This window comes from Rhinolophus sinicus, chromosome 17 (assembly GCF_057876585.1).
Source record: "Rhinolophus sinicus isolate RSI-liver-muscle chromosome 17, RSI-T2T, whole genome shotgun sequence".
Taxonomy (NCBI): Eukaryota; Metazoa; Chordata; class Mammalia; order Chiroptera; family Rhinolophidae; genus Rhinolophus; species Rhinolophus sinicus.
Window position 1 is genome coordinate 36940329 of NC_142517.1, and position 66503 is coordinate 37006831.

The 66503-nt window shown below is 37.9% G+C and overlaps 2 protein-coding genes and 1 pseudogene across 3 annotated transcripts in view; all 3 read left to right on the forward strand.

Annotated features, from left to right (window-relative positions):
* Positions 1-156, forward strand: part of SAMD7 (sterile alpha motif domain containing 7) — a 21110-nt gene extending 20954 nt beyond the window's left edge. The window contains exon 8 of the mRNA XM_019735016.3: positions 1-156. This exon is cut by the window's left edge and continues 1364 nt beyond it. The gene's annotated coding sequence lies outside the window, so the exon portion shown is untranslated.
* Positions 157-15850: 15694 nt separating this feature from the next.
* SEC62 (SEC62 preprotein translocation factor) lies at positions 15851-46038 on the forward strand. 2 transcript variants are annotated; one of them, XM_019735467.3, is made up of 9 exons: positions 15851-16210; positions 25829-25937; positions 26960-27065; positions 32561-32765; positions 33017-33109; positions 35517-35577; positions 38662-38781; positions 42830-43323; positions 43883-46038. In XM_019735467.3, the coding sequence occupies exons 1-8, from the start codon at positions 16175-16177 to the stop codon at positions 43294-43296; spliced, it is 1197 nt and encodes a 398-aa protein (XP_019591026.1). In that variant the 5' UTR covers positions 15851-16174; the 3' UTR covers positions 43297-43323; positions 43883-46038. The 2 variants fall into 2 exon arrangements, with proteins under 2 accessions (XP_019591026.1, XP_019591034.1); XM_019735475.3 differs by having other exon boundaries at positions 42830-46038.
* Positions 46039-49013: 2975 nt separating this feature from the next.
* Positions 49014-49591, forward strand: LOC109449008 (DNA-directed RNA polymerases I, II, and III subunit RPABC5 pseudogene; annotated as a pseudogene).
* The last annotated feature ends 16912 nt before the right edge of the window (positions 49592-66503 follow it).

The following is a 66503-nucleotide window of genomic DNA, read 5'->3' on the forward strand; positions in this document are numbered from 1 at the left end:
TGACTGAACTTGGACATGGCTCTTCTGAAAGCTGCCAACAGCTACATGAGGGAATTTGAAGGTGGCTCCTCCCTGAGTCAAACCTTGACTGTACAGCCCACAGTGTGATGGCAACCTTGAGACAGAGACATCTCAACGCCCCAAGCTGCTCATGAATTCCTGACCCATAGAAACTGTGAGATAATAAATATGTGTTGTTTTCAACCACTAAGTTTTGGAGTAATTTGTTCCACAGCAATCGATAACTAAAACAAGCAAATAAATTGCATTGCTAAGCATGTATAGCATGCTATTCACATTCACTTTTTGATTGGGAAAAGAGTGGGCTGTTGCAGAGAGTGAGCATTTTTCTCTGATTTGCAGAGTGGCTTTTGAAGTCATTCCCCCCACAAACCATACTCATTTAGTTGAGCTTTTCTTTCTATTTTTAATATGAAAACAGCAGAGATTTTTCAAACATAAAATTATATTATACGATCATATATGCATATTACTTGCTAGTTTACTCTCTTTGGGGAGAGGGGGAGAGAGAGAGAGACAGAGAGAGAGAGAGAGAGAGAGAGAGAGAGAGAGAGAGAGAGAGAGAGAGAGAGATCCTCCAAATTTAAAAATTTTAAGAAGTTTCATCACATGTCCTTTCAGCTGCTATAATTCCCAGCATACAGAAATTTCATGGGATACCAAATGTTAGTTAACAGATGTTATGGTGAGGGATAAAAAAAAACACACACAAAAAAACACTTAATGAATATTTTTAGTGGCAAAGGGATCACGTGGTTCAATCCATATAATGTTTTTTTAATTTCTCATCCCTGCTAAATGGGTCAATTGAGTTGGTAACTAATTCACTTAACAGATGTGTCTCAATGTTGCTCTAAGAAATGTTCTGCTATGCCATCCTGGCATGTACTATCAGCAAAAAAAGCACTGTGCTTAATTTTAGCTGCGTAAAAAAAGAACCAGAGGACACATGTAAAGGAAGCTCTCCCCAGCTCTCAGCACTCTTCTTTGGAAGAAAGGGAGACTGAAACTGCTTGTCCATACTAAGACAGCTTCCTTTCCAGGTGAATGACTCTAGAGCACCTTTTAACAAAAGACCCACTTTAGCAACAGAAATGATTCTGGAGGGTGAAAATTTTCCTCATGTTATCATGTAGAAGTAATTTTTAACTTTTTCACAAATTCTACTTTCATCTTGAGCATACTCTGTACCCTTTGTGAGAATTAACATCAGCAACAACAAAAAAAACCTCTCTTACATTTGAAAAACCATCACAATAAAACTGTATTTGCTAAATAGGGTCTTCTGACTTAGAAAACAGTCTGTTTAGACAGATTGAATAAACATCTGTATGATGGAACACTATGCAACTGTTTCCTCTGTGGAAGTATCAGAGCTACTAAAAAGCAATGATAGAATTCAAACATCACCATTTTGCACCTCTAAAAAGTAAAAGATGTAAACAGTGATCATAAATGGTTGTTGACATCACAAAAAGAGAAACAACCAGACATTATATGCCTCCTCATAGCAGTCCATGGAACAGTTATGAAAATAGCAAACTCCAAACGGTGGGAAACTGTCTAGTAGAAATTACCTGATTTTTTTAACAAATAAATTGCAAAGAAAAACAGAGAGAGGAAAAAGGAAAACCAACAGATTAAAAGATACTAAAGATTCAAATCACCCAGATGTAAAAGTTGTGGAAACAGGCTGGTGAGGATAGTTGCACAACATTGTGAATGTAACTAATGCCACCACTGAACTGTACACTTAAAAATGGTTAAAATCACAAATTTTATGATATGTATCCATATATGCATATATATTTTTACCACGAAACAATTTTTAAAAAATATTCAAATCACCCAATATAAATATTTGGATGCCTATTGAATACACTGTAAAAAAAAAAAAAAAAAAAAAAAGGAACATTTGGGGAAATTTGAACACAATTGGAAATATTCAATGCTATTAAAGAAGCATTGTCCTTTTTAAGATGTGATGATAGGATTTTGAAGTTTTTTTTATTGTCATAAGAACTTTAATGTGAAATCTTTCCTCTTAACAAATTTTTAAGTGCACAATACAATACCGTTAACTATAGGCAGCAACTTGTACAACAGACCTCTATTTATCTTACTAAGTTTTTTGTTGTTTTCTAAGAATTCTTGTCTCTTAGGAATGCATACTGAAATATGTACAGCTAAAATGATATATGTTGGATCAGGAATTTGATTTTACTTTACCTACAACCTAATAAATAAACTAGTCACTTGTTTTATGGAGGCTGGCAGAATCCTCAAGACTTTTGCATCAGAGATAAAGGACTTTATTACTCATGACATAATAAGCAGCATGAACTTCAGCATATTTGTGTTGGTCCCCCTTGTTCTCAAGTGCCACGGGGCCATACAGATGGGTCTAGAGGATGCCTGCACATGCAGTGGTTGCTTCACAGCTGAGGAACCCTGAGCTTGAGGAACCCACTAATTTTATAGCAAGCAGTAGGCAAGCCTGCTCTTTGTCCAGGGGTGGAGGTAGAGTCTGGAGGTGTAAGGAGGAGATGTTACCTCATTTCTTAACATTATCAGGTACATAATGAACAGAGCTAGGGAAATTATGTTACCCACCATGCTAGGCACCCATCTTTTAAGCTAATTCCAACCACCAAAGGGAAGAGCAACACTGACTCACCCCTCCCCCATGTAGTCCATTCTTGACTGGATCCTCTACCTTGGCTCATAGGAAAGAGGGAAGTTTTTTTTGTTTGTTTGTTTTTTGTTTTTTTAATTGTATTCCAGGTGGAGGATATGGGACAGCACAAACTGTGCTTTAGATTTACTTTTTCTAGTCATACTGCCAGGGAAGATGAACGTCCCCAGGGGGGCACCTGGCAGATGATTGTCTATCTTTTGCTCATGGCCCCTACCCTTTTCCAGCCATTTCCTTTGCTGACATCATCTCACAGGTCTCCTAGATTAGGGCTCTGAGTTCTCACACTGCCTTTCCAAGACAAGCAAACTCACCCCAAAGTGTTTTACCCACTGTGAGAATCTCAGTTTTCAGTAGTCTCACCCATCTCACTCTGCGGAGGGATGTGCTAGTGACCAGTTTGATAGTGGATGTGTCTTCATCCTTTGTTCTATTCCTTGACTCTAAATTCCTTAGGCCACCAACCCAGCCATTCTAAATTCATACTACCTCACTTCCTAAGCACTGCCTGTAATGGTAAGACATCCATTCTTTCTTCTAAATTGTTCAGTTCTCCTAGAGTGGTCATCCCAACCAGACTCCCACCCACTGCCCCGAGGTCCTCACAAATTATGCAAATGACTCCTGGGAGACAGGATGATAATCTCCCCTTTCCTTGGGGGCACAGGGCTTTTCAGACACACACGCAGGTATGCACAATCTATGACCTATCGCGTGACACTGAACAGCCTTTCTTCTGTGCCTTCAATCCATCCTGCTTCTTCTCTCTGACTTATGCCATCCTTAAACTCTGTTTTAAGCATTTCTACATCTTTATTCATAGTGTTGTATGCTAGTTAATGAATTTCACTGGACGCATTGTGCAGTATCTATAAGGCAGTTTAGGTGTATGTGATATCTCAGAAGCCTTGAATCATGGACTAGAAATACCATTCAACTGCTTCGTGAACACTGCGAAGTGTCCTGTGAAAACTAGGAATCTCAGTGCTGGCCAGGCAGATAATTTGCTAACCTGTCAACCTGGTGTTTGCATTTGTATGACTAATCCAACCAGTTCTGTGAAGCAGGCACAGTGTTTGCTAGAGTGACGCTAAATGCCCTGCCGTGCTTGCCTTGGTAACTTTGCTGCAGTTTTCTTTCACCTGTAAATGTTCACAAAAGCATTGGCGCAATTTAATAGATAGCAGTTAAAAACAGTTCCTCATATTTCCAAGACTTCAATTGCAGACTTCTACTATAAAAACATTTTCTTTTCAGACACACATTTAGGTCCCTAGACACTGAACAAATAGCACTAACTTTATTCACAACAGCAGAAAGAAATTTTGTCCATGTTAGCTTACCCTTTTCTGTTTGTTTGGGGTTTTGTTTGTTTGTTTGTTTAATTAGGTGATGATCAGGTGGTTTATTGTTTTATGAGATCGGAGTTGCTTTTGTAGTCTAAGAGTTGGTTTGGAATCCTTTAACACTCAGCTTTTCCTAAATTATATTAACATCATAATTGCTTTATGTTAATATAATGTGCTTTATATTGACATCAATGGTTTGCCACTCAAACCACTCACTTAACTGTGCAAGTAAATAAAGATTCACAGCATATGAATCAGAAAGAACCAGCTGACCTCTAATTGTACAGGTTGTACTTGAAAGAGATATCAGCAGCTCCAAAGGACAAATCTATAAAAGGCAACATTTTTAATCCTGGAAGCATGTGAAAAAAAAGCCTTTATTCCACGCCTGATGACTATTCCCATGCCAGAGGCATAAAAATATCATTATTCACCAGCCTTTGTCTACACTCATCAACTCTTTAGGCAAATAACATCCAGAGAACAGATTCTAAGCACTACTTCCCTTACAGAGAACTTTCCAAAGAGAATGGTACGATTGGGTGACTTTTTATGATTACCATCCCTTAAATATTTGTTAATTTGTAAATCATGGCTTTGTTTTAAAATTCAAGATAAAGAATAACAATACAATACAAGAATTCTTGCGAAGATTCCAACACTTATCGTGAACATTAAAATCTTTTATTGAAAAATAGCACTTTGTTTCAGTGATCTTGTTTTAGGATCCTGTGTCAGTTAGGATGCTCTATGATACCAATGACAGAAAACCCAATTCAAACAGGCTTAAAACACAAAGGGGACTCTTTGGATACTGTAACTAAAAAGTCTAGACATCTGGCTTCAGGCCAGGCTTATCTAGTGGCTCAACCAATGTCACCAAGGACCCACTCTCTCCTTGTGCTGCCTTCCTTTGACTTGATCTTTAGGGTCTATAAAAGTGGCTCCTAAGCAGCTCCAGGGCCTCCTCTCCCGGTACTGAAAGGCCTGTAGCTGTCCAGACCTAATATTCTCAAATCATGGGTAGAAAGGAAGAGCATATGTCTAATTCTATTCTTTCTAATAGAGTCCAAGTCCTGGGAGTCACTCAGTCTCATTGGTTCCTTTGGCTCTGTGTCCAATCCCTGTGGCCAGGTGTGTTGGATACACTGATTGGCTCATGCCTAACGCCTGCATTTTTATATTTTTGTAGCCTGATAATTTTGGTTTTCATTTAATTCATCTCACCCTTTTGGTTATTAGCCCCTTGAGAGCAGCAACTATGACTTCTAAATTCCTTGCACTATTTCAAAGCACCCACAATAATGAATACTTAACAAATGGGATTGAATCGTATGTTGTAATGATCGTATAATAGTCATTTTTTGATTATTAACTGTTCTCTAGAGTCCCAAAATGCATTGTACAAAATATATTAGAATCAAAGGATAATGAATGTTTTCCATGGCCTTTCCAGATTCTCTCTCTACCCCTCTCCACCATGCTCAGTGCCCCAAGTGGCTGGGTTCAAAAGACTGCATCAAATGGCCTACATTTCCTCTGGCTCCCACTTGGGTTTGGCCAGTGGGAAACACCAACAGGAGAGGGAGAAGGAGTGGGAGAAAAGAAGCGTGAGTATTTATTCCTTGGGTTGCTTCATTGCAAGGTGGCTTTCCTCATGAAGACCACAGCTCTGGTCAGGCAATCCTCTCTAGCAGTTTCAGCTATGGTTCTCCCCAAGCTCCCGACTCTGGGAAACCAGCCCCTCCCCTATCAGGCCTAGGGAGGAGACAGTTCCCTGCTATTGCTATTTCTTATTGGTTGCCCTTAATCCCACCCACACATATGTAAATGGCGCTTCATTAAATTCTGTTTAAGTGTGCCGTTCGTGTCCTACCAGGATTCTCTCTCTCTCTCTCTCTCTCTCTCTCTCTCTCTCGCTCTCGCTCTCGCTCTCGCTCTCGCTCTCGCTCTCGCTCTCGCTCTCGCTCTCTCGCTCTCTCGCTCTCTCGCTCTCTCGCTCTCTCGCTCTCTCGCTCTCTCGCTCTCTCGCTCTCTCGCTCTCTCGCTCTCTCGCTCTCTCGCTCTCTCTCAGACACACACACACACACACACACACACACACACACACACACACACACACACACTTAGAAAACCCAACTCAAACCAGCTTAAATCATCAATGGAATTTATTGAATCATGTAACTGAAAAATACAGTTGTCTCATTTCAAGCCAGTGTTGTGGCTCAAATGACGCCACTGAGGCTATTTGAACTGGAAGGAACTTTATTAATCAGATTGTTACCTTGGTTATAATATAATTAAATCTGTGTGTGGAGGGATGAAAGGAAGTTTTCTTGTTCCATTTTGTTGTTAAGAACACTTAAAGAATGAGGAAAGTAGTTTACTGGGCCCAGTTGTTTCTGAATCCTATCTTAGCCCTCTATAAACATTTGAGATAAATAAATGAGAATTTTCAGAGGCCAAAAGCAAACACTAATTCCACTGAGATATATGGAACCTAAAGGGAAAATAAATAATGAGTTCATCATTTACATCTTTCACATCATTGTTTTTATCTTTGGTTCATAGTATCTCACGGGGTCCCCACAGGGTAGGTGTTCAGTAAATTGATGGATAATGGAAAGTCCAAACCTGGTATTTTCTGTCTTGTGATGCTGCAGGTGATACAGCAATTGCTGTACCTTTGTTCTCAAAAGCTTGCTGGCTCTTCCTGCCCATTTCGTATCATGGAGAGTCTGAGGAAGGTCACGGGCACGTCCAGTGAATAATTTATAGGAACCAAAGACAGCAAAACCTACAACAGTTTTGATTTTTTGAAATTAAAAGATTGCACAATGTTTTCACAGTGTACACAATGTTTCTGATAACATTATAATATCAAAGTTATAGAACAAGATAACAGGAAGTGTGCTTCAAAGTTTTTCATTATTTCCAGTACTTTGTTTTTCTCTGTGAACAATGAACAATTGTCCCCATTAAATTGAAATACTTGTACTAGATTTAACACAGCTGACCTTATCTCAGAAAAATTATCTTTTACACTTTCTAAATTAGAAAAAGATTTTTAAAATGATTTTAACGCTCTCCTTCTTCTCTTCTTTGGGTAACCAGTTAGTGTGTCTCTGTTGTTCCATGCTATGCCCATGACAGCAATTTGTCCCTTATTTAGCACGGATAGGTATAACAAACAAGAGAGTAATGTAACCATGAGAATTAGCGCAAAACCCTGTTGCTCCAGAGGCAGTAGATGGGGTAAGGCAGGCCGTGCAAATACAGGAACAATCCCCTCCTTGCTTGTGCTCTCACTGAGCCAGAGCTTCCTCAAGGCCACAGCTCTGGGGGAGACTAGAGATCACCAAGGACACTTTGGCCTTGGGCTCGAGAACACCTGAGCACAGCCCACTTGGCACTCTGAAGAACTTAACAACTGAAGCAAAAGTAATCCTAATGGCGAAACAGGTTGAGGCAAGAAAATGATTAGTGACTCACGTGTCTGGGTAGAAAGGGATTCTGAACTATCACCACCTACCCAGTCCTTCCCAGCAAGCCCAGACCCATTTTAAAACCCTATGCCAATTCCTTGAGAGCATTTAAGAAATGAGATGCTTCCAACATGATGTGGGTTATGCTGAGGTCTCCTTCCTGCGCGTGCATCTTCAGCCTGTCTAAGCAGAGGGTGGGTTAAACGTGGTAGAGGCAGCCCGAGGGAACCAGGCTTGGAAAACCCTGCTCCTGGAAGTTTGTCCACTCAAGTGTACCGAGGCTTTGCAATTCACCACTTCCAGAGTGCCTGCTTTTTCCAAATGATCAATCAGAACAGGTTTGTTCACTCCCAAGATGGGTGAAATGCAGCCAGTTCTCACTCATTTCCTCTAGTTTGGGACATGTTGCCCCTGTGCTTGTAGCAAATGTGCTGGGCCTGGCTGGAAGTTTTGTCATTGATAGGTATGGTCTCGGCCAGGCCTTGCTGACTCTGCTACCATTCCTGTGGGACAAATGGGCTGTGTGCTTAACTACGGGCCCTCCTGCCCCTGCAGTGGGGGGGTGGGCGGGGAGCCACTGCTGCTTAGCTTGGCTGGTAAAACAGTCCTCTGTCTTCAGCCATAGTTGCTGCTGCTGCTCCTCCTACTTCTGTTGCTTTTTAAGATTGAAATGTTATTGCTAAAAAAAAAAAAAATTAGTGCATATAGTCACACGGCTCAAGAGGGTATATAGTGATAACCTTCTGTTCCAACCTTGTCTTTCAGACACTAATTGCCCTCCTGTAATAAGCGAAATGTACATCTATTTTTCTTTTTTACTCTTGTTTAGGCAAATGTAAACGTACTACGTTTGGGAGGTTGTTTTTTTTTTTCATGTAACAAAAACACTGTTGCCGGCAAAGAGTGTTTGTAGCCCCAGCTCCCACCAACACAGTTTTATCAAAACTTTGATTTTTGTTAGCCAGACAGGTGAAAAATATTAGTATGGTTGTAATTTGTAAGACTTCCCCCATAGGAAGCAGGAAGAATGCCTGCTGGCATTACCTGTTCATCCTCTACCTCTGGAAGGGGAAGACCTGAGTGTTACAAGCCAGCCCCAGGACAGACATCCAGCACCACCTCAGCTCCTGGTCCTTTCCCTCAAGAGACAGAGAGTCCCTGAGCTAACGGGCATGCAGCTTCCCTTGTCCTGGGATTTGGCTGGCAATGTCTCTGACTCTGAGTGACTATGTGTGTAACTCCTTCTGCGTTACACTCAGGTCCAGTAGTACAGGGTCCCACAGCACCCAAGGTTGCTTAGACCCAAAGTGTTAGAGCATTTAGTCTCACAGTTCTTTTAAATAATGCACTATGCAACTTTTCCCAAGGGTCATACCTTCTGCCAGAGGTCTGTGTGGAGGTGAGTTCTACAGCATTGATCTGAAATCACCACCCCTCTGAAGTCTGTGCTTTATTTCTGGGTCTGGCTTGCTGGTCTAGGCTCCTTCTTCTCCTAGAAGAAGCTCCCATTGCTCTCATGCCCCATGTTGTTCCTTCCCAAACTCTGGCCCTATTGAGGACCACACCACTCCATCACACATGTTGTGTATGCCTTTAGAGTTTAAAGTCTTTTTCTGGGAAAGAAGTAAAGCCCTGGTGTAGATTTGTGGATGAAAACAGATTCATTGTGAGAGATGTTGCCTAGGTCATCTCTGCAAAACCACATGAGCTCTTTTCCAGACTACCCTCCCTCAAAAAAAATTGAGCTGCACAGATGTGATAAAAGGGAGTCGTTCTTGTGGGGTGGGATGGAGAGAGCACAGTGCCCGAAGGTCACCCTGTTAACTTTCATTCACAAACCATTCCTAAGTGATGGTCTCTCAAGGGTCAAGCCAAATTGATAATTTAACAAGTAAATAATTAAATTCGTAAAAAAATAAACCCTCCCCTACAGTACTGTCCCTATTAATAAATGTAGAAGGAAGGATGAAAATAGATAATCGCTATTTGGCAAACATGACAGTAATAATTATTTCAGGCAGAAATAATTAATGTACGCTAAAATTGGTGTGCAAAAGCACGATGAAAAAACAGAATATTTACATATTTTCAAAAGATCCCCTCATTAGATACCTATTAATTTCAAAGGGAAGAACAGTAACTTTACAGTCGCAAAGCTTGGCAGGTGCCACCTTAACTAAGTGATCAAAGTAAGCGTCACCTATGATGAGACCCATCGGTTACATTCCTCCTGATAGGATGCTCTGAAAAGGGCACTATGTTACTTCTGTGGTATTCTTGCCAAAAAATGTGTAACCTGAATGCAATCATAAGGAAATATCAGACAAACCAAATTGAGCAACATTCTACAAAAAAAAACTCACTAGTTCTCTTCAAAGAGTCAAAGAAAAACAAACAATAACTGAGGACTGGACCCAGATTAAAGACTAATGGACCATGAAAACGAAATACAACGCATGATCTTGGACTGGATCCTGAACAGAAAAAGTACATTAGAAGGACGTGACAAAATTTGAATAAGGTCTGTAGATTACTTAGTAGTACTCTGTTAAGTTAATTTCCTGTTTTGAAAAGTGGTACGGTGGTTACATAACATGTTAATATTTGTAGAAGCTGGGTGAAAAGTAAATAGAAATTCTTCATACTATTTTGTTGCAACTTTCTCATAAGTCTAAAAACATTTCAAAATTAATAATTGAAAAAAATTAAAAATAAACTTTAAAACTATGGCTGAGCAAATTCACTTATTAAACATTGGTTATGGACAGTAAATATATATATATATATATATATATATATATATATATATATATATATTAAAAGAAATATCTTCACTCTTGAATTTAAGAGTGACAGGTTGCCTTCGATTGGTCATGTGTAAGATTATTCAAGCAAGTCTTAAAAGCACATTCTAGTTCTCAGTATTTATTTTGTTACCAAAAGCTGAAGGTCAGAATAGCAATTATATGTGAGAGTATTTAGGTAATCCTGGTCTGTCCTGGAACAATATGAATAGATCTTTGCTGGGAACTTTTATTATGATAGTCAAGCACTAAATACACTGACTCCCTGGGTGGAAGGCAGATGGAAAACCAGAGTTTTCCATTTGGCAGATGAAAAATCAAGACCCGTAAATCCCTTTCCTTAGGAAGTAGAGCTTAGGAAAGGAATCTATCACTTTTTTGCTGTTTACTCTGAAATACATCACTTCAAATGTACTGTGTTCATTTACAGGGATGGGGGAGAAACCCTGCATAACTTGGAAGCAACATGGAGGAAAATCAAACAATAATTGGAGCCACTGGAAGCAGAATATCTTATATGTCACATAGGAATATACATTGTTAGACTTTAGTAGTTTCTTATATAGACATATAACAAAAATAATGGAATAATTAATAGCTTTAATTTCATGGTAGACCTATAATTACCACAGCCTCCACCAAATTATTTAGATAATTACCTAAATTTAAAATATTCACTCCATAATATCTACTGGCCTACTGTTCTTTTCATTTCAAAGAAATCAGCATTACTGCATTAGCATTGGAGAACAAGTCTGAAAATGATCTGAGACCAATATAAAAAGGAAAAATATTAAGAGTTTTCTCCCGATATCCATGTGAGGTCCAGGTCTAGAAGTCGTGGTTTTCTTGGTCCGCCTGATTTCAGTTCCACGAATTCTGTGTCAGTTGAGCCCTTGTTCCTTACCCTTGCCATCCCTCTCCTCTCTTCTCATTTTCAGAGATGTTGGGTTCGCACAGAAAACAAGTTCTGGGTATATTAGTACATCTATGAGGTTTAGCTGCCTTTCCTAGTCCAAAAGATTTTAATGTGGGGGATTTAGAATTTGCCAAACCCTGTATTTGCTCTCAAATTGCTGGGTTAGAGGTAGGTTTAGAAGGTGGATCTTCATGTCTCCCCTCTCAGGTAAGACAATAAGGAAGTGCTTCCTCACCCAAAATTAGGAACGCCTTTTATTAAATTGGTTTCCTCTAAATTCCACAGAGGACTCTCTAGATAATAGAGGCCTTGGGATCTAGTGAAGACTTCCTAACTATCTTGTCCGCCTAAAAGTATATTTCTCTCAGTTACTAAGACTCCAGAGGATAAGGACGATGTCATTGTCATCATTCATTCTTCACTCCATCAACACCCACGCACTCTGAGCCAGGCACTGAGATACTGAGAACAGTAGAATGAGACCTATACCTGCCCTTGAAGGGTTCACAGTCTGCTAGAAATAAAAACAGTGAATTACAAGGTAAATTATATATACTATAGCAAGGATTGTACAAAATGTTGGTGGAGCCCAGGAAAAGGAACAGATGAGTCTGCTGAAAGAATTTAGGGAAGGTTTCACCATGGAGGTGACATGTTACCTGACCCTTGAAGTGTATACCAAGTGGGAAGGGGAAGGAAAAAAACAGGAACTATGTGGGTCTGAACATGCATATGGAGGGATGGGGATGAGGGGGAGAAGTGTGGTCTCACAGTGCTAAAAATGAAGCAGGAGAGGTAGGCCTGAACCAGCTGATTCTAAGGAAAAAAGATAATGGTTGTTTATGGTCAACTGGCACACAGCAGGGGATGGAAAGCTCAAGTCTTCATTTCTCAGACTCCCTTGCAACTAGAGTTGTGGTTTTAATTCAATGCACTGATAGGACATCAGGAAGACAAAAGTGAGGATGAGGCCTTCTTCCTGTTGCCACTGGCTGTCAGTCTGCAGGCAAGCAAAGTCATGGAGACACAGGGGTTTTCTACAGCCTCACTGTATCCACTCTTGATCATGGGAGTTAAGAGGCAGTTGTATTATGACAGTGCTGGCAACCACTTACGATCCTGGCTTCCTGACAGTTGGATCACAGCCATCCTAGTAGTTTCTTGAACTTAGTGTTGCTATTGTGGACTCGTGACTCCCAAAAGGTAGCAATCTCCCTGACTGATGGGTTTTACAGGGTTCTGGCAGTCATTCAGACAGGTCCAGACTTAAGCCTGCTCCTGCAACCTTTCAACAAACAATATTGGAAATGTGTAATTCTCCTCATTAGGTCCCCTTCTTATTAAAATACTTAGATTAGTTTCTTTTTCTTTTTGCACTGAATCCTAACTAATAGATCAAAGATAAGGAAATCATGACTATCCTATACGTGAACGAGAATGACACGATAAACATGTCTGTTTGAAATGACAAAACAATTACCATTTCAGTTAAAAGGACAGTGACTTTTTAAATGTTCTTAGTCTAAAATTTATGTATTGTACTTTTTCAAAACAAAATATCTATGCTTGCTTTTCAATAATATATACTCACTGTCTTCTTTATGTTATTTCTTGAATGGAAGTCTAAAGAATCAACTCACAAATATTAAATCAATTTTCAAATAAAATTAGGCTTACTGTATTTTATTTTATATTAATTATATTTATATTAAATTAATTTTTCCTTGTGATAATAGTATTAAGTCACTGACTTTATTAACTCACATATTTTTAAATGCTTTTATAAAAACCATGCCCAGAAAAGGCTTGGTCATTATTTGTAATACTTCCCTATAACTTTTTTCTTTTCAATTTAGTAACATATTTGTAACACATAAAGGACCCAGAGAAAGTTTTATTTAAAACAAAAAAACCCTGAATATATCAGTTTCCATTTTATATAAGTCTGATCAATGGAAATACATTTCTCTTCCACTTACTGGGCTGGTATGCCCCAGAAACTGAATTTTTAAAGTCCTCATCTATTCATTAGTCCTCCAGACAGAGGATCCTTTGTTTAGCAGAGCATGGTAAAGAGTTTTTAAATATATGTGCCCAAAGGAATCCAGTAAAGAGTGAAGACTTCAATTTCTCTACTCTATGCAGCAATTCTGAGTTTCAGAGGCAGCCCTAGAGAAAAGAAGTGACACAGCCCAGAGGTAAAGAGAACTTTTGCTTTGGCAAAAGAAAGGAAGAGGGGCAATGCTCCTCATTTGGGAAAGAAATAAAAGTCAAATGTTAGGAGTGAGATTGCAAATTCAAAGAGAAATCAGAGCAAGAAGTGGCTAGGCGAAACTCCCCACTACTTCCATCAAAGATATAAATGAGGTCCTGGGTAGAGTGTTCGAGCTATTTTTATATAAATATTAAGTGGAAGGAGGATCCAGAAATTTTACACTTGGATGAGAACATCAGCCATCCTTAATGCTGCTGTACACAATTGGGGAGTATTGGTAGGTGAGGGCGGTGGTTAGTTAAATAAGAGAATGAAAGGTGGTCTTGAGGGTAGAGCGGGTAGAGTTGTGAAGAATGATAGTTGGCTTTTGCAACAATAGTTCAGTTGGTAATGATAAAGACCTGATCAAAACAACATCAGTAGGAATGATGAGGAAGGAAAGAATTCCAAACATCTCAGTGTAGAATCAATAGGATTGGTGGCTGATTGGCAGAGAGGCATGGTTGCAATTCCTCTAAGGTTTCTAATCATGAGTAACTGAGGGAACAATGATGCGACTATCAGAGTTTAAAAATGCAGTAAATGGGACAGGTTTTGTGGGGGAAGTGGTGATTTCTAGTTGGAAATTCGAGAGGTATCCAGAAGACAGCTGGAAGTAAACACTTATTCAGTATTTTGGAATTAAGCTGTAAGCATCAATGAGAATCCCCAGAATGTATAAAGAGAAGGAAGAAGTGAGCATGGATGTATGGGAGCCAGGAATATTTAAGAGCTGGGTAAAGAGAGAGGAGTCAAAGAGAAATTAGAAGGAAGAACCTAACATCATAAATACCAAGGAAAAAGAATAAGTCAAGAAGTGAGTTGTCAGTATTGTCAAATGCTTAATAAAATGCTAGCCAAAAAGGAGTCACTGGATTTGACATAAATTATTAATAGATGGTGGAGGTAGAAACCAAATTGTTGTAATCTAAGAAGTGAATGTCAGTGACGACATGGGGATAGAAAATTAAGGCTCTTCTGAAGACAAAGGTGGTAAGCCAGTAGTTTCAGAGGGAGTCGGTGTCGACAAAGGATTTTTGATCCCCATCCTAGTCCTCACCTAACATTTTGCATCTAGTAGGCACTCAGTATCTATTTGAATGCAATATTTTCATTTATAGACCAGCTCTCCTATGAAAAGAATCCAGTGTTCTCCAAATACAACAGTACAAAGCAGATCCATCATTTTGGATGGGGAGAGGGACTGAAGGAAATAGATTTCATATTCTATGGTATATTTTTAGTTAATTGGTAAGAATCATAACTTTTGTCTCACCCCCTCCTTGACCCCACACACTCTAATTGTAGGTAATAGAGGTGAAAGGAGCTAAACAGTTTGCTAATCCTGTTCCCTGAGTACAAAATTGCATAGTCCAATCAAGAACTTTAGCTATCTTACTTTATAAAAGATTAGGCATCAAGATACCATGATTTGCCTTAATTACACATTCAATTTTTATTAGGATCATATATAATATGAGAAACATGAATAATTTTTTTATAATATAATAAATGCTTGTAACATAACATTAAGTGAAAAAAAGGTTACCAATTACACATACAGTATGATCTCAAACTGGAGGGAAGGGGAAAATATGTAAATACAAATACACACAAAGTAGGAATAAATACTAGAGGAAAATAAACTAACATAATAACAGGTCTGGGCAGTAGAATTAGGAGCTTTTATTTTCTTCATCTTACTTTTCTGTATTTCCCCAGTTTTCTACAATTGAAAATGCTTTAAAATCTCCATGGAATTTCTATCTAAACACTTACTAGCAATTTAAGCCCATTCTCTTTGGTCTAGGTGGCTCTAAAATAACAATAGTTTTAACAGTAATTCACCATACGTGAAGTATGCTGCAGTCTTCTTCATTCCCAATTTCTTAGACTCTCTATTTGTCTCACTAGTTGGTTGTACTTTCCCTCGAGTTACGACTCCTGGTTTCGAAAGGTGAGTTTTAAGAAGTAACTTGGAGCATGGAATGGAGAATCCAAAGCTTGTTTTAGACGAGCCCTACCACCCTGTATATTGTGTGGAAAAAGATAATTGACTTAAATCTGGGCTTGGCCATCTACCAGCTGTGGAGCATTGGATAAATCAGTTCCCATCGCTGCAGTTCCCTGGGTTTTCCCATCTTTAAAATGCGGTTTATAGAATTTGCAGGTGGGTCATGTGTGGGGCAGGGCTCATTGGGAAGATAGGAAGTGCCACAGTCAGAGACGTCTAGCCTCCCGGAGCTCTCAGCGAGTCGCTCTGTGACAGGCTCCACTCCCAGGGTAGTGACTCTGAGGGGGTGGCGCCCGGGAATCTGTATTTGAGTAGCTTCCCAGGTGATGCAGATGCTCAGTCACGTTTGACAGCCAAGACTCTTTCCAACCCTCCTGTTCCCTGGTTCACCTCTCAACTTCCTGCCGGTCCCAGCGATTTCCCGTTCCCGCAACAAAGGGAGCGGAGGGGCGGGGAGAGAGGGCGCCGCCGAGTCCCGCCGGGCCTGCCCGGGGTCCGGCCTCGCGCCCGCCTTTCCACCCTCGCAGGGCGCCGGCCGGCGGGTTACATAACGGGACCTGCGGGACGCTCTCGCGAGGTTTCCAGCGCCCTCTCCTCGCTCCACGTCAGAGAGAACCGGGCGGAGCGGCCAACATGGCGGAACGCAGGCGACACAAGAAGCGGATTCAGGTAGCCAAGTCGAGTCCGGGGGTAGGGGCTTCGGGGCGCTCGGAAGTGGAGGGAGCGGGGAAAGCCCCCTGAAAAGGCGCGCGAAACCGACGGCGAGGTGGGGGGGGCTTCCGCCGCGAGGCCGCCGGCTGCCGGCTGCGTCGTCGTGAGGGGCCTGAGGGGCCTGAGGGAGGGTAGTGGTGGCGGCGGCGGAGCCTGTGGCCGAGGCGCTGGGACAGCGGCAGAAAGGAGGAGGCGCCGCTCTGGGATCGGCGGCCCGGGGTTCCTGTGGCCGCGCCGGCCCCGGCCTGCGCTGGGCGGTCAGCCTCCTCCCGGCTCCGACAGCGACCCTCCCCGGTCTCCCCGCCTCCCTTCCCGACCCCGTCCGCTCGCCTTAGCGCTCTCGAAATTAAGGCCACGGTAATTAGGGTAGAAGGAGGAGGCTGACCTAAAGCCGCCAGTTCTTTGTGCGCAAACAGAAGGACGGTGGAAGGGGGAGTGATGTGTGTTTGGTCAGCTGTCCCCGGGGCCCGGGCGGCGATCTGCCTGCCCAGCCAGATGTTCAGTTGCGTTTACCATCTTTTCTCCTCAGTGTTATTAGGTTAATCGTCCAATTGCAGCTCTCCGGCTTTCTTTTGGGCGACACAGTGTAAATAAACACATCCGCGCTGATACTGTAACGAGCTGGTCGCGCCCAGAAACCTTGCAGAGTGTGTCATCCTCATAACCTACATATCATCCCTCCTTCATTCCATATGCATGTCATCTGTGCATTTCATCCCTGCGATTCCTCCCCTGTTGTTCTTGCTCTTTACCCAGAGGATTACATATGTGGCACATCGTAGAGTCAGGATGTCCGTTGCCTCATCAGCTCATGTGCCTAGAAACCTTGATATATCATCATAAATTGATAGCATGTTGTAAATTGTTAATACACTAATCACAAATTGTTACACTCATTATTGTATCTCTGTTCCTTACTATTTCTTTGTTCAGAATCACTTTTTCTGTCTAATGTTTTATTCCTCCATTTAAAACAAAAACAAAACTGTTAATTGGCTTACAACATACGTGACTGGAGTTAAAATTCTGAAAACTTTGGAGTGCTAGAAGAAAAGATGCTACTGATCAATAAATTTGGAATTTTGGAATTGGGCAGAAATAAAAAAGTAGTTCCAAAGAGGGTAGGAAGGGGATCATAAAGAGACAAATTCCCCTGAATTCAGACAGGTCATAAAACCAAGGCTTAAGGTTATTATGGAAGAAATTTCTAATTATACTATTCCTAGCCTTTCAAAATTTAGTGTTATTGTTTAAGTATGAATATATAAGACTTTTATTAGAATTTGTATTGAATTTGTCAAATTTGTACTTACTGTTCTCATATTTACACATTACATTTTGTGCTATTTAACAAACACTTTTTACAATTTCAGCAGTTGTTTAATATTGTTGTGAAGGTGATCCTAATTCACTTTTTAAATAGCTATTTTATTTCAACTGTGATTTTATATTAAATAGGAAAGTAGACTAAGAAGCTTTATAATCGTAGTGGTTGGGAGCTAAAGCTTGAGCCAGACTACCTGTTTGTACCCTAGTGTCACTGATTGTTAGCTGTGTAACTTTGGGCAAGTTACCTAACTTTTTACCTCAATTTGCAAATCTGTAAAAAGGAATATTTACCTTAAAAAAAAAAAAAGGAACCTCATGGGTTGTAGGGTGGTTGTGAAAAAATACATTAAAAGAATGTAACTCCTTCCTTTTCCCCCTTCCCCAAGGATGAAGGATTTAGGATGGTTTGTTTTGGTTTTTGTTAAGCAATCTGACACGCCAAAGAAAGATTAACACCTATCCATTCAGTAAACCGTTAGATTGTGAGTTCCATAAAGTATAGCTATTTACTTACTTATGTTTATTTAAAGATCAGATAAGTATTTGAGGATCTGATTGTTACAAATCAGCTTGCATACTGCTAAATCAAACTGACGTTTATTTTCCCATCCTCGAAGTTTTCTACATAGCTGTGCTAAAATATTGTAAAGATCCTGGGAGTGCTACTTGGAGTACTACTATGCAGTCTTAACAAATTATTAAAAATACACAATATCTTATACATTTTCTTGGTTCCCCCTATCCCCCACCAAAGACTCAGAAACTCTGTACTATTGGCATCACTTTAGACAAAAAGATCAAATATAGTGACAAAGTCCAGTTTAAGTTACAAAAAAGATTCTATTGTAAGACTTTTGGGCAAAAGTTCTGTAATATTAACTGAGTTTCCTGTTGTTTGTTATTTGATGTTTCCTGTTCAGAAAAGATTTTTATGTTTAGTAGATTTGGTGACCTTGAAATGTAATATGTACATTGGGGAAAATGATTGATACAGACAAGTTCAGGGTTTTTAAAAGGTGGCTAATTCATTTACTTTATCTAGGGTAGCATACTTTCAGGGATTGTGATATCCCATCAAAGTTGGAAGCAAGAGGACTGTTTTGTCACATTTCCTTCTTGGACTCACTTTACAGGTCACTGAAGACCAGAAGTGAGCTAGTGAGCACTCACGTTATGTTGGGAACTTTTAATGATTGAGATTCTGAAATGAGAGTGATCTCAATCTAAGGAAACATTTGAAAACAAATAATTTTAAGTTATTTAAAAAATGCAATTAGGTAAGTTTTTAAGAACATATAGTAAGTACTTATAGGTTAACAAAGTGCTGCTTACTAGAAAGGTTGATTTAGAATCCTAGTATCATGAAATTTTAGAGTGGAAAAGGATTTTCAAATAGTAGGGTTTGTTTGGAATCCTTTTGCACAAATGCAGTTCTTCTATAAACAGAGTGGTGAGCCCCAAAGCCCTATCACTTCAGTACCCCACTACCATCATCCCGACACTCCATAGTCCTTTAAGCTACGTTTAGGGCCTTGATCGAAAAGTATTACTAGGTATAAAACTTACTGCTTGAAACCATCACCCTCATTTTACAGATAAACAGGTTGGGTGAAGTTAGTATATGACGACCCAGGATCACTCATCAAGGTAGTAAAACCAGATTTAGATCAAGTCTTTTAATTCCATGTTGAATGTTCTGTCCACCTCACCATTGATAAAATAAAAATAAATTCTTCTGAAATCCTTTAATCATGAAATCTTTATAATAAATGATATGACATAAAGACTTAACATGACTTATCCCTGCTAAATAGAGAATCATCTATTTAGTATTCTGCTTATGTAAAGTATGGTTGAGTTTTGGGACATTAAATGGCTTACTAATTTTTAGAACTTTTATAACCTGCATCTCAGTTAATTTTGTTTTGCACCCATCTCTGTCCTCCTGGCAGTTAAATCCTGACATTATGCATGGGTCTATATGCTTAATTTCAGAAAGGGGAACAAAAGAGAAGGTTTAGCAATGTACAATCTGACTCTCTGGGACCCTCTGAAGAAAAGAAAAGGAACCTAGGAAGCCAGTCCTAAGTGAAAACTCCACCCAGAGGTTTAATGGAGGGCTTACAATAGTGAAGGAAGGACGCATTGCAGAAGGGCACTGCCATAGTTAAGACAGATTTGTAGAACTTTAATAGTGATGTGTTTGTGACTTTAAGCAAATGATTTATGTGAGGTCTGCTCCATTTTTCAGATGTTATTCTGTTAACCTATTTGCATTTTCACAAATGTTTTATACTGTTTATATGAAGATACAAATTCAGTTTGTGAACTAACCTTTTTTATTGCTCAATTTACTTGACAAATCATCTAAGCATATTTCTATTGAATATAGCAATTTAAAAAGTCCTTATAAATAAAAAATTTTGTAAGATTGCATGAAGCCTATGGCTTACTGACTTGATCCAATCTTTTCTCAAAAAGTACTGGCTAAAATAATACGTAGTTAGAAATGGTTAATTCCTATTTCATTTAGTATTTGAGTGTTGCTGTATTCTAAAGTACAAATAGTATTTGTTAAATAATTTAAAAAGAGGGTTCTAGCCAAACTTTCAATGTATATAATTTTGGATTGTGGGTTGCGGCAGCCAGCATCTTGGTATTTGGGTGCAAAGATGGCAGTCCAGCCTCAGAACATTGGATCTTTGCTTTCTCATTCTAAGACATTTGAGCTCATTTATCGAGCTATTTAAAGTTTTCTTCATTTGAGGGTTGATGAGCTGATTTCTCTTTTATTAGTGGGTCATGCTATTCCCAAAAGGCCTTCACTTTTTGTTAGAAGGTTTTTAGAAAAGTTACGAAAATATTCTGAAGATTTGTTCACATCAAAAGGAAGAAAAGAGGGGAGGTGCTATAGTCTAATGTATAAACAGGAAGAGAGTAAGACTTTTATGCTCTTCAGGCTGCATCAGGGGAGTGGTGAGAGTGAAGACTGGGGCAGGATCTTCTATATAACCAGCTTCCCATGGTCATGTTCTCTTGGTAGTCTTATATAGCAAACTTTCTGGCTTTAAAGCCCCAGCAGATGGCACAAATGCTATACTTTTTATTAAAGATAGCCTACAATATGTGTAACTTATATGTGGTGCAATGAACATTTATTTCATAATATTCCACAAAGGAAAATAAAAACTTTTTTAAGTATTTGAACTTCAAGGAGCAAGGAAGGTATCAGTTCTGTTATACCAATATCTTGATAGAATCCACTGCTTTTCTAGTCACAATTCCAAGGGAAGATACTGATACTTTTAAAAAGTATCATTAAATAAGTAACTCTGTATCTAGTTGGAAGAGATTACCCAAGTTTTGTCCATGTTTTCTGGGTCTCTTCTGTTCATTGTTACTTAGTAGTTCTTTTACCATGGAGGGGAGAGGAATGGAAATAGAATTGCAGTTGACTCTTGAACAACACGGGATTGAACTGTGCGGGTCCATTTATACACAAATTATTTTCTTTCTTTTTCCCCCCCTTTTCTTCCGCCTCCACCCCCCACTCTGGTTCAAGCCATTGCTTCTCCATCTAGTTGTGTAGGACACAGCTCCCTGACCCATGCTGGTATTATGAGTCTTACACTCCCCCTAGCTGAGGCAGTCGGTCACCAGTCATTGGTGGGCCACTCACAGTAGGCTGCCAGCCACTCATGCATTGCAGCACAAGGTAGCCCATGGCAACACTCAGCAGCCCATGGCAGCTCACGCTAACCTCTGCTGCTCACGGCAGCCCAGCTCTAGGGAGAGCTATTGTTCACAATTATAGCTGTAGAGGGCGCAGCTCACTGGACCATGTGAGAATCCAACCGGCGACCTTGGTGTTAGGTAGCGTGGTGCTCCAACTACCTGAGCCACCGGGCCAGCCCCACAACTTATTTTCAATAAACATACAGTTTGCCTGTGGTATCCCCATGTTTTGCATCTGTGGATTCAACCAATGGATCCGTGGTTTTGACCACATGCATTGATCTATACCATTTTATACAAGGGACTTGAGCATCTTAGTATTTTAGTATCTGTTAGGGGGTCCTGGAAGCAATCCCCTATGGATACTGAGGAACAACTGTAGTTAAGTTTTGGGGGAAACCAAAAGTTACGCACAGATTTTCGACTGTACAGGGAATCAGTGCCCGTAACCCCGCATTGTTCAAGGATCAACGCCGCTTGTGTCTATTTTGCAATGTGGAAATGAGTTTGGTGAACTTGAAGTTAATTGTTAAAATTGGTTTAAAAATGTGGGTTTACGTATTGTGTTTCCCCAAAAATAAGACCTAACCAGACCATCAGCTCTAATGCGTCTTTTGGAGCAAAAATTAATATAAGACCCGGTCTTATTTTATTATAAGAAAATAATAAAATAATTTATAATAAAATAAGATTTTATATATACAATTTTATGTTATATATATGTAAAATAATTTATAATAAAATAAGACTGGGTCTTTGTAATATAATGTAATATAATATAATGTAATATAATACTGGGTCTTATATTAATTTTTGCTCCAAAAGACGCATTAGAGCTGATTGTCCAGCTAAGTCTTATTTTCCGGGAAACATGGTAGCAGATTCCCTATTGTATAATAATAGAATGGATTTTTCAGTTTCTCGTGTAGCCTAATAACCAGACTTTACATGTGATGCCTCTTTCAACAATCAGTAGATTAATGCATTTATGCCTGTGTTCAGTAAATGGTTTAATTGAGTGTTAGCATGAGTGTAGACTTGTCATGACTAAAGTGGATATGATTGTTTTTTCCCCAGAATCACTTTCCTCCAAAATTTCTGTTATTGAAAAGCTATCCTTTCAGTTGATCAAATTAGAGATCTGACAACTTTTACTCAGCCATTTAATTCATCCTTTATCATTGAGTCCTATCTTTTCTACATTTGAAATGTTTCAAATATCCACAATCCTTCCCATTCCCAGTATCACATCTCGTCTTACTTGAATATTAACTAGTTCCCCCACCTTGTGCATTTTTTTCCAATTCATTCTACACACAGACACCAAAATAATGTATCTAAGTCATTTTTTCTACTTATTTCCTAATCAACAACTGCTAATGGTCATTCTGCTACTTACAGGGCAAAGCTGACATTTCTCAGACTGCCTTGAAGCTCTTTAGCCCTATTCTACTTATATATACTTAACCTCACAATGCTTCCTAACTTGTCTCTACTAGAGCCAAATTTTATGCTCATTCTCAGCCCTAGTGGTCATGCTATCCGTTGAACTTACCCCAAACTTGTTCATCTTTCAAAATCCAGCCCCCTCTTCCAAGAGTTCTTTCATAGTTGTTCTCACTTACATTAATAATCCTGCTCCTTTGTGTACTCCTAAAATAGTTTTTCTACCACTCATTTTGAAAAATAACAATTACTGTTTTGGATAGTTGTAACAATGTATAGGTATCATGCTTTGCACATTTTTGGTATTAACTGTAGCACCCACAGATGTTATAGGAGATCTGATACTTAAGTTTGCAAACTTACATGGCAGCACTGTACAAACAGCTCGGTAAGGTTTCATAACCTTGGTATATCAGTGTCTCACAGCTGTGTTCGTGTTGACGTGTGGCGGTGTCTTGCTGAGTGGCATTCATTATTGTTGTTGTGTGTTTTTGTGTCCTGTCGCGAGAATGTCTGAGCTTGAATTAGAGCAACGAACAAACATTAAATTTTGTTGTTAAACTTGGCAAGAGTGGAAGTGAAATCAGGGACATGTTAGTCCAAGTTTATGGGGATAATGCTATGAAGAAAATGGCAGTGTACAAATGGATTAAATGTTTTTCTGAGGGTAGAGAATGCGTCACTGATGAAGAGAGGTCAGGGAGGCCAGTGACGAGCAGAACTGATGAAAACATTGCAAAAATTTGTTGAATTGCGTGTCAAAATCATCGACTGAGTGTGAGAAGCATAGCAGACCAAGTAAACATCGATAGAGAAACAGGAAAATCTTAACGGAAAATCTTGACTTGTGCAAAATGGTCCCGAAGTCGCTCACTGATGAACAAAAGCAAAGGAGAGTGGAAGTTTGCCAAGACCTTTTGGAGAGGCAAGATGATGTTTTGGGCCATGTTACCACTGGTGAGGAAACGGGTGTACCAATATGACCCTGAAACAAGGGGTCAAAGTGCACAATGAAAGTCAGCCAATTCTCCATGACCAAAAAAGTTCCGTCAGTCCAAATAAAGAGTCAAAATGATGTTGCTAACCTTTTTTCATATCAGAGGGATTATTCATTATAAATTTGTACCAACTGGACAGTTAATCAGATTTACTGTTTGGAAGTGCTGAAAAGGCTGCGTGAAAAATTTAGATGAAAACAATCTGAACTTTTCGCCAACAATTCATGGCTCTTGCATCACGACAATGCACCAGCTCACATGGCACTGTCTGTGAGGGAGTTTTTAGCCAGTAAACAAATAACTGTATTAGAACACACTCCCTACTCATCTGATCTGGCCTCCAATGACTTCTTTCTTTACCTGACGATAAAGGAAATATTGAAAGGAAGACATTTTGATGACAGGACATCAAGGGTACTACGACGACAGCTCTGATGGCCATTCCAGAAAAAGAGTTCCAAAATTGCTTTGCAGGGTGGACTAGGTGCTGGTGTCAGTGCTTAGCTTTCCAAGGAGAGCACTTTGAAGTTGATCGTAGTGATATTCAGCAATGAGGTATGTAGCACTTTTTCTAGGATGAGTTCGCGAACTTAATTGTCAGACCTCGTACACTGTCAGGTACTGGAAGTAGAGGAGTTGGGAAATGCAAGGGAAAAAATATGAGAAGTAGCTGCCAGGTGACTCAACAACCAAAGCACAGGCTTTTACTTCATCTAACAAATTACTCCTTTTCAGAATAAAATTAAAGCTGAAACCTTGGTTTGTTAATTGTTTCTTATTTTCATCAAACATAGCTAAATTCAGTCTTATCTGAAATTTGTGGGGGAAAAAGATGATTTAGGTAGTTTATTTTTTTCCTATTTCATGTTAGAATGTCTTGCCTGAAATATAACTGTCTTTAGGGTTAATTGTTCTCAGTATCCTATATTCTTGGCAGATAATTCTTTACTATTATTTGGCTCTTTATTCATTTAAGAAGCAGACCTTCCTGAAATCAGTCACATTTAGATCATATATTTCTGGAAATATTACTTGAGTGCTCTATATATCATGCTTAAACATGTAATTAAAGATAGTACTTTTGTTTCAGTAACTTACAGCAATAAGACAACTTCTAAAAGTAGATATTATATATAAGATACATCTAAAGTAGACTGCCTTTGTTTTCTTCAGTATATATTTGGGGAGAATAGGTACACAGGAGGAATTGTCAAATTAAAGAAGTAGTTCATAATGTAAGGAATAAAAGGAGTATGGGGAAGGATAAACAATGAAGAAAATAATCGATAGGAAATTTGGAGAAAGAAATGGAAGAAAGAAGGAAGGATTAAAGCAGACTTTCCCAAACTCTTTGTGCACTTCCATAAACAGTTCTTCAAATAAGATTGTAATTTACCTGTCTATTGATTGTTTATTTTTGCTTTACCCCTACAAGTGAAGAAAAGAAAGACAAGGTGAGAAAGGAGTCCCAGACAGGATCTAGAGTTTACAACCACAAGGGGAAGGGAAGGGACTACAGATCTTCAGTGTCTCAGATCTCAGATAGCTCCGGGCTCCTACATTTAGGGGACAGCTCTCTTTGGTTAATGTGAGAACTCCGACGATCTGTTGTCCATTGTTCAGGGTACACAGCTTTGGCTGTTTGTTATTTAACATTTATTTATGTCACCTGTTTCTACTTACTTTGACTTTTGGGCCCTCACTATTAGCAACCGCTAATCTTTTAAATTATTGTTTTGTGGCTTAGAAAAAGAGACCAGGCATGAGTGAAGGTGAACTAGTGCAGTGTAGCTACCATACTGGAAAAACAGCTCAAAATAAATGCCTTGCAGATGAGGCCAAGAGGTACACAGGGTTTGGCTCTATCAACTTGTATTTGAAAAACATGTAATTTAAAACATCTCCACCCTGGCTTTTGTGTACATTACCAGGTCTACTCCAGAGAAAGCTTGAAAGAAAGGCCTATACTCCACTTAAAAAGATTTACGGAACAGATCTGTAAATTATTCTTCAGTGCATGAATTTCTCAAGTAAATGATTACATTACATTAATATTCTTACTTTGCAGGAAGTTGGTGAGCCATCTAAAGAAGAGAAGGCTGTAGCCAAGTATCTTCGATTCAACTGTCCAACAAAGTCCACCAATATGATGGGTCACCGGGTTGATTATTTTATTGGTAGGATTACATCAGTAAAATATTAGTGTATATATCTTATGAAGATGCCTAAATTTGGTATATGTAGATGTGTTAAAAGTGCTTTCAAGTGTGATTGGTGAAGCTGGGTGATGGGCATATGGCAATTACTCTATTGTGTCCTTTTATGACTGAAACTATCAATAATACAAAGATAAAAGAAAGTGCTTTATAATAACATTTGTTGGAAATTTTTAAAATAGGGTTTATTTTCAGTATTAATACTACCTTTTATTCAGCTAGAATATGTATTTAAAGATATTCTTTTTGAAAAACGAGTAGAATTCAGTATGAAACAAGTCTGTTGGAATTAACTCAGGAGCTTTGGATTGTCACATAATCCAAACACCCTCATTATAAGCTAATGTCATCTATAACGTAGCCCCATAACTTATAAATAGTGGTTGAATTTGCCTGTCTGACCCATTAAGATTGAATTGCCATTATAGAGAAAAATTCTTTTATCTTTCTTTAGTGTTAGATTAATGATTTTGATAGTCATTAAAAGTTTAGAAAACTTGACATGCTGTTCACTTCAGAACTAATATAATTAGTTTCTTCTAGTGACAGTAATAGATTGTTCACAGAGCTTATTCCTCAGTGGGTTACAGTAAAGGATGATGACAGAATTTCTGTTACTGTGGGAGCGGAAGATGTTTGGTTTATTTATCCAACAATTTATTGTGATTATTTGATAAGAGTGATGTTTACATTTATTTTGAATTTTTCTTTAGAACAATTCCCCATTAATTTGTCTTGCTTTAGTTAATATTTTTGAATGTCATTTATTTCCCAGGATTACTTCAGAAAGATGCTTATCGATATGCTTCACAAATTGAGGTTTTGAGGAACCGTTTATCATGATCATGTCCGACTTAAATTTTCTGTTGAACTTGGGTTTATTTTCTGATGCCAGAATGTTGAAATTTGCCTTATAAAATATTATTTACGTAGACATAAATTTCCACGTATACTAAATTTAAAATAATAAATTTCTTCTTTAGCTTCAAAAGCAGTGGATTGCCTTTTGGATTCAAAGTGGGCAAAGGCCAAGAAAGGAGAGGAAGCTTTATTTACCACAAGGGAGTCCGTGGTGGACTACTGCAACAGGTAGTGTTTGTTTCTTAGTGAAGGATAACTGAACAGTAATGTAATAATATTCTCCATAGTCCTGAAGCTCTTTACTCATTTTCATTATTAAATGTAGTGTTATTACAACATAGCTCCAACAGAGCTTTTACATGCCGACTGGCCTTCTTCAGTACCTCTGGGAATACGTTTATTTGGTATTAGGCTATTGTATTTTTATAATTTTTGTGTTCTATTGCATTTGTGCATTTGCCAGGCTGACTCAACTGGAGGGTCAGCAATAAAAATCACACACCAGCGCCTACAGTAAACAAAAAAGCCTTTCATTTTTAGAATAAACAGTTGGGGAGCCTTTTCCAAACCTTGTCGGGGATTCCCAATAGATATGTTGTTCCTGGGTTTTTTTGTTTGTTTTTTTAGTGCCTACACACTGAGCTTTTAGCTGGTACCATTCTCTGTTTTGTGGCTGTAAAATCAAGGCAGCTGCAACATCTGCCTTTTCTTGACTCCAAGATGAAGTACATACAGTTCAGTAGCATATCCATGTTTTTCATGATAGGTACTTCTCCTTTGGGAAAAAATTTTTGATAGTGAGTGGTATATAAACATCACTTTCCTCTTGGAAATAAATATGCTGGTTTCTCCTTCCATTTTTTTTTTCTTGGTTTAAATAATTAAGCATATTTATTAAGATATTGATAAACCAAATTTTGTTTTTGTGACACTGAAGTTAATAAGTTCAAATTTGACATTTTAGATTATTTTATATGTTTGGTAGGGAGGTACACATTGCAGTTTACTAATACATTGTTTAATGGCATTTAAAGTATCAGCCACATGAGACTTCTCTTAAAAACTACTATTTCACAACCTTGCTTCTAAAGCTGTAAAGTTAAAGAATTATTTAATATTCTTAATATTTGTAGTTGCCAAAAACTAGAGTCACAAATGGACTTTTCAGAAACAATGAAAATTTCGTTGTTGGGGCAGAGCTAACAGTCGTGTAGCTGGTATGTTCCTTTACAGCCATTTGTGTATTTAGAACTCTTAAAGTGCCCAACCCTCTGAGGAGAGCAGTCAGTATTAAAGTGCAAATTTCCCTGTCTTGCCTCAAAATAGATTTATTTTTTACATATGATGTAAAAATTAAGAGATGCAATAAATGCAAAAAAAGGCAAGTTAGGTAAGTTAACCAAGGTCACATAGCTAATAAGTGTCAGAACTGGAATTCCAAATTCAACAGTCTGGCTCCATAGTCCATTATCTTAACCACTGTGTGCTACACTATCTCCTCCAACAAAATGATAATGCATTTAATAAAGCAGAAATTAAGGTGAAGGATTCACTTAAAAGTTTGTGAAAGACCTACAGTAACAGCTTTTTTTGTAAAAGCGAAAATCTTCTTCACATTTCTTTAGTGTAGCGAAAACAGGAAAGCAAAGTGGAGTAAAGCGAATTTTTGAAAAGCGAGGGGTACTCTTTGCTTTACACCACTTCACCTGACAAAATATTTCATAGGAATGCTCATTGGATAGCAGAGAAACCAGTATTATTTGAATACTAGGTTGGTGAGCCCAACCCTCCTGGGAGAGCAGCCAGTATTAATCCACATCTCTTGATCTTTTAGGAGCCTCGACTCCTTGTTACAGGAAAAGCCCAAAAGACTTGAGTACAGAGACTGTCCTAGAGATACACTCCCTTTTCATTGTATATGTTATTCCCATGCGTGTCAGGTTGTTTGTGTCCTTTCTGCACTAAAATAAAGCATAACTACCTAAATTCTTCGAAGCCACTTCTAATACACCCATGGACGCCTCATGATGGCCAGCCCTCGTGGGTTCCTGCTTGACTACAGACAAAAGCACAAAGGGGCACTTGTGCAGTCTCATTTGCTGAAGCTACTAAGTGGGCTTAAGGGAGTCTGAGGAAAAACAAAACAGGACAGTGTAGGATAATACACGAAACAATCTTTTCTAATATGCTCTCTATGGCCTATTTCAAGTATGAACTCTTCAACCTTTGGTCTAGCCCCATCCTGACTCCATATGACTTTCTCTCCAACCTCCCAATCTAGTAACGTTCTTCTCATTCTTGTTTACATACCACACTCATTCTTGCTTTATTTGATCATAACCTGCCACTTTCCCCAAGTGGTTCTCCCTCTGTCCTGCTGCCTTTCAATATAAATACCCCTCACATTCCCTGTCCACCATGTAGTACTCCCTAGGTCCTCAAGCCCCCATTAATCTTCGTAGGCAAGATTCTACAGAATTTACAAAGCTAGTATCATACAGTTTAGTCCTTAACTATTTTAGAATTGTGGCATATGTGTTAGTTTTTAATTTCTTGGCAGCTAAAGCTGAAGGCAGTTGTAGGACTGTTTTATACTTTATTGTAACTCCCCAGCACAACGTGGGCATTTAATAAAACCTCACTGTTGTCAGCAAAGAGAAAGTCCTGAACACATGTCTGGTGTCAATACATGTTTGTTAAACCTAAAAAATAAAAATTAAGAGATGAGGAAAGCAGTTTAATAACTTGCTGCTTTTAATCCATTTTGTTTATTCAACAAATATTTATCAAATATCTATTTTATATGCCAGGCCCCAGTAATACAAAGATAGCTATGACTTGGTTCCTGCCCCCAAAAAGCCTATTCTAATCTGTTAAAGAAGATTCATGACTAATTACAATACAGTGTGTTCTGTAAGGAAGACAGAGATGAGGAAACTTTAAGAATGGCTTCACAGGGAAAACGTTTTAATCAAATTTTGAAACATAAGTAGGTGATTACCCAGCAAACAGTAGGAGAAAGGACATTTGATCCTGGCAAAGGGCATACAGAACATACTAACATAGGGAAGTATGAGAAGTTCCATGAAGGTGTCAGAGAGCTTTGTGTAAGTGATTCGTAATATATGGTGATTTCAAGCTAAATTAATGGAGGCACTGATATAACTACAATAGTAAATGTCATCTCACCTTTTGAGGCATAGAGTTGAAATAGACATTCTCTAAAGATCTAAGGAATAAGTCAGTGATTCTACTTATTACTACTGTTACTTATTACTGAATGGAATGATGCTGTAATTAATGATTTATGAAACCAAGCATGTTTGTGTATGTGTATTCCGCAACTATTGAATGAAATTCAATATTGCTATAGTAGTAATGGCTAACAATGAGTACATATATGTCAAGTACCATGATAACTGATCTACGTGCTTCTCATTTAGTTGTAGAAACTGCTATGAGATAGATACTGCATTTTAGAAAAAACTAAAATTAAGTAGTTTACCCAACACTGCACAGCTAGTTAAGTGGTAGAGGTGGTATTTACATTTGTCTACCTGAATGTGAACTTTTCAACACCAATTTGATTGGTTAATAGTCTACTTTTCTTTCTTGGGGGTGAGGCAGCTGTGTAGGAAGGGTGACAGAAGCTGATGTTCCTTTTGGTTCTGGGCCCTTCTATGAGGTTGGTGCAGAAGTAGTTGCAATTTAAAAGATTAAAAATAATTGCGAAAACCACAATTACTTTTGCACCAACCTAATACATATACTCACCCAGGGACAGTTCTTTTTCTCTTAAAGTTCTACATTTTATTTTTTTAAATATTTATTAAGAATATTTTTTTCCATTCTTAAAATGATGCAGAAGAAAATCCAAATTACTAATAATGTTGCCTCACAGATAACCACATTACCCTTGGAGAATATATATTCAAGTAGCTATATGTGTATACGTATACTTTTAATATATGGAGATCTATAAAATCTGGAAATCACTTAAGTGCAAAAGTAAATAAAGAAAATGAGAATATGTTCTTTATAAATTTTTGTAAGACATTCTGAAGTAGAGTTAAAATGTTAAATCCCCCTTCATATTCAAATAACCCACCACTACTCTTAAATTTCACTTTCTACTCATACGTAGTTAATTACTAAGGGGACTCATTTTTTTGTGTGTTCACATATACATGTATATGTGTAGCAGATATCAATGGTAGAATCTTTGGGGGCATTTCAGACAGTTGCACCAATTGTATGCTGCGTAGATCTTCTGAACAAGCAGAAGGCCAGATGAGGAGACCTAGGACTTAGCCCCGTGGAGCTATTCCTGGGGTGGACTAATTGGGCAGCGGAAAGAAGCCCAGCCAGGCAGGTGAGAAAACAGATGCTCCAGAAGGCACAACATAATGGCCAAAAGGAAGTAGTCACTGGGCAGGAAGGAGGCAGCTAGTTCACAAGAGGTACTGTGTGCTGGCAGAGGGACGAGTGTGGGTAGAAAGGTAGGGAGTCACCATCAACAGGCACAGACGGTGGCAGTGAGTTGTATTTTCGTTGTTGTACTTTTACCCAGGCAGGATTGAAGTCACAAATCAGGAACTCTGAAACTGGAACATCAGATTTGAAAAGATGGCTTTTAGATGGAAAAACGTCAGGGCAACCCAGTTTTATGGGTTGGATTATAAGGTTACAAAGGAACTGCCACCAAGATTGACTTATTTTTTAGTTAGCTGAGTTTCTAAACTCGTCAGATGAAGAAATGAATAAAGCAGGGATCTTACTCTTAAGTAGTTTACGGTCTAGCGAAAGGGGCAAGCAGACATAAAGTGCACATCAAGTTAGAAGACAGATGTTATCGATAGGATAACAGGAAACTGGAGGGATGGGGGATGGTTTTATAATTTTACATAGGGTAGGCCTAGTTGAGGAGGTACCATTTGAGGGAGAGACTTGAAGGAAGTGAGGGAGTGAACCAAATGGGCATCTTATTTGGGGGAAGAGCATTCCACGTGAAGGAAACAGCCAGTGTAAAAGGCCTGAGGTAGGCATGTAAAACAACTGCTGAAGAGAGAGAACAACGTGTTGAGAGAAATTAGTGAAATGATTACATAGTGTTGTTTTGCCAAATACATTGTACAATTTTCAGTTTGATACTATAGGAGTTGTTTTCAAAGTCCAGAAATCTCACCTTAGCATATTTAATTATTCATTACTTAACTGAAGGTATTTCATTATAGTGACAGGCCAAATAGTGCAAACATTGAGAGAGAAAGTAACATGGAGAAAGACAGCTGAAGACACTGTTTGGATAAATCAAATCATGGGTGTATTTTTAATCTGTTAACATTTCTTAAACTGTTATATTTATTGAACCCTTATGTCTGCTCTTGAATTTGAGACTTAACATTAAATAAAGCAGAGTCTTGAGTATTCCTAATGAGCATAGAGAAAAGTTTCATAAGGGTAATTCTAAACTTATAATCTTTATCTAAATTACGTAGTTAAAAATGACACTTAGAATGGCAACTTTTATGTAATCAAATTATCTATACAGCTTTTTTGATTAGAAGTGGATTTGACCATTTTTCCCTGGGCTTACTAATTGTCATTTCTTTTGTATATTACCAGTGTATGTCTTTGCTCATTTTATTCAGGTATATTTTTGCTTTTTAGTCTGTATCTATATAATTGATAGGGAGTATAATGTCATACCTTTTTTTCTTAAGGCTTTTAAAGAAGCAGTTTTTTCACCGGGCCCTAAAAGTAATGAAAATGAAGTATGATAAAGACATAAAAAAAGAAAAAGAGAAAGGAAAAGCTGAAAGTGGAAAAGAAGAAGATAAAAAGAGCAAGAAAGAAAATCTAAAGGATGAAAAGATAAAAAAGGAAAAAGAAAAAAAAAAAGATGGTGAAAAGGAAGAATCCAAAAAGGTGATTTCAATTTAGATTAAAAATCAAAAATCATTATGTGCACATGATTAATACTGGCATATGAGCACATTTGAAATATGCAACAACCACTTAAGATAACCATTTTAGGGTTCTTACAAATACCATGGTTGAGAATTTTGATTTCTGTGTCTCAAATACTGAATTTTTAAAAATTATTATTATATGATGTCATATTGCTTTTTGCTTGTTTGTAAGTATTTTTTCCTTCCATTCAACTTGTGTTTTAATAGGAGGAAACTCCAGGAACTCCCAAAAAGAAGGAAACTAAGAAAAAATTCAAGCTTGAGCCGCATGATGATCAAGTTTTTCTGGATGGAAATGAGGTAAGAGTATCTAGCTTATAAGTAGAAATCCAGTTTTTTTTTAAGAATTTGATGCCTTCACTAAGAAAAGAAGTAATTTAGATAAAATAATCGTGCAGATATAAAATCTCTTTAAACATCAATAATTGCTCTGAATTTAGATTTATAAAAAAAATTTTTTAAAAATCAGAATTAGGTTCAGCTGTGTATGAGTGGTATAGGAAACCTGAAATAACCGTGGCTTAAAACACAGTAGCTGCTTGTTTCTGTCCCCTCGATGAAAGCTGAGGGTAAGCAGTACCGATATGGCAGCTACGTGGGGGATCCGAGCGCTTCCTCCTGTGTGAGGGTCTTACTAGTACATGGCTGCCAACCTTGTATCTGCATCCAAAGGAGGGAAGGAGACGGAAGGACAAGCCTGCTCTTTAAGGACACTTTCCGGGAAGCTGGCAGTTCCATTTCTGCTTGGATTCCAGGACCTAGACGCGTGATCATGCCTACCTGCAGTAAAATCTTAGAAATGTGTGTTTTATATTGGGTGCTCATTTGCCGAGCCAAATGCAGGATTTCCGTTACTGTCACAGAAAACAGAGCAGAATGGTTAATGGAGAACATCTCCTGGTTTCTGCCTCTTGTATCGTCAGACATACTGCGTTAAGGGCGTTAAATGTTTAACATTTCTTGATGCTTAACTCAAGGAGATAGTCTGTATTTGTTTTTGTAATGGGAGATTTGTGTGGTGGAAGCCTTCCATGAAGACTGCTTGAGTTAGTCATTTAACAAATACAAAAACCTTAGTTATGTACTAGCCATTGAATTGTTGTGAACTTCAAGATATATCTCTTCTTGCTCTACCTAATACAAAAGTAATATATATAAAATAGTGGTTCCAGGAGCTTTGAAGTTCTGGGGAAGCTTTTCAGAAAACATGTGCCCTAGTCTTAACCACATAAACACCAACATTGGCTATATGCCATGACATTTTTATACACGCTACCGTGTTTCCTGGAAAATAAGACCTAGCTAGACAATCAGCTCTAATGCGTCTTCTGGAGCAAAAATTAATGTAAGACCCAGTATTATATTACATTATATCACATCACGTCTCATCACATCAAGCTGGTCTTATATTAATTTTTGCTCCAAAAGACGCATTAGAGCTGATTGTCTGGCTAGGTCTTATTTTGGGGAAACACGGTAGGAATAGCATAGTAAATAAGATAAAATCCTGTTCTTAGAAGCTCTCATAGTCTAGAAAACAGAAACTTGAAAAAATGGTACTATGTTGTAGTGCGGTAGATGTGAGAACACCAGTAAGGGATAGTGGATTTATTCAAAGGACTAGGAGGTTCTGGAGATGCTGAGCACTTGAGCTGAGTCTTGAAGAATTATTAGCAGATTGCCAGGTGCACGGGGAAGGAGTTATAGATCTATTAGGCAAAGGAAGCAGCCTGAGCAAAACCATGGGTGCTTGCGTTCCTGCAGAGGCTAGATTTTATTCTGCAGAAAGAAGCATGCTTTCAAACTTTCAAAGGTGGGAAATGTCTTTAAAAACTTGTTTTTTTAGAATACTAACTGGCAGAAGTGATTTCTGTGGCTCTGATTTCAAAGGGAAATGTGCAGATTTAAAAAAAAAAAAAAAGAAGAATGGAACCCCTGATGTTAAAAGTAGAACCAAATAAAAAAGACAATAATAAAGAGTTCTGGTCAAAATAGAACCAGCAAATGGAAGAGTACTGTTATTTATAGAAACTAAGAGATAAAACTAGGAGTTCTGTGGATGTTGATTAAGCAGAGTTATGATTGTTCTGAAGTCAATTTCTGTTGTATAAAGTATAATAAATTAAGCTTTAAAGCAGTAATTCCCAGCTTATTGGATACAGACCCTCCAGAGGGAAGTAGGCAATGAAATTATTGTAGAGTCATAGAATCTTTATGGTCACTAAGCATGATCTTTAATAATGGTTCTTTGCATCTCATTGGTGAGAGATAACAGGGTGTGGCTGAGAGCTGCTGGATTTATAGTAGGTCCTGCCTGGAATCTATCTTAACTGTGCTCTCAGCCCAAACTGGTTCTTCTGCCAGTGTACATCATTACATCAGGACAAAAAGATTGTGCAATTGCTGGTCTTCAGGTTGTATAAGAAATGGTTTGGATACATGAACAAATTGTTAAAAGCATGTAAGTACACAAATTTATTTAAGTGCATTACAGAATTTATAGTTTTTTAAACAATTTTCTAACTGGATACCAAAAGAAACACTACTACTGAAGAAAAGGTCTTTGGAATTGTTTACCTTAAAAAGCAGTTCTTATAGGTCAAGAAATTGGAAGTTACTTTTGTAGAGGATCTAAAATAGAGACTTAAGCTTAACTTTCTAATGTGACCTTAGAATTTAAAGCACTGTGGTTTCTTGATTCTTCTAGGTATTCGTGTGGATCTATGACCCAGTTCACTTTAAAACCTTTGTCATGGGATTAATTCTTGGTAAGTACAGTGTCTAAAATTTAGAAAGGAAAATAAAATGCAAAAGTCATACTGAAAAATATTTAGCATAAAATAGTTATTTGTAAAAAGTATACTTTAAAATCAGAAGATAAATGGTAAAATGAGGAAAATATTTGCAACACATTAAAGCAAAGACATTTAAGAGATTAACATCCTGGTAGAAAATGGTAACAGTAGCTCAGATAAAGAAATACGGTGACCAATAATCATGAATGCCACTTAATCACGTTTATAATAAATACAAATTAAAGCAACAGTGATTAAGAGGATTACAGTTGATAGTACCTAGTCTTAGTGAAGGTCCAGCACTTGGGAAAAGTCAATACTCTCCAACAACTGATGGCATAGCCATTGTTTTCGTTTGTACAGAGGGCAGTTTGGCAATATCTTTCAAATTTTAAATGTATATACACTGACCCAGCTATTGTACTTCTAAGAATTTATCCCATGGCTGTCTTTAATACAGTTGCACTAAGTATCTATTCAAAAGGGTACATTGATACATACTAATGCAAATCCCTCAGATTATATTTAGTAGGAGAGTAATTAGCAAATATCTTTCAAATTTTAAATGCCTAACAATGAACTAACAATTATACCTCAAAGTATTTATCCTGTGTTGTAATCACAATTGCACAACATGTATTTGTTGCACTATTGTCTGTAATAGGATAAAACTGGAAACAATTCAAGTCCCTCAAAAGGAGAATGGTGAAATAAATTACAGTACCATACAGCTTTTAAAGAATTAAGCACTAATGGAAAGAAATCTAAAATAGAATAAATGGGGGGGGGGGGAAGAGTAAGAATAGTATAAGCTCATTTATGTAGGAAAAAAATTCTATGTAGCTAATTTTAATTATATGTAGGCAGTCTCTGGGAGAACAAATAAGAAACAGTACTGATTAACCTGGGGAGTGGAGTAAGAAGTTTTGTTTGTTTGTTTTTTTACCATGGGTGTGTGTTATTAAGAATGGGGGCTGTGGGTTGGGGGAGAGAGAATGATTTAACAAATAGCAGTTAAACAAAAAAGCTTGATCATAGGATCCCATTCAAAATAATTTTTAACAGTTGAAACTCAAACCATTACGATCTTGAGAGTGTAATGCTGAGCGAAATAAGTCAGACAGAAAAAGCAGAGAACCATGTGATTTCACTGATATGTGGTATATAAACCAAAAGCAACAAAAGAACAAGACAAACAAATGAGAAACAGAAACTCACAGACACAGACAATGGTTTGGTGGTTGCCAGAGGGTAAGGGGGGAGGGGGGGTGGGAGATGAGGGTAAGGGGGATCGAATATATGGTGATAGAAGGAGAACTGACTCTGGGTGATGAACACACAATGGGATTTATAGATGATGTAATACAGAATTGTACACCTGAAATCTATGTAATTTTACTAACAATTGTCACCCCAATAAACTTAATTAAAAAAAAAAAAAAAGAAAAAAAGAAACTCAAACCATTACAACCCAAACAGCTAATAGCTATTGATCACTTACTATGTACTAGTCACTTTGCTAAGTATTTTATATGTATTGTTTCATTTCATCCTTGCAAAAACTTTTAAAAAATAGGAACAGGCACATATTAAATATAAAGTAAACTAGTCTCAAAGGAGTTAAATAACTTGCCCAGGGTTTCTTAGCTTATAAATAATATAGCTAGTATTTGAATCTTGATCTCTTTTGCTCTAAAGACCTGAAACCAGACTTCTAATTTCTTATGATTGTTCCATGTGGTCCCACACTGTACTTAGAAAAAAGCTGGAGATGCTTGTATACAGTTTCCCTAACTACCAAAAACTATCTGTATCAGAATCACCTGGTGACCTTTTTAAATGTGTAGATCTCAGATCTCTACCCCAGAATCAGAATCTCTGATTCATTGAAATCACTTTTTGGTTAGTTTTGTTGTTAGATTTTGTTTCTTTAAGCTCCCCTATTCAGTAGACAGATATCTTATAGTAGAAAATAAAGTAGACAGCAATACCATGTTTCCCCAAAAATAAGACCTAGCCAGACCATCAGCTCTAATGCGTCTTTTGGAGTAAAAATTAATATAAGACCCGGTTTTATTTTAATATAGTATAAGACCGGGTCTTATATTAATTTTTGCTGCAAAAGACACATTAGAGCTGATGGTCCGGCTAGGTCTTATTTTCGGGGAAACACGGTAGGTCATTTAAGGAGCTAACAATTTCCTGTTTTTTAACAGCACTTTTTATGTAATTTATACTAAAAAAATCCTAACCTAATTTAAGAACAGTAGTTAAGATGTTAAGTTGAACTATGTGAAATGGCTAATAATTGACCATTTTTTATTTATAAAAATGGCCACTTTAGGATGGACCTAGAGAACATGATGCTAAATGAAATAAGTCAGATGGAGAAAAACAAATACCATATGATCTCACTTATATGTGGAATCTAAAGAACTGAATAAATGAGCAAACTAATCAGAAACAGTGTAAGAGATATAGAGAGAAAACTGAGGGTTGCTAGATGGGATGGGGGTGGGGATGAGGGAGAAGGTGAGGGGATTAGAAAGCACAATTGGTAACCATAATATTGCCACTAGAATACGAAAGACAGCTTGGGGAATATAATCAATAGTACTGTAAAGATTTTGTAGGGTATCAGATGGGCACATGTCTCATCAGGGAGACCACTTCATGGATGGTGTAGATGCCTGACCACTGCACTGTACACCTGAAGCTGAAACTGAATAATGATGAATGTCAGCTATAATTATATATATATTGTCAGGATATGAAGTACAGCATAGGGAATAGAGTCAATGGAATTGTAACAGCTATGTACGATGTCAGAGGGGTAATAGATTGGAGCGGGGGGTGGGGGTTATCACTTTGTGAGGGGTGTAAATGTCTAACTATTACATTATTTTGTACACCTGAAACTAATATAAAAAATGGCAATTTTATATATTTCAGTGTATTTATGTTTCAATTTTTCCCCCTTAGAATATATTCACTGTGATGCAACCAAGCCAGTTAAAATCTAAATTACCTGTATAACTTTGTTATTTCCTGTTCCAGTGATTGCAGTGATAGCAGCCACCCTCTTTCCTCTTTGGCCAGCTGAGATGAGAGTAGGCGTTTATTACCTCAGTGTGGGTGCAGGCTGTTTTGTAGCCAGCATTCTTCTCCTTGCTGTTGGTAAGTATTATCAGTAGTAAAAATGACTTCAGTAAGATAGATATTGCGCGTTTTGGACTGTAATCTGGAGCTTCAGTAAAGCTTACTAGCAAACTTAATGCAGGCAAATCAAGAAGTATATGGACCTACTTTTTGGGTCACATCCCAAAACTGACTCAGGCTTGAAGTAGTACATGTGTTTGATTTTATTTGGTCTATTCTGAAGAAAAGGGATTTAATATGACTTAATCTATATACACATTGATATGCTTTAAAATTTAGCTACCACAAAGACATTAATATTTTTACAGTGGTTGATTGTTTATTAGATGTATTTTGAATAAAACATTTTTCTATTTTGACATAAGGCAAATGAAGCTTATATTAAATATTTAAATTTTATGGATGTATTTAATAAATGATTCTAAACAATTAATTTGCCATGGGGAAAAATCAGTTTGCACCCGTGTACCAAAACAAATTCTAGATGCATTAGGAATTTTAAAAAATCAAACAAGAAAACATAAGTAAATTTTTTGTGTGTGTGCATCTCTGGATGATTGGTGTCTTTTGTAGTTAAAAGTAAAACAATATCAGGGTGACCAGTTAGTTAGCTCAGTTGGGTAGAGCAACGGTGCTGGTAACACTAAGGTTGCTGGTTTGATCCCCCATGGGCCACTGTGAGCTGCGCCCTCCTTAAAAAAATAAAAATTAAAATAAAAACAAAAATAAAATAATATAAAAATAACCCAGTTCAAAAGAGGAAATTAAAAGACAAGTGATTAATAAATACATGAAAAATGCTCATCACTAATAATCAGTAAAATTAAGATAATAAGGTAGTTTTTACCTGTTTAATTAGAAAGATTTTTTTGAAATGAAGGGTTTGATTAGAAGGAAATGCACCGAAATATAAATTTGCTGGTACTTATGAATGATTTTAATATTCTTTTCACTTGTCTGTATTTTTTCATAATGAGCATATTACCATGAAAAAAAACAACAAATATTATTTTACTTAAAATCCTAGTTTTTGAAGTTTTCCTATATGGGGTGGACAAGTCTAATATAATTTTTCTCAGCTTATCTAAAACTGTCTGGTAACTTTTTTACTTACATATAATTCCTAGCCGTCTACAATTTATGTTGGTATATGGTACTGAGTTCTAATTATTTTCCCTAAATGACAAATCAACTTTTACACCAAGACACATAGGCATACTTCCGTATAAAAATTAAAAACAATGCCCACATTATTGACCTAATACCTATTGTTAGAGGACATAATTTGACCAAGATTATCTGAAATGGTTGCATGATTTTCTGGGGTTCTGTGATATAAATAGATTCTTATGTTTATAAAGTCTTACTCCTATAGTCCTAAGCAATTTCCCTCTGCACATCCCTTCGTCCTGGACATCAAAGTGTGCCCTGAGCTGGTGCCACCATCCATGGGCCCAGATCTCATCTAGTGTTTTCATTCAGTTCATCACGTTTATGTGCCTCCTTTTTTCTCTTTGACCTCTGACTCTGTGTGAAGCCTTTCCACCCACCTTTCAATTTTTCCTTCCTCTAGCTTAGTTACTTTGAGAAAATCCTCTGATGCTTCTGCATGTAATACAGCACATTTGTAGGCCAAGAAATAAAATCTAAGACTATAAAGCCCATAACCAGTGTAGTATATCAAGAATGAGAAACCATAAACTTTGATCTGACATTAGATATAATCAAACTGGTGTCTTCTGGCTCTCAAATCCTTGAAATTTTAGAAGCTCTTTGAAAAATTTCAGCAAAGATTTAACTCCACTGAATAGAATTAACCCACTTGCTTATCTTCTACTTAAAGCAGTATTCACAATAATTTATGGTAATTATATTATTTTGCTCTTTAAAATACTGCTTCTTCAGTTGTGTTTTCTGTAATTTTTCATTTTAAATATACTGTAGATTTAAATAGCATTGACCATTAAATCTTGTGAATTAAACCAGAAAACAAACCCAACATTTTGGTGTTTTGTTAGAAAATGCAACTCCAAATATTCTTTCAAATAGTATTAACCTGTAGCTCACTTATAAATTGAATATTTATTTTATGTTATCCTATAGAGTATTATATATTGGTCACAATTATATTTGGTACTATTTTGAATATGTATTGTTAATATTGCCATATAAAATAAGACCTTCGGCAATTTTCTAAATGTATCACTTTTTAGTATAGAGATAGTGTGACAGTACACGTCACAGTGGTTTTCCCTTGATTCTTCCCCTTTTGCCCTGGTAATCTAATGCCACATAGAGAAAAACTGTAAAACATGTTAGGATTCTGCTACATTCACTTTATACTTGTATATGGTGAGAATTTAGGTTTTATTTGCACCATTTCTGTATTGCTTTTTCTTGGATTTGAGGCAAGATTTATACTACCGTGTGTCCCTGAAAATAAGACAGCTGGACCATCAACTCTTATGTGTCTTTTGGAGCAAAAATTAATATAAAACCCGGCCTTATTTTACTATAATATAAGACTGGGTATAATATAATATAATATAATATAATATAATATAATATAATATAATATAATATAATATAATATAATATAAATCAGGTCTTATATTAATTTTTGCTCCAAAAGGAACATTAGAGCTGATTGTCCAGGTTGGTCTTATTTTGGGGGAAACACGGTACAAACCATCTGTCTTATAACCTCTATGCCTATCATAACATCATAATTATATTTGGAGAAAAAAATGTGCAGCTCCTTAAAAGACGTTTATTATTTTTTTACTAGTGGAATTTATTTTTAAATCATAATTTCAAACATATTTGCTTTTTCTGCTTGTATCACAAGATACTGATATGTACAAAATCATTTCTATTTTGTGAAAATAGAAATTACTACCTTATAAAAGTCAAAGCAGCTAAAACTGTTTCCTTTTATTCATCTAAAGCAAAATAACGGTACAAGCATAGATGAGCTGCTTTTAGGCCTTATGTGAAAACAGTGATATTGTAAAGAAAACAAAAACAAAAACCTGTCATAATTGACTAGTCCATAAATTCACACAATCATGACCTTTAATAAAAAACAGGAAAATCACCCAGCTCTATATAATTGGTAAATTAAGAGAAAACTGTATGAAATATTGGGTTTGTGTTTGTGATAACTCATGATAGACTTTAAAATTCTCTAATTCTTGCTTTAACCACAGTTTTGTCATACATTGCTCTAAAAGAGTAACCTCAAAACCTGTTTGTTTAAGTGACCTGGATTTTCATTGTATTGTTTCCTATTATTGGGAGAGAGTCCTTAAATAAGCAGAAATTATATAATTACCTAATTTTTTAAAAATTATAACTTTTAGGAAAATGTTCTTTTATTGTTCAAAAGTGTTTTTACTTAGGAGGCTTATCTTTTAGGCAGAGTAGGCACATACTGTGGACCCACGGAAATGTTTTCATTTCTTTTAAAATCAGAAGTAATAATATGTGTATATGTATATAGTAATGAACCTATGCAGGATTATATTTGGATTTGTACCAATGTGGTTATAAAGGCATATTTTTTAATATTTTTATGGCAAAATTGCCTTACAAAGGCTAAAGTGCTTAGCGTCTAGGAAAATTATGCAGCCCTGATTTTTCCTTCTTAAAAGCTTCTTAAGATACCTTTATCCCATATTCACATTATTTCCTTTTTCTTATACAATGATCTCGTGCATAATTAAATGTCTAGTTGATGGCTATGCTTATTGAACAATAACAGCAGGTACATAAATCATAAGTGTACATCCATGAAATAGCACCCCGTTGAAAGAAAACATAAAAGTAATTCTTTCAGGGGCATAGTAGCATTATGCCCTCAAGTTCAGAGTAGAAGGCTCTGTGCCTAGAATACTGTGATAGCTGCTAAACTAATCAGGATTTAATTGTTTAATTTAATTTAAAGTACATGTAATGTGCAAATAGTAACACTCTGAATGTCTTCCAGTTTTTTATTAACAAATACTCCCTACTGTCAGAGTCAGTGCTTGAATTATTCAATTAGAGAAATATTTGTCTCCTACAGCTCGTTGCATTCTATTTCTCATCATTTGGCTCATAACTGGAGGAAGGCACCACTTTTGGTTCTTGCCAAATCTGACTGCTGATGTGGGCTTCATTGACTCGTTCAGGCCTCTGTACACACATGAATATAAAGGACCAAAAGCAGACTTAAAGAAAGATGAGAAATCTGAAACCAAAAAGCAGCAGAAGTCCGACAGTGAGGAAAAGTCAGACAGTGAGAAAAAGGAAGATGAGGAGGGAAAAGCAAGACCAGGAAACCATGGACCAGAAGGCTCAGGTGGAGAACGGCATTCTGACACAGACAGTGACAGGAGGGAAGATGACCGATCCCAGCACAGTAGTGGAAATGGGAATGACTTTGAAATGATCACAAAAGAGGAGCTGGAACAACAAACAGATGGAGATTGTGAAGAGGAGGAAGAAGACGATGATGGAGAAACATCTAAACCTTCACATGAAAAATCATAACCTACCTAACTTTGGGACTAAATACGTGTAAGAGGTTGGATTTTCTATGTTGGCTGATCGTCATATGTACACGTGACATTTGTAGCATTCTTTAAATCCACTTACTGAAATGTATTTGACATCTAAGCAATTGTATTCAATCCTTCATTTTATAGAACACTTATTGGTACAGTCAAAAGCCATTTATCAGTTTTATCTATTTGATAAATTTATAGTAAGTAGGTTTCATTAATTTTGATAGTTATCAAAGATGCACTTTCCACAATGACATTTAGATTAATGGCATTTTTGATAATTGTATGGCTTTTTACTGTTAGACTAATCAAAATAACTAAAAGGGATAAAAAAGAAACACCAACATTTCAGATTATGCATAGTTATATAGCCATTTCACAGTTGCTTTGAGATGAAATGCTTAAACTCATTGTTCTTGATAGTTAACATTTTGTTGATTACAAAATTATACCAGGAAATTTCTAAGAATCTGACTTAGCAGGGTTCAAAAAGCATTTTGTGGAAACAAGCCAACTAGTAATAATGCAACAATACTTTTAGTTTAGCTACAAATTCTCCTTTTCCAACTTAGGAAATCCAAACTGGTTTGTGCATCTGCTTCCGAGAAAGATGGTCGTCTCCAACAGAGAGGCCGAGCCGCATTGGCGGGAAGGTGATGGCTTTTTCTCCCATTTCCTTGTCGTAAAGTAATGTATTCTGTACATAATTTACAAATAAACATTTTATTTTAATTGTTACTTATTATTTAGACATTTTCTTAACACTTAAATTTGTAAAATTAAGACCATTTAAGGGTGTGTTTTTAAAGAAATGGGAGTTCCAATAACCCACACGACATCTGTGATCTTTCTACAGCAGCTTCAGTTTGTGCCAACATTCCATGTATTTGAACATGAGTTAAAACCATCCTTATTAAATAAGAGCATACTTAAAGTAGTGTTTGTATGCCTTAATGTTCATTTTGATTTATCTTAAATCTCTACATTCAGAAATGGGGTACTGTATTATCAGACCAGGAGGCACTGCTATGAAAGATAATTTACTGTTCTAAAATACCAATTTAAAATAAAGAACATAAAAGAAAACATAAGAAAACCATTGGACTCTAACTGCTTTGAACTAGTTTTGCAGTTTGATTTTATGTCTTGAATACCTTAGTTATAAATCTTTTGGAAAAATCTTGCATTTACTTATGAGCGTAATCATTCCTTGGAGTTATACTCTTGTAAACTGATAATGAACATTAAATTATTTTCCTTCAGTCACAGTGAGAGCATTTTGCTTTGTAGTTGAAATAGTCAGTGTGTGTAGGCCTTTATTTTTCTTTAGGCTGTTTCCCATCTAAGTGTGTGACTACAGATGTTAATTTTTTTAAAATTGTGAAAACAGTACACTTTCTGACACATTTTATTAAACATAGCTTGATTGCTTCTTTATAGTAGTCCTTGTAAGTGAACAGAAATGTGGCTATTTGATGTTAATGCAACTCTGTCAAGGCTGCAGTCAATCATTTTAAAAGTTTTCTCCTAGCAAAAATGTTCACTGATTGAAGTGCCTGGGTGTTTTCCCCTCGTGTTTCAGAGCTCTCCTGTATTATTTCCACAATAAGGGATGCATAATTACAGCTTCTGAACTTCTTGATCACCAGTAGCATTAATACCTATTTTTGGATATGGTAATGGTACCAAAAGTGTTTCTCAGAAATAAAAATGATTGAACCTTTACTACTATGATAATACCCAGGCACTCCATGTTTATCCTAAAGCTCTTTATAGTATATGTGCTATGTCTCGTCTTAAAGACATTGGAGCATGGTGGGAAAGTCAGCTTCTTATGGATGTTTGTGGATTCACCAAATGTTAGTGCAAATTTTTATAAATATCTGGTGGTCCCTGGGGGAAAATGTCATTCTTACTATGGTTAGAAAGTGAGTTAGAAATTTCAGCTCTGTGTCTTACTATTCAAGGTTGTGTTCTTTAAACATGAAAACCAAAAGGCTGCCACTGTTATAGTCCTCAGAATAGATGGCTGTCTTTGTTGGCTAACATGAAATATTCTTATGCCAGAGCACGGAGAATTGTTTACATTAGTCAGTGGAATGGTGATTTTTTTTTTTTTTTAAAGAACTTCAGATTTGCTGTGCTACTGGAAGTAGGAGCTTGAAGATTTTGGGTAATGTCTGATTTATTGTGGAGTGAATACAAATAGGCCTAATTCAGCAGCACTGAATTAACCAACTGAGTCCAGATAATAAGAATAATGCATTTGTGATTGTTCTTATAAAGTCAATGTATTAAATAGATTGTTTTTTCTTTTCCCTCCACTGATTTGATTTTCACACTATATGGCCTTCTAGACAATTTTCATTGAAATAATTTGGATTTAGTAAAGTACTAATCAGAAAGTAATAAATTTTAATATATCACATTGAAACTATGCAGTGGTGATGGGTTTTAATGTTTTCCCCTTTCTGGTTTTACATTATGGGTACCAATTAGCTGCCAACCATAGAAAAATCATCTTGTCTTTTGTTCATTGAGTTGTTTTTTTTTTGTTTTTGAATCTTTATTAGGAACTGGAAAACAAGTACAGTTGACTGTCATTATTCGTGGTAGTTAGATTCTATAAAGTCACCACCAAAATGGAATTAACAAATATTTCCCCAGGCTCTTGTTCCATGAGCCTCTGGTCACATTCATCGATATATTAAAAAATATATAAAACTTCTTTGAGGTGTCTTCTTGTGATTTACTAACATTGAACTCATGGCCAATAGCACTATGACTTCATGCCTAAATGAAGCTGATCTAACACATGTATTTTCTCCAGAAGGCATGTCACAGCCTTCTTTTATTTAAGAACACTCAACAGCACTTCAGCACTACCTTTGGTGGCCATTTTAAACCGCGAAATCATTAAAAGAAAAAACCACACATATAGACACAAGAATGTAAGAAACGCATAAGTAGAGCAAAGGACACTTGTTAACAATATGAGAGCTGAAACAAGAAAGCATCATGTCACCTTGTCAATCTCAACTGGAGACATATGCATTGGGCAAGTCAAATTTTTCACCCCTCTATGCATAACCATGAAAGCACCACAAAACATTTAGAGTAGGCAAATTTGCAAATATGGAATCCACGAATAATGAGGATCGACTGTGCTTAACTATATTATAAAGCTGTGACATATATCTGCCTGATCTACAGAACAGAAGTTACTGCTGAATCGTGCTCTAGTATTTCCATAACATTTTAAATATCCACTCTGAAAGTAAATACTTAGTTCCTAATTGTGTGTAGTAAATAGATCGCTTTTACTCTTTGTTTCAGTAATATTTCAGTTCTTTATTCATTCATTAATACTGAGCACTTACTGTGTGCCAAAATTTTACTAGCACAACCATGAATAAAAAAAATAGAGTTCTGCTCTCTTGGACCATCCAATAGTGTGATAAGTGCTATGGTCGGGATTTGCCAGATGTGCTAGATCGCTCTAGCTCTCCAGCGCCACTCTGCTCTCGGCCCCATGAGGCTGACGAATGGACCACAGCAGTGGGCTCCTTTGCCCCCTGACTTCTGGGTGGGTTTGGCCAAGGGGTACCCTGGCCAGAGATCTGAGGACAAGTCAGGGTGTCTTCTCTTGCCTCTCCCCCAGCCGGGCTGCCTCAGCTGTCAGAGGCCACTTCCAAACTCCCCTTCGAGTTGCTACTCCCTGTTCTCTTGCCTTCGGGCCAGGGGTCTGCTGCCACTAGCCTGCAGTGGCTGAAGCTACTGTGCTTCCTCTTGGGCTTCCCCTACCCCACGCTGTCATATCTCCCCTACCCCACGCTGTCCTATCTCCCCTACCCCACGCTGTCGTATCTCCCCTACCCCACGCTGTCGTATCTCCCCTACCCCACGCTGTCATATCTCCCCTACCCCACGCTGTCGTATCTCCCCTACCCCACGCTGTAGTATCTCCCCTACCCCACGCTGTCGTATCTCCCCTACCCCACGCTGTAGTATCTCCCCTACCCCACGCTGTCGTATCTCCCCTACCCCACGCTGTCGTATCTCCCCTACCCCACGCTGTCGTATCTCCCCTACCCCACGCTGTCGTATCTCCCCTACCCCACGCTGTCGTGTCTCCCCTACCCCACGCTGTCGTATCTCCCCTACCCCATACTATAGTATCTCCTCAAAGTATCTTCATTTCAGAACCAAGTTTCCCATGGGAACCAAGACCAGTAAACCGAAGGAAACAGGAATTCCAGTGAGTTTACTTCTTTTACAGGCCTTGCCACCAAACGTTGTTAGATGGGCTCTCACAACCTTACAGAGCATGTCCTAAGAGTCTCAATAACCAAAATTCAGTTCTAGTGCACGTCTATGTAGATAACCACACAAAGAAATGCATTTGTCATCTTTGGTAAGCTCTTAAACCAGTCTGCAGCATTTAGTTGTGAGTTTCTGAGTAGGTCCACTGTGCCAACACAGCCCAGACGCCCTTTGAAACTTAAATAAATCACATGGCTTTTCCATCCAGATAAAATTTTCAGTCAGGACATCATTTCTTCGTTTTGTAGTTTTAAGATTGTCCAAAAAGCCTGTAATGTCTATTAGCATGACATTAGAAGAGGGCAGGTGGGCTAAGTTTCTCTGGAATCAGACCATCACACTTTGGTCTCATTTCATTCTAAGTGAATGATACCTAGAGCATTTCGATCTTTAGGTACCATGGACCCTTTCTCAGAATAATGTTTTTAAGTGTAGAAAATAAAATGCATGAGGTTAACAAAGCCAGTTATATTGAAGTATAAGTTATCAAAATTATGTAAATGTGTGATACAGTAATATATGTATTTATTCATTTAATAACCAGATGTATTGGAGTTGAGTAAGTGCTATGACATTGAAGTAGCATAAATAATACATTAAGATCTCTACAACAACTGGAGTGTGATATGAAAAATACCTGATTTCTGTTATTGATAGTCAGTTACTGCGTAATGAACTCTGGATTGTTGCCTGCATTTATAATCAAAGGAAATACTAAATTTCAATAATAGTCTAGAGAAAAACAATTTTTTTTTCCCACCTAAGTTCACATCTCCTCTGCATTCTATGCTTAACTCCCTTAGAGGTCTGTGGACTCCAGGTTGAGAACCCCTGACCTAGCTAATCAGATCCACCAATATTTCAAATAGGACTATAATATCATATTCGAAGGTTAATGATACTTAATTTAGCATAATTTAGTATTTAATATTCACATTTCAATTCTGCCTCATAAATACCTATTTAGCAAGTTATATGTGTCATGTGAGGTTTTATTTAAAATATATCTTAGTCCTAAACAAAAATTCAACAATAAGCTGCTCAAGATTTTTTGTGGGAATTTTATAAATGGAGGAAGCAGGGCAAGATCTTATCCATACTGAGTTTATCTTTTAGTCATTCAACAAACATTTGTGGGGCTACTGTGCTTCCTAGAGCACATTACTATGTGCCAGGCATTGTGCAATGCCTGAACTCAAGGAGCTAGCTAGCTTAGTGAGGGAGAGACAAGTACTTATGCAAACAGTTCCAAGAGTGTGGAGTGTGATGTCAAGAGTATGCTTATGAATACCCAGCCCAGCAGGGAGGATCCTGAAAGACACCCCATGGAATATCACAGACCAGACCTTGAAATGATCATTTGGCCTAGGTAAAGAATACAGGAAGGCTATTTGGGACCAATGCAGCGAGATATGCAAAACGAGACAATGGATTGAGTGGCATGTTTCAGGAATGGAAAATAGTTCAGGTGCAGCTAGAAAAGAGATGAGTCTGGAGAAAGCTGGAGCATGCCGGTGGTCGGACAGTCCGTGGGACCAGCCGGCTGCCATCCTGCCTCTGTGATCAGACCTGGGCGCTGTTTCACCTGTGGCAAGATCACTGGCAGCAAGTGGGGGGCCTGCCTGAGGCTTCTGCAGACAGAGGACAGCAAGGGGGACACCCTGGACACGCTGGGCCTGAAGCGCTCCTACAGCCACTGCTTGCTGCTGGCCATGGGGACCTGGCCAAGAAGCTGCTCGACTGTGCGCCCCTGGAGGAGGGACGCTGCTGGCGGCAGCCCGCCCATCGTGCTGACCACAGTCAGTCTGTCCTGCCCAGAGTTCATTCCACCGAGATAGTGGAGCTGAGAGCAACGTGGAGCTCACAGCTACTTGGGCACGTGTCCTACTGTGAAAGGAACCAACAGTAAAGGTCTTTGAGAACCACAACACAAAACGAAACGAAAAGGAAGGGAGGGAGGGATACAGGTCATGGTTTGCCTAGAATTTGTTCCTTTGGGGAACACCCCTCCCTGTTTCTAGTACCCCATTCCATTCTAGGGTGACTGGCCCCGAGGAAGAGCACATGACCCAACCCAGGCAGATCCAAATCCTCTCGCATCCTCAGGATTTGAGTTCTAAGGACCCTGTGGGCCTGGAGACGCCAATGGCTATGTTGCATGTTGCCTACACACAGGCAGAGCCTGTTGGGAAGAAAACCAACACGAGAAGGGCAGAACCACGAAAGAAGGCATTAATGCCAGCTCTGAACTCCTAGCCCTGCCGAAAGCCAACACAGGACTTTTCAGTTACATGAGCAAACAAATTCCTCATTCTTGCTTAAGCTAGTTTGAGTGAGGTTTCTGTCACTTGAAACTGAAAGATGATCGACTTACACAGGATAATAAGTATGAACAGGGACACTGCAGGACCTTTGGAGGGAACTGACTCAAAGTAGGGAAGTGCCACAATTAAATCGCATCTCTGACTACCCTAAGCATGTGGAAATGAGCTGATGAAGGGCAAGTCTAGAAGGACGAAGAATGATGTGACTATTAGAGTGACCGTCAAATTCTCTGAATATTCCTAATCATTCTTAGATTTAAATGATCTAACCACAACTCCCCTTTTGTTATTTTTAAATAAGTTTTAAAAATATTTTCTTATTACAGAAAACTCAGGAAGTACTTAAAAGCAAAAATAAGGAAGTAGAAAATCCCCAAACCCTTACAGTGCCATTCACTGTTAAAACTCATATACCGAGAATGCCAAAAAAATGTATAGACATTTTTTTTATTTCAGGTGTACAAAATAATGTAATAGATACACATTTATACCCCTCACACAGTGATAACCCCCGTCCTCCAGTCTATTGCCCCCTGACATTGTATGTGGCTGTTACAATTCCACTGACTCTTCCCCATGCTGTACTCCATATCCTGTGACTATACATATTACATTATAGTTGACATTCAGTATTATTCAGTTTCAGCTTCAGGTGTACAGCGCAGTGGTCAGGCATCTACACTGACCATGAAGTGGTCTCCCTAATAAGAACATATGCCCATCTGACACCCTACAAAATCTTTACAACATTATTGATTATATTCCCAAAACTGTCTTTCATATCCCCATGGCAATAGTGTAGTCACCAATTTGTGCTGTCTAATCCCTTCCCTTTCTCAACATCATCCCCACCACCCCCATCCCATCTAGCAACCATCAGTTTTTTCTCTATATCTCTGAGACTATTTCTGTTTACTTTGCTCATTTATTCAGTTCTTTAGATTCCACATATAAGAGATCATATGGTATTTGTCTTTCTCCGACTGACTTATTTCACTTAGCATAATGTTCTCTAGGTTCATCATATCGTTGCAAATGGTAAGATTTCATTCTTCTTTATAGCCGACTAATACTCCATTGTATAAATGTACCACAGTTTCTTAACCCAGTGGTCCACCAATGGGCATTTCAGTTGTTCCCAAGACTTGGCTATTGTAAACAGCGCTGCAATAAATATAGGGGTGCATATATTTTTTCGAATTATTGTCTTGGATTTCTCTGGATAGATACCTAAGAGTGGAATTGCTGAGTCATAAGGTAGTTCCATTTCCAGTTTTCTGAGATACCGCCATACTGATTTCCATAGTGGCTGCACCAATCTGCAATCCCACCAGCAGTGCACGAGGGTTCCCTTTTCTCCACATCCTCACCAGCACTTGTTGTTTGTTGATTTATTGATGATAGCCATTCTGACTGGAGTGAGGTGGTATCTCATTGTGGTTTTTATTTGCTTTTCTCTAATGATTAGTGAGGTTGAGCATTTTTTCATATGTCTGTTGGCCATCTGTATGTCCTCTTTAGAGAAATGTCTCTTCATGTCCTCTGCCCATTTTTTAAATGGGTTGTTTAATTTTTTGGTGTTGAGTTGAATGAGTGTTTTATCAATTTTGGGTATTGACCCCTTATCAGATGTATCATTGACAAACATCTTTTCCCATTCAGTAGGCTGCCTTTTTGTTTTATTGATGGTTTCCTTTGCTGTGAAAAAACTTTTAAGTTTGATGTAATCCCATATGTTTATTTTTTCTTTTACTACCCTTGTCTGAGGAGATATATCAGTAAAAATATTACTCAGGGTAATGTCTGCAAATTTACTCCCTACCTTTTCTTCTAGGAGTTTTATGGTTTCATATACTACATTTAAGTCTTTAATCCATTTTGAATTTGTTCTCATATATGGCTAAAGGAGTTGGTCCAGTTTCATTTTTTGCATGTGTCAGTCCAGTTTTCCCAGTACAATTTATTAAATAGGCTGTCACTACCCCAATGTAAAGTCTTGCTTCCATTGTCGTAGATTAAATAACCATATATAAATGGGTTTATTTCTGGGCTCTCTATTCTGTTCCATTGATCTATGTGTCTGTTTTTTATGCCTGTACCATACTATTTTGATTATTATAGCCTTGTAGTTTGATTTAATGTCAGGTAGCGAGATACCTTCAACTTTGTTCTTATTTCTCAAGATTGCCATGGCTATTTGGGGTATGCTATGGTTCCATGTAAATTTTAGGATTATATGTTCTATATCTGAGAAAAATGTCATTGGTAGTTTGATAGCAATTGCATTGAATTTATATATTGCCTTAGGTAGTGTTGACATTTTAACTATATTAATTATTTCTATCCATGAACATGATGTGTTTCCATTTATTTATATCTTCTTTGATTTCTTTCTTCGGTGTCTTAAAATTTTCTGAGTACAGGTCTTTTACATCTTTGGATAAATTTATTCCTAAGTACTTTATTGATTTTGAAGCAATTGTAAATGGGATTGATTTCTTGATTTCTCCTTCTGATAGTTTTTTATTGGTGTATACAAATTCAACTAATTTCTGAATATTAATTTTGTATCCTGCTACTTCACTAAACTCATTTATCAGTTCTAATAGTTTTTTGGTGGAGTCTTTGGTATTCTCTATATATAGTACCATGTCATATGCATATAATGACAATTTTACTTCCTCCTTTCCAACTTGGATACCTTTTATTTCTTTTTCTTGTCTGATTGCTGTGGCTAGAACTTCCAGCACTATGCTGAATAAAAATGGTGAAAGTGGGCATCCTTATCTTGTTCCTGATCTTAAGGGGAATGGTTTTAGCCTTTCCCCGTTGAGTATGATGTTAGCTGTGGGTTTATCATATATGGCCTTTATTACGTTGAGATATGATCCCTCTATACCCACTTTGCTAAGAGTTTTTATCGTAAATGGCTGCTGGATTTTGTCAAATACTTTTTCTGCATCTATTGATATGATTTTTATTTTTCATTTTGTTAATGGTGTATAACATTAATTGATTTTGTGGATATTGAACCAACCTTGCATACCAGGAATGAATCCCACTTGATCGTGGTGTATGATCTTTTTAATGTGTTGCTGAATCTGGTTTGCTAGTATTTTGTTGAAGATTTTTGTGTTTATGTTCATTAGGGATGTTGGCCTGTAGTTTTCTTTTTTTGTAATGTCTTTTTCTGGTTTTAGGATCAGAGTAATAGTGGCCTCATAAAATGTGCTTAGGAGCCTTCCCTCCTTCTGTATTTTTTGGAATAGTTTGAGGAGAATAGGTGTTAATTCTTTTTTGAATGTTTTGTAAAATTCACCTGTGAAGCCATCTGGTCCAGGGCTTTTGTTTGTTAGGAGCTTGTTGATTACTGATTCAATTTCTTTGGGAGTAATCCATCTGTTCAGAGTTTCTGTTTCTTCTTGATTCAGTTTTGAAAGATTGTATATGCTTCTCGAAATTTATCCATTTCTTCCAGATTGTCTAATTTGTTGGCATATAATTGCCTGTAGTATTTTCTTAAAATTTTCTGTATTTCTGTGGTATTTATTGTCACTTTTCCTCTTTCATTTCTGATTTTATTAATTTGGGTCCTCTCTTTTTTTTTTTCTTGGTGAATCTGGCCAAGGGTTTGTTGATTTTGTTTATCTTTTCAAAAAAACAGCTCTTGGTTTCATTGATCTTTTGTATTTTTATTTTTATTTTTGGTCTCTATTTCATTTATTTCCTCTCTGATCTTTATTATTTCCTTCCTTGTACTCCCTTTGGGCTTGTTTTGCTGTTCTTTTTCCAGTTCCCTTAGGTGTTATACACCTTTTAAGAAAGGAAGACACTATTAAAACTGTAATACTTCCTGGAAGTAAAATCAATCATTCCCAAAAACATCTTTTGAACGAATGTCATACTGCACATCGCTACCATAATTCAATTCAACTTCTAAGAATAATACATAGATAACATCACTTAAAATGTGTATACATGTTTTTGGCATCCCCAGTGTATTCTTCTAAACCCTTACATGTGTAACTGATCTGTGCATTCACTGAGGTGGGGAAAGGTATTAAATAAATAGGATCATGCCATATGTACTGTGCACTTGGAATATGCAAAAATTGATGATCTGGACAAAGAACATGTTCTATGAAACCACAGAATTAACATTTTGCAGGAGAACAAATCATTGACCAGCTTACGATTTTAAATTATATTTCCGCTCATCAACTTCAAGCTTCAAAATGTAAACTTATGCAAACCTTAGATTAAATACATGCCCAATGCATGTTACAGACAGATTTCACATTACAGTGTGTTTGGTAATCAACATAAGAAGGGATTAGAAGAGGAAGGTTTTATGATTAACTTTCCCTTATCTTCAAATATATGTCTTTACCTATTACAATTATGGCACTTAGCCCGGCAGAAAGTAAACAGCACTAACAAGCAAATTAGTCTACAACTGTGCAATGGGTATGTAGAAATGTTTACATAGTCTCTGCAATATCTATCAGACTTCATGACTGTTAGAGAGCTGTTTGGATGCTGTGCAAAGTAAGATATTGCATCTTCATCCCTCCTGTGTAGTTACATATAATCTGAAAGGTTTACAAGATTGAAACTTAGCTTTAATAACTTCTTGTCTCACTAATCTTTACTAAAAGAAGCCTCAGAGCTCTCCACTTCTCAAATTTCTGTGTACTTTCTTGTCCCTCACCTTCCATCCTACCCCCAACTTAGTCTCTTTCCAAAGGATGGACACAAATTTTATTTCTTAAAAACAGCATATTGCAAGGACTCTGAAGATGTCTTGTGCTTCCCTCTGTCTCAAACCAAAGTGACTCATTAAATAACAGTGTGGAGGGGCGCATGGAATGTTTGTTTTAAAGGTTCCATCGATGCCATGCCACAATTTATAAACAGATAATTTCCCTATAGTAGGGGAACCAACTCCTGGGAAATAAGCTCAAATTTTCAGGCCATTGCCACCTCATATTCCTGATGCCTCCCTGATTGAGAGGAGTGTGGTGATCAAAAGGGACAAAAGAAATGCCACTTAGACTCACAATATAGACCATAGACTGCTTTTTCAAGAGGTAGTTACAGTTTTCTGCAGCTCTCAGGAGGCAGGTCACCTGAAGAATCTGGAAACTGGGAGACCTGATCCACCATCCCTTCTTTTCTTCAGTCAGTCAACGTTTACCGAGCCCCTACTATGTACCAAACAGTGGAAATACAAACCTGAGGAACCTGTAGTCCCTTCCCCCAAGGAGCTCACAGTCCAGGGAAGAGCGAACAACCAGCTCTGCCCATGCAAGACCAAACATGGTGCAGAAGGAGACCCATCTTCTACCCCAAGAGGTACAATCTGTACCACTTAAAGTTTCCAGCCAGACGGGGATAAGGCAACTACAAAGCCGAAGCCTGTGTGCCCTAGAGACAAAACTGGTGCTGTGGGGCTTTGAGGGAGAGGTCACGAAGGAGAGATTGGGGAGGCAAAAAGAGAAGAGTGACGAGATAGTGCTTACCCAACAACAAGAATTTCACAGCTGCCATCACTCATTCCCTATGTTTCCTTTTTACCGTTAACAAACGACTTCCAAAATTGGGCATGTTGCCCTCCAGGAGTTTCCAGATCCGACTGTTGGAATAGAAAGGAAGGCAACAAAAGAAAAACTCCTTGGTCCTTTTCGTGATAGAGGCTTCCGGCACAGGGCCTTCACATCTGGGACAATATCAAATAAGCATTCGATTTCTCTCTTAAGTATCTTGTGTTTATCATGGTTAAAGTTAAACCTACTTAAAATAAGATCCAACAGGATGCTCATTTTGTTCACCCCACCCCCACCTGCCACATTACAAAGAGGAAGCGACTCAAGACATTGTTCTATGCTGCTGAGAACAATTCCATTTCCTTCCCATTGGCTGGGTTTTTTGTTGTTGTTGTTTTTTCTTGATACAACATGTACTTATGGGAATTTTTTTCTTCCAGCAGATTTGTGTTATAACACTTAGTACCTCCTGTAGCAACACAAGATCCCCCTGCAGACCAAGGCGGCCAAGAATTGTGCATTTATGAGACAGTGGTTTGCTCCAATGTTGAATATGACCAACATCCTACTGCCTTTTAATGTTGCTATGAAAACAGCTTAATTGGAAAATTAAGAAATGCACACATGGTCAACGAGTATTTTAAAATAAACTTTTAATGCTAAGTGTCACATACCTAAAGAAAAGGGCACAAATCATAAGTGTGTGACTCAATGAATTGTCACAAAGTGAACACCCCCACGCGACATCAGACCGAGAAGCAGAACGTCAGTACCTAGCCACCTGGCTCCTCCGCTCCCACCGTGCTCGCTTTTGACACTGTGGATTAATTTTGCCTGTTTTTAACTTCCTGTAAATGGAATCATATACTCTTTTGTCTTGGACTTTTCAGCACTGTGGGATCCATACTGTATATCACAGCAGTTCCTTCATTTCCTTTGCAATGATGATTAATCACATCCTGGATGGAAGAAAGAACTACACAAATGAGTGCAAGGTTTCCCTCGGGTTGGGACTCCAAGTGCAGCTCCATTTCCTCACCTCCCCAATCTCACGTTGGATGAACAGAGCCAAGCCACCATTATCCACTGAGGGTGGACCCATGGCTGCAAGAGTAATTTCCTGAGAACTCGCTGACCATTGTACCTCCTTCTTTATTAAGAATGTTTCCATTCCCTTCATTGTGAATTCCACTAGTATTCGCTGAGCACCTGCTATATGTAAATCCTTGTGCAGTGAGTGCTGCAGAGATAATAACCACAGCCATGTAGCTCACACTAAAGGAAGGAGCCATAAGACTCGGACCCACATAACTCACTCAAGGGCATAATCTGATTAGAGATGATAAGAGAGAGGCAGGTGCTTTGGAGTTTTCAAGTCAGAGGAAATCACACTCATTCGATGAATAAGAAAAAGCTTTGAGAGGCTGTTTGAGCCTGGAAGGACCAGTGGGACTAACAGGATGATTGGTGGAAATATTCCAGGCCAAGGCTATTATTATCCTGAGTAAAAACAAACAAACAAATAAGCAAACAAAAACAAAGACAGACAATGGGGCACTTGTGGAAAATACTGTGTCCTGATTATCTTAATTGTAGGGAATATTAGGGATTGAGTCTAGAAAGCCAGGTGGGAATTATATTGCAGGGCATTATAAATGTCAAGTGAGGAAGGAATTTATTCCAGTGGCATATTCCACTGCTGTCTGCACGTCAGCCTACAAATGTGTTCAGAACCCCGTTTTCCAGCAACTAACTTCTGTCTACTTTGCTTCTCTCTCTAGTGTCTTTATCCTTCCCTTCACTCCTGTCCTTTTTAAGAATTCTTATTTCCCACTTCAATTTAACCCACTGTAAACTGGTTTCTGGACCCAACGGTCTTTTGAAATCAGTGCTGCTGAGATCTCTGTCTGTCTCAGAGTTCTTGGATGTGAAGAACTGAAGCAACTCTGGCTCGGGGAAGCAGAAGTGGGATTCATGGGGAAGGATGCTGAATGGCTCCCAGGATTGAAGAGGTTGGGAAAGTATGCTTAGCAAACAGGAAGGAACCAAGAAATATCTGGCAGCCTAGGACCCGGCCACCAGAACAGGACTCAGGTTCTCGTTGCCATGGAGTCCTCACACCTCACCTCGGCTTGATCGATCTGACTGCCCCAACTTTTTGCATCACTCTTTCACGAGTCAGGGTCCTGGGTGGGAGTATCCTTCTGGCTGAGCTTGGATCGTGGAGCTGGCCTCTCACCCGAGGATCAGGGAGAAGAACAATTCACCCTTATCTCTTAGCTATTTAGTGAGAGGCACAATTCCCCAAATAGTAAGGTATTCGGATAAGTATAACCTCTCCCAACTGTTAAGCCAAATAGCCTCTTTCTAGCCTTCATCCCCTTTTATCTCTGCACCATGTCACAATGCCTCACCTCCCACACTGTAAACTTCTCTCTTCCCTCAGCATCCAGGATATGGCTTTTTCCTGTTTTCTTCTCTGCTTCTGGCTGCTCCTTGTCTTCTATCTGCCTCTTAAATGCTGGGGCTCCCCAAATCCCTTCTCCTTGGTCCATACTCATAATATACACTCTCTCAAGAGGTTATATTTATTTCCTTGGCTCCAAATGTGACCCTAAATCTTTTGCTCTGGCCTTGATGTTCATTCGGAGTGAAGTCCCATGGATACCTCACTGTCAACGTGTCCCAAATGGAACTTTACTCTCCATCCCTGCAGGGCTGCACCCTTTAGTGACCTCAAGTAACAACTGGCCCAACTAGAAATTCAGCCATCCTCAGTCCCCATGTATAATCAGTCACCAAATTCTATTCATTCTACTTCAAAAATGTCCCTTTACTTACTGAAGTATTTAAAAGGTCCTTTGACTCTGCCATTCTGCTTCCCAATTTCCTCAAGCCTTTACAATCTCAAGTCTGGATGAGGGTGATCGTATGAAGGGTTGAGATGGGGTAGATGGAAAATGGCTAAGAAGGTGAAGAATGCAACGATGGATTGTGTAGGAAAAAGGACAGAGTCTAAGATGATTTTAGGTTTCTGGCCTGAGCAACTGAACAACCAAAAGACAACAGTGGGTCTTTAGAAGAACATATACCATGTTTCCCTGAACATAAGACTGAGTTTCATATTAATTTTTGCTCCAAAAGACGCATTAGGGCTTATGTTCAGGGGATGTCATCCTGAAAAATCATGCTGGGGCTTATTTTCCTGTTAGGTCTTATTTTCGGGGGAAACACGGTAGTTTGGAAGCTAGGGCAAGATAGTGTAGTTGTGAGCATGTTGTTTTTGAGACAGGATAACCAGATGGGAGTGTCAGTAGGCCATTGATAGAATAATGTACATGTTGAGAGAAAGGACAGCATTAGGGCCCTGATTTTTGGAGACATCAGATCAACCATCAGCTAGTGGATAAAATCATGAAACTGGATGAGATTAACAACAGGGAGTGAAGAGAGAGAGGGAAGAACATTGAGCCAAGCTTGGACCCCGGAGATGTTGCCATTTCAGAAAAAGCAGAGAAAGAGGAGCCCATCATGGAGGCTGTCACCAAAGGCCAGGGATGGAGAGTCAGGGACCTGGCTACTAAGAGTGGAGTCAAATGCAGCAAGGGTTTGCAAAATGCACGTGACCGTAGCACTTGCGAGAGCAATTTCATCAGAGGCTGGGAAAGAGCCAGACAGCAGTAAATTCAAGAGTGAATGAATGGGAGATGGTAAATAGTAAGTGCAATCTCTCAAGACACCAGAGAAAGGAAAGAATAGAGAGGTAACTAGGGGGAAGGCGGGTTAAATTCCCCGCCCCTTTTCTCAAGGGTGGGAAAGACTTAAACTTTTCAGATAGAGATTGAGAGCATGAGTGCGCAGGAGAGAGAGCAAGCTTGAGAGAGAAACTGAAAATACATGGAAGAGATGGGCCGTGTGTGACTGATGGAGCCACAGCCAGGACAGACATAAGGGAGGAAAGCACGAGTCCTACATACGGTCTCACTAGCTTCTGTATTTCAGGGTCTTCAAGAATATTTTCTTTTCTCTCTCTTTTGAAAGTTTAACTTTGTATTATATTCACATTGTTCAAAACCAAACATTATAAAAGGTACACAAAACACCCCTCTTACTCTGACATCTGCCCAGGTTCCCTCCCACTCCACCCTGTCCCCGATATGTCTCCTTCCAGACTTTCTTTATCCATATGTGATGATGGACAAATATAGATTCTTATTTTCACTCACTTCCTTCCCCACCCCATTTGTTTTTACACAAGGCACACCCTATACTCTCCTTTCTGGATCTTACAGATTGTCACTTAACAATCCATCTTGGCAAATCATTCCATATCGTTGCATAGAGAGCTGCCTTCTTTTAAGAGCATTTTCCTATGTGCTGATGTCATCAATGACGGACAAGTTTGCTGTACGTCTTCATGCCATCCGGTTGAACTACCTGTCAACCATCATATTTAGGCACTTCATTTTCTGAGTACAGCAGGTTTGACCACAATTTTCTGGAAACATTAACCAGTTCTGGTCTTTTCTATATTCCAAATCAGCTAGAAGAGTAATTGGAATTTAAACTAACATCAAAGATTAATACTCCACATGGGAAGACAGGATGCTGCCACATTTCAGAAAAAAAGAAATGTTGTGGGTGGAGTGCGGAAAATGTAAAGAAATCTGTTTTGGGATTAACATCAGGAAATCAGCGGAACTACAAAGCTGACACTGGTCAGAAACTTGGGAACTTGGAGGACTGGGATGGGACAACTGATTCAGGTTTAGCGACAGGAAATGTCACTATTGGCTAAGGGCAAATGCAGAAGTGGCGCTGGTGGTGGCCACAAGTGCAGAGCTGAGTGAAAATCAGAGCTGCCAAACATGTTACTATTTCTCACCTCCTAGATTGATGACTTAAAGTGATTGCTTTGAAATATAATAAGCAGAAGCATTACCGTGTTTCCCCGAAAATAAGACCTAGCTGGACAATCAGCTCTAATGTGTCTTTTGAAGCAAAAATTAATATAAGACCCGGTATTATATTATGTTATGTTATGTTGTATTATATTACATTATATTATTATATTATATTAAAGACCTGGTCTAATTTCACTATTTCACTATTATAGTGAAATAAGACTGGGTCTTATATTAATTTTTGCTCCAAAAGATGCATTAGAACTGATTGTCCGGCTAGGTCTTATTTTTGGAGAAACACAATTGCTGCTTCTCCAGAAATGTTTGTAGGGGAGAAGATTATTTGAATTGGATTTTGTGCTTTGACTAAATTTATAGGACTATATATCAATTTTAACTATTATAACAATAATACTGTGTAACAAATCACTCACAATTCAGTGGTTTTAGAAAACCAACCTGGACCTTGGATGTGGCAATGCATTTTTAGATACAACACCAAAAGCACAGTTCACAAAAGAAAACATTGATAAGTTGTTCTTCATTAATATTAAAACTTCTGCTCTGTGAGGACAGAGTGAACACACTGTGAAGAGAATGAAAACAAGCACAGACTGGGAGAAAATATTTGCAAAGTTCCTATCTGATAAAGGACTTGTATCCAAAATATGCACAGAACTCTTAAATGTCACCAATAAGAAAACAAACGACCCAATTAAAAAATGGGCAAGAAATCTGGACACCTCACCAGAGACGATAAACAGATGACAAACAGACATATGAAAAGATGCGCTACATCATCTGTCTTTAAGGAAAAGCAAATGAAAACGACCTACCACTATGCAAATATTAGGGTGACTGAAACCCACAGCACTGACACCAAATGCTGGTGAAGATGTGGGACAACAGGAGCCTTCCTTCATTGCTGATGGCAATGAAAAATGGTAAGCCACTTTGGAAGATAGTTTGACCATTTTTAAACAAAGCTAAACAAACACAGGCTTGCCAAAACAATCCAGCAATCACTCTCCTAAGTATTTACCCAAAGAAGTTGAAAACTTATGTTTATACAGAAACCTGCACACAGATGTTTACAGCAGCTTTATTCATCATTGTCCAAAATTGGAAACCACCCCCAGATGTCCTTCTGTAGGTAAATGGATAAACAAAGTGTAGTACCTCCATACAATGCAATATTATCCAGCAGTGAAAAGAAAGAAGCTATCAAACCATTAAAAGATATGGAGGAACCTTAAATGCATATTTCTGTGCGAAAGGAACCAGTCTGGAAAAGGAAAAACTGTTATGTAAAGACCGTAAACAGATCAGTGGGTGCCAGGGATATGGGGGAGGGAGGGCAGGGGTAGGAACAGGTGGGGCACAGGACATTCAGGACAGAGAAACTATTCTATATGATACTGCAACAGTGGCTGCCTGACATTATGTATTTGTCAAAATCCATAGGCCTTCATAACACAAAGAGGGAGCCATCATGTAAAACTATGCACTTTCGTTAATAATAATGTGTCAGTATTGGTTCATCAATTGTAACAAATGTACTGCACTAACGTAAGATGCTAGTAAGAGGGGAGAGAAGAAGGGTAGTATATGAGAACTCTCTGTACTTTCTGCTGAGTATTTATGTAAACCTAAAACCGTTCTTTAGAAAAAGTCTATTGTGTTTTTTTTCAAAGTCAGGCTGTAGGTACGTTTTCGGGTCAGATGTGGATTGGCTTAGCTACGCTGGGCTTGGGTAGGTGGCTTTGCTCCAAGCTGTAAGCCTGGCTAGGCTTCACTTCTTACTGTAGGTTGAACTCAGGTCTACTCCACAAATGCTCATTCCAGGGCCCAGGCCAAAGGGCAGCGGGCATGCAGGGGAAGCTCTTTTCATGGTGTTGGCAAAAGCACAAGAGGGCAAGCCCAGGCATTCAAAGACAGGTCAGGCCACAACCACTAAAATTCCATTGGCCAAAGCAAGTCCCAAAGTCAAGCTCAAAGTCAACCGGTGGGAAATAGTCAATATCTCTAGTGGAGTCACGTGGCAAATGGCATAGTTACAAGGAGGCGTAAAGAATTGGAACCAATCTTTCTAATTCTAACCCATAGAGACCTTCTCTTTTTAGGTATCCCCTCTGTTAAGTGACCAATAGACATTATTCTTCTGCCTTCACCCTTCACATGTACACCATGTATTTCACTGATTTGAAGAAGCCATTTGTTGTAAAACATATCCTTATTTTGTGTACCACTAAGAAAAAAATAATACTGCCAATTAAGCTATGGTACAGTGCTTTAACAATAGGCCTGTTTTGCTCTGACATTTCTTTCTTCTATTCTTAAAGAATGGTGATTGATTCTGTCTTCGGTTGCATCGCTTGGTGTATGATAAGCAATCCTATTGAACATGTGCCGTAACAAGATGTAACCCAGCTTCATCCGCTTGAGGGATCTTCCTTTCTTAGGTCCTGGAGAGCATCTGGTTCCTGCTTTGTCAACAATATCAAATTTACGACTCACTAGTATCACCATACACGTCTCCATACCCATAACTTTTCATTCTAATGCTGAATCATAGCATAATCACTTTGAACTTCCTTTAAGATATAAAGTCAACTCATTAAAAACTAGCAGTATAAAAACTCAGTTGACCTTCTGGCAATATGAACAACTATGGCCAAGTTCACCCATGCATACTGTGTTTCCTGGAAAATAAGACCTAGCCGGACAATCAGCTCTAATACATCTTTTGGAGCAAAATTTAATATAAGACCCAGTATTATATTATATTTATTATATCATATTATATTACATTATATTATAAAAACGGGGTATTATATTATATTAGACCTAGTCTTATGGTAAAATAAGACCGGGTCTTATATTAATTTTTGCTCCAAAAGATACATTAGAGCTAATTGTCCGGCTAGGTCTTATTTTTGGGGAAATACGTTAGGTAAAGATAATTATATCACTGATAGTTCTTTCAAGACACATCCTCATTTGTGAGTTTTTAAAATGTGAAAACATGTACATGCTATAATAAATAAAGCAACTTTATACATTTACATACATTATGCACGTTTGTAATATAGAATTTGATTCACCAGGAATGCTCCAAGGGAATTTTTTACAAGAGAAACAATTAGAGAACATCATACTTCCCAGAGAATATAGGGGGACTTATATAATAATGAAATGGAAAAGTGTCTAGAAAAACACAATTTATCAAAATGCACATGAGAAAAAAATAGAAAATCTGATTAGTAACATAGCTTTTAAAGAAATTTAATCCCATTAAAAAAATTTTTTTCCCACAAAGAAAACTCTATGGTCAGATGACTTCATAGAAATTCTTTCAAATATTTAAGGATGAAATAACACCAAGTTTTTATATTAAAATGTTCTTGTCTTACAAAATTTTCAAACATATGGAAAAGTTGAGTAATAAACCCAAGTATTCCTTTACGTAGCTTAAATAATTAACAATATCTGCAATCTCATTACACTTTTTTTCCAGTTCTCCAGTGCCAAACAAAATGTGTATGTTCCAGTATACCTAGTAAGAGTCTGTGACTTGTACCTCATCAATCTGGCCTGACGACCTTTCTGTCACTTGAACCAATCAAGGTCAGAATATCAGATGAGCCAGGCCTGGATTCTGTGCCCACTCCTGCTACTAGGGTGGGTCAACTTCTTTTAATCCAAAGGGACTTTTTGCACCAATATTATACAAACTCTTCCAGAAAATAGAAAAAACATTTTCCAACTAATTTCATGAGGCTAATATAACTTGATATAAAAGTCTGACAAGGACATAAGAAAAAAGGGAAAGTCAAGACCAAGTTTTACCATGAACGTATATGCAAAAATCCTAAATGAAATAATAACAAATCAAATCCAGTGAAGCATTTTATATATATGGTTTTCAAAATGACAGTTCACCCCTGCATTTCCAAAATAACCATACTCATGTGTGTGTGTATGAAACTGTACACACACATAAACAAGGTGAGTTATTCTAGAAATGCAAAGGTGATTTGTCATTTGAAAATAAGTCAATGTAATTCACTACTTTCACAGAAAAAAAGGAGCAAATCATATCATGTTTATATATTCAGAAGAAGCATTTGATAAAAAAAAAAAAAAAACTCTAGTCATAATTTTTTAAAATACTCTTAGCAAACTATGAATAGAAGAAAATGTTCTAAATCTGATAAAGTGTACCTACAGCATGATGGGTATAGCTAACAATCCTGTATTCTGGATTTGAAAGGTGCTAAGTGAGTAGACCTTAAAAGTCCTCACCACAAGAAAAAAAATTTGTTGCTAGGTGTGGTGATGGATGTTAACTAGACTTGCTGTGGTGATCAATTCACAATATATACAAATATTGAATCATTATGTTGTATATCTGAAATCAATGTTATGTCAATTATATCTCAATAAAAAAGGAAACAATACAAGTGAAAGGATAGGGAGCCACACCTTTAAAACACTAAAATAAAACACTGCCAACCTAGACTTCTACTACCTCAGTGAAAATATCTGTCAAAAACCAAGACAAAATAAAGACTTTTTCAAACCTATAAAAGCTGAAAGTCATTACCAACAGACCCACATTGCAAGAAATGTAAAAGAAAGTTATTCACACAGGAGGAAAAAATGATGCCAAATAGAAGTGTGGATCTACACAAAGGAATAAAGAACACCAAAAATAGCAGCTTGTTCACCACGTGGTCTGGGAACTCTGGGTTGTCCCCTTCCGGGAGAGCTGCACTGGCAAAGTATTTTCAAACGCTAAGATGTGATTGTCTTTTTATACTCATTCTCTCATAGTCTACAGTGGAGTTTTCTAGTGTGATACGGCAACAGAATAAATGCAGATGTGAGGATCTAGCTTTCTTCTGTTAAGCCAGACATTCAAGAGATTTGTTCAAAATGTAAAATATTGCCACTCATGTCACATTTTTTTTGAAAAATATATTTTTCATAAAAGCACGTTATTTATGTTAACCTGTAATCTCTTCCATTGTTGTTTTTAAATTAACACATATTACTAAATTTTCTGCCTTAAAGAATTTCTAATGCAGTAAATATTGATATAAATAATCCACAAAAACAGAACCTTTTTAGCATCCTCCATAATATGTAAGACTATTTAAGGAGTCCTGAGACCAAAAACTGTGAGAGCTGCTGTTCCAGAGCAGCTTAGCATTTAAAGGCCTTCGACAAAGATGCCTGGAAATAAGGATGGTTTGGTGACACATAGAGCCATGTGGTTTAAAGAAGGAAAAAAAAAAAAAAAAAAAGATGAAAGAGGGCTTTAGCAATGGAGGCAGAGAGCACAGGGGCAGAAAACCTCAGTCTGGAGGTTTATACAACATGGAGGTGGGGCACAAGCTTTGAGGAGATTGTCTCGGGTGTAAATCATTTACCGGCTTGCTGTGGACCAGTTGCATCTGGCAAATATAATTGCCTAGCAACTTCAGCGATTAGTTGTGTGAGACACAGATATGATTGCAGAGTACGGGCTGCATTTAATAATCACACCATGTAAGTTGCATCTGGTACATAGGGACACTGTCCACGTCCCTGGTGGCCTCATCACTCACGGCTACCTTTCTGCCTTCGTGTATGCATTTTACTTACAAAGAAATTGCAAACATACAGAAAAAAGGGTGTGGACTTTGGATTTAGATAGCCCTAGGCTCAAAATCTTGCCTAATTCCACCTTCCTGTAGAAATTGCTGTGCGCTCTTAACCATTTCAAGCTTGCACCGCCAGAAACAAAAGTGCCGTGACTTCAGCTAGACCTCTCTCCCTCACCTCCATATGAGGATACAGTGAGAAGACAGCCACCCGTAAACCAAGAAGAGGGCCTTCTCCAAGAACCTGACCACTCTGGCCCTCGAATCTTGGACTTCCAGCCTCTAGAACTGTGAGAAATAAATGTGTGTTGTTTAAGCCTCCCCGTCTATGATATTCTGTTATAGCAGCTCGAACAGACTAAGGCAGATGTGAAACATCTTTTCTTGTATTTACTGACCCTTTGCATATAGTTTTTTGAGAAATAGGTATCCTTGTCCATTTTTAAGT

Coding starts and splice junctions, on each gene's coding strand:
- SEC62 (XM_019735475.3), top strand. CDS start 16,175: ATGGCGGAACGCAGGCGACACAAGAAGCGGATTCAG. Junction 32,766..33,016: donor AAAAGGAAGAATCCAAAAAG/GTGATTTCAATT, acceptor GTGTTTTAATAG/GAGGAAACTCCAGGAACTCC. Junction 33,110..35,516: donor TTTTTCTGGATGGAAATGAG/GTAAGAGTATCT, acceptor TGATTCTTCTAG/GTATTCGTGTGGATCTATGA.